We start from the raw sequence: 71,080 nt of genomic DNA, 5'->3' as shown, positions 1-71,080 counted from the left end.
GGGTAGAGAATTCCAAAGATTCATGACACTTTGAGAAGAAATTCCTCCTCATCTTCATTTTAAATAGGCAACCCCTTATCCTGAAACTGTGCCCCCCTAGTTCTAGATTCCCTCATGAGGGGAAACATCCTCCCTGTATCTACACTCGAGCCCCCTCAGAATCTTGTGTATTAATAAGATCACCTCATTCATCTAAATTCCAGTGAGTATAGGGGCAACCCTGCTTCATTGACAACCTCTTCATCTCAGGAATTAATCTAGTGAACCTTCTCTGAACTGCCTCCAATGCAAATATATCCCTACTTTTAAATAAGGAGACCAAAACTGCACGCAGTATTCCAGGTATGGTGTCTCCAGCACCCTATAGAGTTGTAGCAATAAAGGCCAACATTCCATTTGCCTTCCTAATTACTTGCTGTATCTGCATGCTAAATTTGTGTTTCATGTAAAATGACCCCCAGATCTAATCATACAATTAATCAGAGTCAACGTGGTTTTATTATGATTTTCTAAATGTCCTGCTATTAATTAATAATGGATTCCAGCATTTTCCCAATGACCGATGTTAGGCTAACTGGCCTATAGCTTCCTGCTTTTTGCCTCCCTCCTTTCTTGAATAGGGGTGTTACATTTGCGGTTTTCCAATCCGCTGGGACCTTTCCAGAATCCAGGGAATTTTGCTAGATTACAACCAATGCATCCACTATCTCTGCAGCCACTTCTTTTAGACCCTAGGATGCAGGCCATCAGGTCCAGGGGACTTATCAGCCTTTAGTCCCATTAGCTTGCCTACTGCTTAGATTACTTTCTCTCTAGTGATAGTCATTGTTTTAAGTTCCTCCCTCCCTATAGCCCCTTGATTATCAATTATTATTGGGATGCTTTTAGTGTCTTCAACCGTGAAGACTGATATGAAATATTTGTTCAAAGTCTCTGCCATTTTCCTGTTTCCCATTATTAATTCCCCAGCCACAACCTCTAAGGGACCAATGTTCACTTTAGCTACTCTTCCCTTTTATTTACCTGTAGAAGCACTTGCTGTCTTTTAAAATATTTTTTGCTAGTTTACACTCATAATCTATCTTTTCCCTTTTTTTTTAGTCATCCTTTGCTGTCCCAATCCTCTGGCCTACCACTAACCTTCACAACATTGTATGCCTTTTCGTTCAATTAGATACCATCCTTAACTTCCTTAGTTAGCCACGGATGGTTTATCCTTCTCATAGTCTTTCTTTCTAACTGGAATAAACCTTGGAGAGTTACGAAATAGCTCCTTAAATGTCTGCCAGTGCTTATCTACTTTCTTACCCTTTAATCTATTTTCCCAGTCTACTTTAGCCAACTCTATCTTCATACCTTTGTAGTTGCCTTTATTTAAGTTTAGGACACTAGTTTCAGACCCAAGTTTCTCGTCCTGAAACTTCTATCATACTATGATCACTGTTCCCTAGAGGATCCTTTATTATGAGATCATTAATTAATCCTGTCTCATTACACATTACCAGATCTAAAATAGCCACTTCCCTAGTTGGTTCGACAACGTATTGTTCTAAGAAACCATCCCGAATACAATCTATGAACTCTTACTCAATTTGATTTGTCCAATCTATATGAAGATTCAAATCACCTATGATTATCGCAGTAACTTTCTTAAAAGCCTCTATTATTTCTTGATATATACTCTGTCCTACAGTATAGCTACTGTTGTGTGTGTGTGTGTGTGGGGGGGGATGTAGACTACTCCCACCAGTGACTTCTTTCCTGTACTATATCTTATCTCCACCCAATCTGATTCTCCATCCTGCTCCTCTGAGCCAATATCATTTCTCACCACTGCACTGATCTCATCCTTTAACAGAGCTACCCCACCTCCTTTTACTTTCTGCCTATCCTTCCGAAATGTCAAATACCCCTGAATATTCAGTTCCCAGCCTTGGTCACCTTGCAGCCACGTCTCTGTAATGGCTATCAGATCATGCCCATTTATTTCTATTTTTGCTGTCAACTCATCTATCTTGTTGCGAATGCTGCATGCATTCAGGTAAAGAGCTTTTAATATTTTCTTTTACCCATTCTGAAACTATTTGCTGGTGCATGCTTATGTTTGTATGCTCTCTCCTTTCAGACTCTGGTTATCATTTCCCCTATCGCTACCCTGCACTATTGCCTTCTTCTTTCTCTGGCTTTCTAAATTCCTCTTCAACTGAACTCCCCTTCCCCCCCCACCAGTAGTTTCAGTCTATGTGGTGTCTAGCTTTTTGCCCATCATTGCAAACATTGAACTGGAATTGCAGATGGTGTAACGTGGGTTGGTCTCTGGCTATATAGCAGGTAATGTGTGATCTCCAGTGTCTAGTCAGGATTTTTCTTTCTCCTTGGAGATGATACATGGGTGACCATGTTGGAAAGTGGATCAGGACAAAACTGTCTGCTAACAATGTCTCATTTCCCAATAGAGAGACGCAGGAATACAGATGACCATGAGGGAACATTGGTGAGTGCTCCTGGTCCCATTATTTTCCTGGAAGTTGAGAGTCGTCTGTCTAAGAAGCTGCTTGAAGAGAATGGTAAGTGGAGGTTCTTCAATAGGCCACTGTGAACCCTTCCGAATATAACACCTTGTGTCTCCCAATAGATGCTGCTGGGTCTCCTTCTCGGTTTCTGCGTGGAGCAGCCATTGGCTTCATGGTGGTGGCTCTGTCCCTGTTGGTGGTGATGGCTGCAGTGTACAGGATGAAGAAACCAAGAGCTCTCTCTTCCCAATGTAGTGAGATTGAACTGTAGACCTGAACAAATAAACCAGCTGGACAGATGTGTGCCTTTTGGGTGTTGATGTGAATCATGAAATGGCTATTAGGAAGTCCTAGGTACACTAGTAGTAAACATTAAATCCCACTGACTGGAGGGACAAGGTGTAAACTGAGCAAAGCTTTACCGTCAGACATGGTAACTATCTAATCCAGCACTCCTTGTGTCTAGTTGAGGTTGGGGGGGGCCCCCCTGCCCCCACAAGAAAAAGCAAAGCCCTGGCTTTTGTCAGCTGACAAGGTGGGGGGGTCATTGGGAAATCCTTTTGCTCTAAAGAATGACCTGATTACAATGTGCATTAGTACTTACAGTAATATTGTCTTAGGCTGCCCTGCATTCAACTTCTAACCAGTTTTTTCTTTATTGAGGATTAGACCTTGGGTTGACTTAGATCCTGGGAAAGAATGTGTGGGTAACTTGGTTTGTTCTATGCAAAAGCAGGAGTGTGGCACATGATCAAGATGTCTTAAATTAAGAAACCACCAAGGCTGCTGCAGTGGTGCCTGAGAACCTTCACCTATCTCGTCTACAAGGGTCATACTTTTTATTTCTCTCCTGCTCCCTCCTTCCCTGCAGCTGCCTGTTTGCCATATGCCTATGATGGACTGCAGGCTGAGTGCTTTTGTGTAGTGTGCTATTGTTTGGCATGGCACCTCAAGTGAACAGTTGAGGACCTTTTCCTACAGATGCTCAGGCTCCTGCCTGTAGGCCTAGCAGACCTTTAGTGGAACAGTATTTCTCTTTGGACTGGGTTGGGGATTCATGGCAAGAACTGAGCCAGAGCGTCACTGATCTCATTAGACCCAACACCAATGTCGGGCTGGTCAGTGAAGCAGTGCCCTGCAGTGGGGACATGGCTGGCATGGACATAGATGATGGTGGCCATGTCTCCTCCACTGCCTACATGGCAGAACTGTCTAGGGCTTCAGCTGCTATGATTATGCATCAATCCCAACCACATTACAGCCAGCCACCTTACCAGTTGTGTATGAAGGATAGATGTCTCCCTTTGCCTTGAGGGCAAGTGTGATAGTAGAAAATAACAGGCATGTGGAGCTCACTGATGCCCATTTTTTGGTCTGCCCTCTGGCTCCTGCTCTACATGGGGAGGAGGGTGAGAACCATAGCCTGGCAGCTGAATCTAGAAGTTGTGAATATGAAGAATGTATTTTAGCAGCTCAATGTTGTGCAAAGGACTCCCCGGGGGTGAGGGGGAACTTCAGTTGCGCTTATGGGGTACAAAGCAACTATTGCCTGGGCACGGCGATTTTTGCACCATTCGTGAAATTGACCAGATTTTGCGGCAGTGCTCAGCACTACACCACAATCTCCTGCGCCCACAGATCATGACGTCAGTCGAGCGTATAGCACCCTGGACCGGATATTGAGTGGCTGCACCTGCTGCTAGCAACGACAGGTTGAGGGGAATGTTTTGCAGTCGGGAAGGGACTGGGGAAGTGCTATTTAAAGGTGACCGCTTCATGCCTCTTTGTCTGACATTTTTGCACTACTCAGTGAGACACACTATTGGAGAGATTCAATGCTGTGAAGGAGTTTTGGGTCCTGAGTAGCATTTTGCAGTATCATTTTGATTTAACCTTCCTTGCATGCATCGATTTTTAGAAGAGACTATGGGGGCTTCACTCTAAGCTCCTCTCCAAGGCGCCTCCATTGTTCTTTCCAGCAGATTTGATGTACAGGCCTTTGAAGGCTGGAATGAGCAGGGTGTGCAGGATGGAGAGCAAGATCGACAGACCCCTTAAGAACTAGCCAGCGCCGGTCTGTTCCATTGCTGACTGACATCACATGAGCTTCGCCAGCCCTCTGAGGTAGCTCCTTGCTGTTGGCGCCTTAACACAGGTGTGTAGCACCGGATTTAGTGCTCCAATCACCTCCAGGGACGATAGAAGCCACGTTTGGAGACGGAGGCAATAATTTGCACTTTGTTAAACTTTGCACCCGGCTGATAATTGCACCCCAAACAAGGTGATCCCAAAATCCTTACCCCCTGCCCTGCCAACCACCCCAGGAGTTTAGATTACAATGGCCCAGATTTTGTGGACAAAAGGCTGTGTGAACTGCTTTTGCTGTTAATATACAGATTAGCCAGCAAAGATACTCCCTGAATTTCAAATCCCACCAGTTGCTGATTGATTTATGCCTCTCCACCATTAGTTTTGCATAAATGACATTTTCCCTTAACCTGCCTGTGCTTTTAATGAAGTTGTTGCAGTTGTATATTTGCCAGAGTTCAGTTTCTTGTGTAAGTACCCTTTCACTGACTGATCCCCTCTCTGGCCCGGATAGTGAACAAAATGTAGGGTCTCTTTTGTTCGTCTTGTGAATTGTTCCACATTTTACAAATTCTTGCTTTGCCTCTTGATCCTTGATCGGAGCTGACATTAAATTTACCCACTCTAATTCACCCTCCTTCTCAGTTAATTCTTCAATCAAGGAGATACACCTCTTGTTCAGCCAGGGTACTGTTATCCTCACCATGCTGATTATCACCTCACACTTCCACCAACTTGGTTGGCAAAATTATTAAAAACCTAATGTCTATCCATGATCCTGACCATATCGGCAGGAGTGACCACAGCACAATCCTTGTGGCGACCAAGTTCTGTCTTCCCTATAGACATCCTCCATTGTGTTGTGTGCCACTACCACCATGTTAAATGTGATAGATTCAGACCAGATCTAGCAGCACGAAACTGGGCAGATATGAGGCGCAGTGGGCCATTAGTAGTAGCAGAATTTTATTCCACCACAATCTGTAATATCATGGCCTGGCATATCCCTCACTCTACCATTAACATCAAGCCAGGTGACCAAACATGGTTCAATAAGGAGGAGCAGCACCAGGTGAACCATAAAAATGAGGTGACAAACTGGGGAAAGTGCAACCCAGGACGATATGGATACTGAAGCAGCATGCTACAGACAAAGCTAAGCGATCCCACAAACAACGTATCAGATCATTTGTCAATGGTGGGGGGGCAATTAAACAACTAATGGGGGGGAGGAAGAGGAGACTCCAAGAACAACCCCATCCACCATGATGGCAGAGCCCAGCATCTGACTGCAAAAACGAGGCTAAAGCGTTTGAAACCATTTTCAGCCAGAAATGCCAAGTGGATGCGCCATCTCGGCTTCCTCCTGAAGTCCCCACCATTACAGAAGCCAGTCTTCAGCCAATTCAATTAAGCTCCATGTGCTATCAAGAAATGGCTGAACACACTGGATACAGTAAAGGCTCCAGCTGTCGTGGTGAGGACTTGTGCTCCAGAACGAGCCGCGTCTCTAGCCAAGCTCTTCCAATATATAATTACAACACCGCCATCCACCCGACAATGTGGAAAATTGCCCAGGTAGGTCCTGTCCCCAAAAAGCAGAACAAATCCAATCTGGCCAATTTCCGGCCCATCGGTCTACTCTCAATCATTAGCAAAGTGACATCAACAGTGCTATCAAGCGGCACTTACCAAATATATGCTCACCGATGCTTAGGTTGGGTTCTGCCAGGACCACTCGGCTCTAGACAGTAAAACTGAAGTCCGTTGGAATCATGGGGGAAATTCTCAACTGGCTGGAGTCATACCTAGTAAATAGGAAGGTGGTTGTTGGCCAATCATCTCAGCCCCAAGACATGGCTGCAGGAGCTCTTCAGGGCAGTGTCCTAGGCCCAACCAGCTTCAGCTGCTTCATCAATGACCTTCCCTCCATCATAAGCTCAAAAGTGGGGAAGTTCGTTGATGACTGCCCAGTGTTCAGCGCTATTCAGAACTCCTCAGATAATGATGCTGTTCATGCGCTCATGCTTCAAGACCTGGACGATATTCAGGCTTGGACTGATAAGTGGCAGGTAACATTCGCACCACACAAGTGCCAGGCACTGACCATCGCCAACAAGGGAGAGTCTAAACACTGCCCCTTGACATTCAACGGCATTACCATCACCGAATCCCTCACCATCAGCATCCTGGGGATCACCATTGACCAGAAATTTAGCTGGACCAGCCATATAAATACTGTGGCTACAAGAGCAGATCAGAGGCTGGGTATTCTGTGGCAAGTGTCTCACCTCCTGACTCCCGAAAGCCTTTCCACCATCTACAAGGCACAAGTCAGGCGTGTGATGGAATACTCTCCACTTGCCTGGATGAGTGTAATTCCAACAACACGCAAGAAGCTCAACACCATCAAGGAAAAAGCAGCTCGCTTGACTGGCACCCCTTCCATCACCTTAACCGTTCACTGACTCCGCCACCGGCGCACTGTGTCTGCCGTCTGTGCCATCTACAAGATGCAATGCAGCAACTCGCCAAGGCTTCTTCGACAGCACCTCCCAAACCCACGACCTCTACCAGCTCGAAGGACAAGAGCAGCAGGCAAATGGGAACACCACCACCTCCAAGTTCCCCTTCAAGTCACACACCATCCTGACTTGGAAATATATTGCATTTCCTTCATCATCGCTGGGTCAAAATCCTGGAACTCCCTCCCTAACAGCACTGTGGGAGTACCATCACCACATGGACTGCAGCGGTTCAATAAGGCAGCTCATCATCATCACCACCTTCTCGAGGCCAGTTAGAGATGGGCAATAAATTCTGGCCTTGCCAGCAATGCCCACACACCAGGAATGAAAAAAAAAACCTTGTATAGTCTATAATGTTTACATTCTGCATTTAATTGTTCATTTATTGTTTTTGATCTGAGCTAGATTAACCAATTTGTATATAGAAAACCCAATTATAAATCAGAAGGATCCAAGGGGATGGATGGGAGGAATCATTGGAAGAACAAAGGTCCTACTAGGATGATTTCTTAATGGACTGATCTGTTGTCCACCTATTTGGTGTGCAGTCCCTGTTCAGGTGAACACACCCTCCGACATTAGTTACACCATGGGGGGGATATAGGGGCAAAGGGAGTTGGGGGCCTTATTTCACAAATCATAGTAGCAACACAGGTCATAAAACATGCAACGCTCTGGGGTTAATTTCTAGAATAGAATTGAAAAGCAGAAATGTTATATCAAACGTATAGTACCACTGTCGGAGGTGGCACCTTTCGGATGAGACGTTAAACAGAGGCCCCGTCTGCTCTCTCAGGTGGATGTAAAAGATCCTATGGCGCTATTTCAAAGAAGAGCAGTGGAGTTATCTCTGGTGTCCTGGCCAACATTTAACACTCAATCAACATCACTAAAATAAAGATTATCTGCTCATTATCTAGACAGAGTAGACAGAGAGAAACTGTTCCTATTGGCAGAAGGGTCCCAGAACCAGAGGGAACAGATTTACGGTAACTGGCAGAAGATCCAAAGGCGACGTGAGGAAAAACTTTTTTACGCAGCGAGTGGTTATGATCTGGAATGCACTGCCTGAGAGTGTGATGGCGGCAGATTAAATCATGGCTTTCAAAAGGGAACTGGTTATATACCTGAAGGAAAAAAAATGCAGGGCTATGGGTCGTGTCTGACTAACTTGATTGAATTTTTTGAGGAGGTAACAAGGAGGGTCGATGAGGGTAGTGCGTTTGATGTAGTCTTTCTGGATTTTAGCAAGGCTTTTGATAATGTCCCGCATGGCAGACTTGTCATGAAAGTATAAGCCCATGGGATCCAAGGCAAAGTGGCTAGTTGGACCCAAAATTGGCTCAGAGCTGGAAACAAAGGGTAATGGTCGAAGGGTGTTTCCAGTGGGGTTCCGCAGGGCTCAGTACTGGGTCCTTTGCTTTTTGTGGTATGTATCAATGATTTGGACTTGAATGTAGGAAGTATGATTAAGAAGTTTGCAGATGATACCAAAATTGGCCATGAGGTTGATAATGAAGAAGCTAGCTGTAGACTGCAGGAAGATATCAATGGACTGGTCAGGTGGGCAGAACAGTGGCAAATGGAATTCAGTCCGGAGAAGTGTGAGGTAATGCATTTGGGGAGGACTACCAAGGCAAGGGGATACACATTGGGCCAGTAATTCCGGTCCCAACGCGTGAGTACCGATGGGGTACTCAGGCGTGGGCCCGTTGGAAGTGCCGGATTTCAGCATGCACAGCGCATGTGCGGGAAACCGGCATTTCCTCCAAGGGGTTCCTCCTTTTTGACTGGTTTGCCCGTGTGTAAGGGCCCCAACGTTTTAGAAATGTAAAAAGGAGACGTAAGGATTTGATTCTTTAAGGTAAGTGGTCTATTATTTAAAATTATAACATTTTTTCCACAGCGTTATTGTTTTTAAGGACTTTACAGTAAGGTCAGTGTATTTTTAGACCCGATTTCTTAAAAAATTCTTTTTTCAAAAATTTGATTAATTGCTCAAAATAGTTTTTTTTAAGTAATTTCTAGTTCATTTAATTGGTGTGATGTTTTTTAAAATGTTATTTAAAGTTTAAGTGTTGTTTTGGGTGCCCGTACTTTTCATGAGTTTGACAGTTCTTACTATCAAACTCATGAATTAAGTTTTCCCTCCCCTGATTGGCTGCCCAGTGCTCACCTGATCCCAGCCGGCACATCGCACTAACTACGCCGCTGGATCAGGCAAGCACAGCGCGCCGACAGCTGAACCGGGCCAGTGACAGGAATTCCAAGCAGACCCAGGCTTCAGCTGTCGGCATGCCGGGTAAGTGCACATCGGGGGCTTGCACGCGCGGCAAGCTCCCGAACCTAATTTCTGGGCCACTAAATGGTAGCACACTGAAAAGTGCAGAAGATAAGAGGAACCTTGGAGTGCATGTCCACAGATCCCTGAAGGTAGCAGGACAGGTAGATAAGATAAGGTGGTTAAGATGGCATACGGGATACTTCCCTTTGCTGCCGAGGCATCTATCTATCTATCTATCTATACATATAAAAGGATCGTGGTGTCTGTCTGTCTGTGTGTCTGTCTGTCTGTGTGTATGTTATGTCCGGGCATCACTCAAAAGTTATAGAGCGTACCGACACATATGTTAAAACAAAAGAAAGCTTATGACTAGGGGAGTGTCATAGGCCTATCTACTTTTTGGTCAGACAAAAATTGTTCGGACAGTATTCAAAAAACTTTCAAAAAATGGACAAAATCCGCTCATTAGCAGTTGAACAATCCTACCGCTCGTTAGCGTTGAGTGACGTGATGGATGACCAATCCTACGGGGACACGGGGGACGTTTCATGGTGTTTGTGGGCGGGGCCTCATCCATCAAACTGCCGAGCGGGAGCTGAGCTGAGGTGAGTGGCGGCCATTAAAGACCGACCGGGCATAAAGCTAAAAAAATGGTAATGGAGGTGAGGAAATTGTTGATTCATTAGTATTGATTCAGGAATTTCCCTCTCTTTCTCTATCCTTCCCCCCCTCTCTCTCTCTCTCTCTCTCTCTCTCTCTCCCGAAGCGGGAGCTCAGCTGAGGTGAGTCACGGCCCGAGAGCCAGGCCGGGCCTGAAGCGCTAGGCCACGTACGGTCACCGCGGCCTGCCTCTAAGTTCTTCCCTCCCTCTCTCTCTCTCTCCTTCCCCCCTCTCTCTCTCTCTCTCTCTCTCTCCTTCCCCCCTCTCTCTCTCTCCTTCCCCCCCTCTCTCTCTCTCCTTCCCCCCCTCTCTCTCTCTCCTTCCACCCCTCTCTCTCTCTCTCTCTCTCTCTCTCCTTCCCCCTCTCTCTCCTTCCCCCTCTCTCTCTCCTTCCCCCTCTCTCTTTCCCCCTCTCTCTCTCTCCTTTCCCCCTCTCTCTCCTTCCCCCCCCTCTCTCTCTCTCTCTCTCTCTCCTTCCCACCTCTCTCTCTCTCTCCTTCCCCCCTCTCTCTCCTTCCCCCCTCTCTCTCTCCTTCCCCCTCTCTCTCCTTGCCCCCTCTCTCTCTCTCTCCTTCTCTCTCTCTCTGTCTCTCTCTCTCTCTCTCTCTCCTTCCCCCTCTCTCTCCCTCTCTCTCTCTCCTTCCCTCTCTCTCTCCTCTCTCTCCTTCCCCCTCTCTCCCTCCCCTTCCCTCTCTCCTCTCTCCTCTCTCTCCTTCCCCCTCTCTCCCTCCCCTTCCCTCTCTCCTCTCTCTCTCTCCTTCCCGCCCCCCCTCTCTCTCTCCTTCCCCCTCTCTCCTTTCCCCCTCTCTCTCTCCTTTCCCCCTCTCTCTCTCTCATTCCCCCCTCTCTCTCTCCTTCCCTCTCTCTCTCTCCTTCCCTCTCTCTCTCTCTCTCTCCTTCCCTCTCTCTCTCTCTCTCTCTCACTCCTTCCCTCTCTCTCTCTTCTCTCTGCATCCCTCTCTCTTCTCTCTCCCCTCTCTCCTTCTCTCTCTCTCCTTCTCTCTCTCTCTCTCTCTCCTTCCCTCTCTCCTCTCTCCTTCCCTCCCTCTCTCTCTCTCCTTCCCTCTCTCTCTCTCTGTCCTTCCCCCTCTCTCTCTCCCTCCCCTCTCTCCTCTTTCTCTCTCTCCTTCCCTCCCTCTCTCTCTCTCTCCCTCCCCTTCCCTCTCCTTTCCCCCTCTCTCTCTCTTTCCCCCCTCTCTCTCTCTCTCCTCCCCACCTCTCTCTTGCTCTCTCCTTCCCCCCGCTCTCTCTCTCTCTCCTTCCCCCTCACTCTCTCTCTCTCCTTCCCCGTCTCTCTCTCTCTCCTTCCCTCTCTCTCTCTCTCCTTCCCCCCTCTCTCTCTCTCTCTCTCTCCTTCCCTCTCTCTCTCTCTTCTCTCTCTCCTTCCCTCTCTTCTCTCTCCTTCCCTCTCTCTCTCTCCTTCCCTCTCTCTCTCTCCTTCCCTCTCTCTCTCTCTCCTTCCCTCTCTCTCTTTCCCTTTCTCTCTCTCTTTCCTTCTCTCTCTCTCTCTCTCCTGCCCCCCTCTCTCTCTCTCTCTCTCCTTCCCCCTCTCTCTCTCATTCCCACTCTCTCTCTCTCTCTCTCTATCCTTCCCCCCCTCTCTCTCTCTCTCTCTCTCTCTCTCTCCCTCTCTCCCGAAGCGGGAGCTCAGCTGAGGTGAGTCACGGCCCGAGAGCCAGGCCGGGCCTGAAGCGCTAGGCCACGCACGGTCACCGCGGCCTGCCTCTAAGTCCTTCCCTCCCTCTCTCTCTCTCTCCTTCACCCCTCTCTCTCTCTCTCTCTCTCTCCTCCCCCCTCTCTCTCTCTCTCTCCTCCCCCCCTCCCTCTCTCTCCTTCCCCCCTCTTTCTCTCTCTCTCCTTCCCCCTATCTCTCTCTCTCCTTCCCTCTCTCTCTCTCTCCTTCCCCCATCTCTCTCTCTCTCGTTCCCTCTCTATCTCTCTCCTTCCCCCCTCTCTCTCCTTCCCCCCCTCTCTCTCTCTCTCTCTCTCTCTCCTTCCCCCCTCTGTCTCTCCTTCCCCCTCTCTCTCCTACCCCCCTCTCTCTCTCTCTCTCTCTCTCCTTCCCCCTCTCTCTCCTTTCCCCCTCTCTCTCTCTCTCTCTTCTCTATCTCCTTCCCCCCTCTCTCTCCCTCCCCTTCCCTCTCTCCTCTCTCTCTCCCCTTCCCTCTCTCCTCTCTCTCTCTCCTTCCCTCCCTCTCTCTCTCTCTCCTTCCCCCTCTCTCTCTCCTTCCCCCTTCCCTCTCTCTCTTTCCCTCTCTCTCTCTCTTTCCCTCTCTCTCTCTCCTGCCTCTCTCTCTCTCTCTCTCTCTCTCTCTCCTTCCCCCTCTCTCTCTCATTCCCACTCTCTCTCTCTCTCTCTCTCTCTCTCCTTTCCCCTCTCTCACTCTCCTTCCCACTCTTTCTCTCCTTCCCCCTCTTTCTCTCCTTCCCCCACACAGACAGACAGATGGAAAGACAGACAGGCTCATTGATATATATAGATAAAAACTATTTCTACTTTTTTCATAAAAACATGCCCTCAAAAAACCCTCGGCACCGCCGGGCACTCCAGCTAGTAGAACATAAGAGCAGGCAGGTTATGCTTGAACTGTATAAAACACTGGTTAGGCTGCAGGTAGAATACTGTGTGCAGTTCTGGCCAGCACATTACAGGAAGGATGTGATAGAGAGGGTGCAGAGGAGATTTACGAGTATGTTGCCTGGCTGGGGAACTTTAGCTATGAGGAAAGATTGGATAGGCTGGGGTTGTTTTCTTTGGAACAGAGGAGGCTGAGGGGAGACAAAATTGAGGTGTACAACATTATGAGGGGCCAAGATAGTGTGGACAGGAAGTTCCTATTTCCATTAGCAGAAGGGTCAATAACCATGGGACATAGATTTAAAGTAATTGGTCTGAGGTTTAGAGGGGATTTGAGGCAAAAAAATTTCACCCAGAGAGTGCTGGGTGTTTGGAACTCACTGCCTGAAAGGATGTTAGAGGCAAAGAGCCTCATCACATTGAAAAAGTACATGGATCTGCACTTGAAGTGCCATAACCTACAGGGCTACGGACCAAGTGCTGGAAAGTGGGATTAGGCTGGATAGCGCTTTGTCGGCCGGCATGGACAAGAGGGACAAATGGCCTCCTTATATTCTATAAATTTCTATAATTCTATGAAAGGGCGGGGGAGTGGGACTGCTCTTGGAGAAAGCCCTCATGGGCTTGACGAGCTGAATGTGCTGTGCTGCAACCATTCTATGTTTCTATGATCACATTGCTGTTTGTGGGAGCGTGCTGTGCGCAAATTGGCTGCCGCGTTTCCTACATTACAATAGTGACTACACTTCAGAAAGTAGATCATTGGCTGTAAATTGCTTTGGGATGTCCGGTGGTCATGAAAGGCGCAATATAAATGCATGTCTTTCTTTTAATTTTCTTGGTTAGACCACAGTAGGTGTATGGTGCGCAGTTCTGTTCTCGATTACGAAAAGGATATAGAGGCACTGGAGAAGGTGCAAAAGATTTACAAGAATACCAGAATGGAACAGCTTTTACTATCGAGGAAATAGGCTGGGGCTCTTTTCTCTGGAGGGTAACTTCCTAGAGGCTTTATGAAGAGTTTCAATGGGGTAGACAGATGTTTCCACTTGTGGGGAAAGAAGTGGGAGTTTGTGTAGTTTAGCTGTGACGTCTGCAAATAATTGCTGTTTATAAAAGGCAATTTTGACGTCAAGAATGGTTCAAGTTTAGTTATGGGAATTTTTTTGCGGGGGGGCAGGTTTAAGGAAGAAGTAGAAATATGATTAATTCCTATATATTACATGTGTTTCATTCCGTTTTAATCAACCAATAACATCTGGTGTATCCCAAATGTCTATCAATCCAAGTCATAGAGCAAAGTTAAAGGACACATTGCTTACCGTCAATAACTTGCATTTATATAGAAGCTATAACATAGGAAAACGGCCCAAGGTGCTTCACAGGAGCATTTACAGAATTTGACACTGAACCCCAAAAGTAGATATTAGGACAAGTGAACAAATTCTTCAGAGGTAGGTTTTAAGGAGTAGAGAGGGATCGAGATCGAGCACGAGAGAAATGGAGAGAGAGAGAGAGAGAGAGAGAGAGATCCAGAGCGAGAGAGAGTGTGTGAGATCGAGAGTGAGAGAGAGAGTGAGTGAGAATCAGAGAGAGAGTGAGAGAGTGAGAATGATAGAGAGAGAGAGTGAGAGAGAGACTGAGATCACATGGACTGAAATGAAATGGTTGGACACTGATATCTACGATGATGGTGACCTCGAGAGGAGTCCAGGTGCGATCATCCACTTGGCACATTTGACTGAAGACATTTGCCAACATCTCAACTTGTCTCCAGCATTCACTGCTGGGCTCCACCATGGCTGAGGATGGTGATGTTTGAGAGGTTCTCCTCCTGTTAGCTGCTTGGTTGTCCACATAGCTGTGTCCACACCTTGCTGCTTTAGGTGTTCAGCAGGCAGGTATTTATATATACATGTAATATATGCATAGATTTTACATATCTGGATGAGTTAGGACATTCAACATTCCTACATTACAGCAGTGACTACACTCCAAAACTACTTCATTGGCTGTAAAGTGCTTTGGGATATCCTGAGGTCATGAAAGGCACCGTAGAATGATAGCTACACTAGGCTGGTACCTCATTCTCTGCTACTCCTGGCTCACTCTTCTACACTTGCACTGAAGCAGGTATAGTCTCCTGGCTTGTTGGTGATCAAGCAGTGAGAGCCATCAGGTTACATATTGTGGTGGGATACAATTCTGCTGCTGCTGATGCTCCGCAGCATCTCATGATGTCATGACCTTCGTCTGTCTCCCTTAGCCTGGTTGTAGTGCCACACTACACGATGGAGAGTGATGCAGCCATTATATATCAGCCTACATTAGATGGTCAAATGCTGCAGGGAGACTCCAGGCCACAACTACTGATTATGGAGCAGAGAAAGTGAGTGCAATGGGCCCGAGGGTCAGTTGCTGAGATGTTACTTGGAGCAGGAATGGAAGACTAACCCTTGAGAACCAGCGGAGGCAGGCTGACAGATAGAGCTTATCAAAAATGCAAACTACTGTTAGATCCGTGTATCTTGATGTTGTGTCCTTCAATAATTAGACAAGAGACTGTAGGGAACGATCAACAGGTGTTTACTAGATGAGGGTTACTCTAAAACTAACAATACAGATCCCTACTCAGGGTTTATATACAGGTGTGGTCACTGCTGGTACTACAGTATACAGGAGCTGTAAAAAGTAGCTCTCCCCCTTAAAGGTACATGCATTACAATTCCTCCCCTTTTAGATTAACAGTACAATAACACTCATTTAACAATTAAATATCAAACTAATTACAATTAACACTTTTAACATGCAACATTAACTGAAAATAGTCTATTTATAAATTCAGTCTTTGGGGAGGCTTCCTGATCCTTTCTGGATAGTGCCTTTCCTGAGTGTCTTGCTCTTGGTGCGGAGGCGATTCTGGCCCCCTGTCGTCGGTTGGTTCATCCGTTTCCGATGCTACTGTTTCTGGGGTAGATGCTACCTGTATGTCGGGTTCATCACCAGGTACGTATAGGCGAGACATGGGGTTGACTCATTCCTGTGACTCTAGGATCTGGTCAACATGGCATCTCACAATGTTCTCCCCAACATCCACTGTGTACATTAGTTGCCCCTGCCGTGTGCATATCGTTCCTGGTCGCCATTTCTCTGTTCGGTAGTCGCGGGCCAAGACTGGTTGCCCTACATTGAAGCTCCTTGTCGGCTTCTCATTGATGTGCTGGAATTGCTTATTTTCAACATCTCTTCGTACATTTGGTCTGAGCAAATCCAGATGAGATCTCAACCTTCGGTTAAAGAACATAATGGCCGGGGCCTGTTTGGTGACTGCATGTATCGCATTTCTGTAGGCTAACAGGAAATTGTCCACCTTATGCTGCAGTGGAATGTCATCATCGCACATGGTCTATACTGCTTTTTTAAAGGTTTGTACGAACCTCTCAGCCAATCCATTTGTGGCTTGGTGATACAGGGTGGATGTGTAATGCCTTACCCCATTCCTTTTCATAAATCTTCGAAACTCTTCGGACACAAACTGTGGTCCGTTATCAGAGCAAATCTGCTCTGGCAAGCCTTTCCTGGCAAAAATGGTCCGTAGGACTGCAATAGTTTTCTCCGTGGTGGTGGAGGACATTTTGATCACCTCAGGCCATTTCGAGTGCGCATCCATGGCTATTAAAAACATTGAGTCCATGAATAGACCAGCAAAATCAATATGCACCCGTTGCCATGGAGATGAGGGCCACTCCCATGGGTGAAGAGGGGCATGTGGTGGTGCATTTTGGGCCTTCTGGCATCCTGAGCAGCTCTTTGTCAGGCCCTCGATTTGCTGATCGATCCCTGGCCACCACACATAAGCCCTAGGAAGGCTTTTCATTTTCACCCCTCCCAGATGACCTTCATGAAGCTCATTGAGCACTCTCTCCCTTAACTTGGGTGGAATTACCACTCGGGATCCACACATCAAGGTCCCCTGGCATACCGACAGCTGTTCTCTTCTGGATGAGAATGCTGGCAACAGTGAGTCGCCATGTGCTGGCCATCCCTTCACCGTCAAATCATATACCCGAGACAGTGTCGGGTCATTTCGGGTCTCCTTCTCTATACCAGCATTAGTTACTGGCAAGCATTCAATTATAGTCGAATGAAATATTTCGACAGGAATCCACTGCTGGTGCTTCCTCCGCAGTAGGCACTGGCAGGTGTGATAGCCCATCAGCGTTTCCATGCTGTTTCAAGCCCTTATACTCGATTTCATATTGGTGAGCCCCTAGAAAAAGGGACCATCTTTGTAGCCGTTGCGCAGTCATCACTGGAACGCCCTTCTTTGGATTAAAGATGGAGACAAGTGGTTGGTGGTCAGTCAGCAAGGTAAATCTCTGCCCGTGCAGATAGTGTTTGAACTTTTTCACACCCCACACTAGGCTGAGGGCCTCCCTGTCAATCTGGGCGTAGTTACGCTCGGCTGAGGTTAGTGACCGAGACGCAAAGGCTACTGGTCTCTCTGAGCCGTCTGGGAATTTGTGCGACAGCACCGCTCCAATGCCATAGGGTGATGCATCACACACCAACCGAATTGGTAGTGCTGGGTTGAAATGAGCAAACAGCTCTTTTGATGTGATCAATGCTTTGCTCTTCTGGAAAGCTCATTTACATTCGTCACTCCACTTCCTATAGTACCCCCGTTTTCAGTAGGCTGTTCAGTGGGTGTAGTACGTGGGTGTAGTACGGTAGACAAATTCGACAAGAACTTATGGTAGTAGTTCACCAGCCCGAGGAACGACCTCAGTTGTGACACATTTTCCGGTGTTGGAGCCTTGACTACTGCCTCAATCTTTTCAGCGGACTTATGTAACCCCTCTTTATCAATAATGTGGCCACAATACGAGATCTGCTTCTGGAAAAACTCGCATTTGTGGCGATTAGCTCAGAGCCCATATTCCTTCAATCTAGTGAGCACATGCTCCAGGTTGGCGAGGTGATCATTGTCATTTTCGCCCGTGACCAGGATGTCGTCCAAATAACACTGGGTCCCTGGAATACCTTGCAGGACTTGATCCATTGCCCTTTGCCAAATAGCCGGAGCTGATGCTACCCCGAACACCAGCCCGTTGTATTGGTAGAGACCTTTATGAGTGTTGATCATGACGTACTCTTTCGAGGCTTCTTCTACCTCCATTTGCAGGTACGCCTGGGCCAAATCAATCTTAGTGAAGCGTTTCCCTCCAGATTGCGAGGCGAAAATATCTTCAATCCGCGGAAGCGGATTTTGTACAGTGTTAAGGACTGGGTTCACTGTCACCTTAAAGTCCCCACAGATGCGAACCTTCTTTGGTTCCCCTGGCGTATTACTCAACGACCTCTTCATTACAGGAACGATGGGTGTAGCCCACTCGCTCCAGTCCACTTTGGACAGTACTCCTGAACGTTCCAAACCTTCCAGCTCTGCTTTGATGGCTGGGCAGATCGCATAAGGTACCGGTCTGGCCTTAAAAACTTTGGGCTTGCATTTTCCTCTATTTTGATCGTCGCTGTTATGCCTTTTAGTGTTCTGAGTCCCTGCTGGAACACTTCTTGTGCGTCAGTTAGCATTATGACAGTCATCCAGGTGTGACGTTGTCATCCTTTTTGGCATCTACTGTCAGTGCTTGTATGGAATGCCAATCTAGCTGTATATTCCGGATCCATTCACGTCCTAGTAGGGGTGGTCCTCCATCTGGCAATACATATAGGTCCATTTTTGGTGTTTCCTTGCCGTTATATATAACGTTCACTGTTATTTTTCCTTTGGGGTAGACTTTTTGCCCCGTGTACGTCTTCAAGACAATCTTTGTATCTCTCAAAGGTATATGTGAGAATAGCCGCTTGTAGTCCCTTCGGTTTATGACTGTTAGGGCTGATCCTGTGTCCAATTCCATTTTCACTTGGACTCCTGCTATCTTGAGCATGACCCAGATAGTTTGGTGATCCTCCGTTTTGATCACATTATGTAGTTTCAGACAACCCAGCTCCTTGCTTCCGGAGTGTGTATCACTTTTCTGTTCGTCTGAACTACTCTCCGTCACCTTATGTACCTTCTTGTACTTCTCCTGTGGAGATTTCTTGCTGCTGGTTTTCTTTCCCGACCTGCAGACTCTTGCTATGTGTCCTACTTTTCCACACTGTCTGCACACTTTGTCCTTGAACCAGCAATCCTTATGTTCGTGTGTTGGTCTGCCGCAGCGATAGCACTTCACTGTTCCGTATGACATTTCATTTGTGCCATATTCTTGCGGTCTCCGTTGTATCTCTGCCGCGCCCCGTGCTGCTGCTTCATGTGATACTGCAATGCTGAAAGCCTTGTCCAGCATAAGATCCTTTTCTGATAGAAGCCGTTTCTGGGTTCCTTCACTTTGAAGCCCACACACAAACTTGTCCCTTAAAGTATCTGCTAGTCCCGTTCCAAACTGGCAGTGTTTCGATAGCATGGGCATTTCCGTTAAATACTCAGCATTACTTTCATCTTTATGCTGGTTCCTTTTGTGAAACTTAAATCTTTCTGCTATCAGCAGCGTTGTGGGGTTTAAGTGGTCCTGTAGGATTAACACTATGCTTTCAAAATCCTTTTCTACTGGCTTCTCTGGGGTTACTAGGTTTCGTAGTAAGCCATACGTTTGTGCACCCATTGAGTTCAGCAATACCAGTGCTTTCTTGTCATCTGGCACTTCATTCGCCTTGCAGTATACTTCTATGCGTTCGACATATGTCATCCAATCTTCGACTTCATTGTCGAACGCTGTGATACTGCCACTCTTTGGCATTTTTGGGTGTGGTTAGACTGGCTTAAAATGGCGTCTCCCGCGCTTCTGCCAACGCTGCTCTCGGCGGTCCTCGTGGCAAATAATGATGCCCTGTGGGTTTCGTGCGCTGCTCCTGCGCTGCTGCCAATGCCGCTCTCTGCGGTCCTCGTGGCAATGGCAGCGCCTCGCATTTTCCTGCGTGCCTCTCTCCCCCATTGACGCTGCTCGTCCCTTGAACACCGGCTGCACTCTGCTCGCTCTCGTCTCTCTCCCCGTTGACGCCGCTCAGTCCTGAACACCGGCTGCGCCCTGTGCGCTCTGCCCTCTCTCTCTCCCCCGTCGACGCTGCTCAGCCTTTTTCTGTGCCGCTCGGTCGGCTCTAGCCGCCGCTGTCCGGGAAGTGTCTGCGCAGAACCTGTTGCCAGCCCGTTTCGCTGGACCACCGTGACTGGAAAGCCAAGCCTGGCTCTCGACAGCCTCCCCTGCGATGCTCAAATCTCCGCTGGTTGACTGGGCGGTTGCCCGTGGTCGATGCCCGTGCTTCTGGACTCGACCTCCTTCCACTGTTCTCCAGGAGCGAATCCCTGGGAGGTGATGCAGAGTTACAGGTGGGTTCGAATCTGCATCATCGCCAATGTTATACCCGTGTATCTTAATGTTGTGTCCTTCAATAATCAGACAACAGACTGCAGGGAACGATCAACAGGTGTTTACTGAATGAGGGTTCAAACTGCAACTGACTGTACAGATCACTACTCAGGGTTTATATACAGGTGTGGTCACTGCTGGTTCTACAGGATACAGGAGCTGTAAAAAGTAGTTCTCCCCCTTAAAGGTACATACATTACACCATCCAGGACAAAGCAGCTCACTTAATTGGCGCTCCATCCACCATCTTAACTGTTTACTGCCTTCACCATTGGTGCACCGTGGCTGCAGTGTGTACCATCTACAAGATGCACTGCAGCATCACGCCAAGGCTTCTTTGACAGCACCTCCCAAACCCACGACCTCTACCACCTCGAAGGACAAGAGCAGCAGGCACATGGGAACACCACCACTTCCAAGTTCCCCTTCAAGTCAAACACCATCCTGACTTGGAAATACATTGCATTTCCTTCATCATCGCTGGGTCAAAATCCTGGTACTCCCTCCCTAACAGCACTGTAGGAGTACCTTCACCACACGAACTGCAGCGGTTCAAGAAGGTGGCTGATCATCATCACCACCTTCTCAAGGGCAGTTAGGGATGGGCAATAAATTCTGGCCTTGCCAGCAATGCCCACACCCCAGGAATGAAAAAAAACCTTGTGCATTCTATAATGTTTACATTCTGCATTTAATTGTTGATTTATTGTTTTTGATCTGAGCTATATTAACCAATTTGTATATACAAAGACCAGGCATACATCAGAAGGATCCAAGGGATGGATGGAAGGAATCATTGGAAGAACAAAGGTCCTACTGAGGTGATTTCTCATTGGACTGATCTTTTGTCCACCTATTTGGTGTCTAGTCCCTGTTCAGGTGAACACCCCCTCCCACATTAGTTACACCATGGGGGATATAGGGGCAAAGTGTGTTGGGGGCCTTATTTCACAAATCATACCAGCAACACAGGTTAATAAAGTCATAAAACATGCAACGCTCTGGGGTAAATTCATAGAATAGAATTGAAAAGCAGAAATGTTACGTCAATCGTATAGTACCACTGTCGGAGGTGGCAAGTTTCGGAAGAGACGTTAAACCGAGGCCCCGTCTGCTCTCTCAGGTGGACGTAAAAGATCCCATGGGCACTATTTCAAAGAAGATTATCTGCTCATTATCTAGACAGAGTAGATAGAGAGAAACTGTTCCCATTGGCGGAAGGGTCGAGAACAAGTGGACACAGATTTAAGGTAATGTAGGGAGGCATCTTTTACAAGGTTTACGGTAATTTACCTTCCTTCACCTGGTTTACGGTAATTTACCTGGTCAAGCAGCTTTTTGCTGCTGCACTCTGACCAATCCCAAACAGCGGTTACAAATCGCTAAACCCACCCTTCCAGTTCTGACTGGAGGAACTTATAATTAATGATATATTAAAAATGGACAAATGATCTGGATGTAAGAAAGTCAAACTTTATTAACTAAAGAAAACAACACCACACGATCAAAGCAATAAAGAAACTACACCACACGATCAATGTAAAATTGCTTAACAGGGGAAGGCAGACGGCAAAAACGAGGGATAAATGGCTACAATGTAAGTCTTACAATCTTAGCAATTTCCCTTAAATTACCAGCCCTCCAACTCCTTACTAGATTGCCTTGCTGAGGAGTCAGAAACCTGCTGACCTGTGGTCCAAAGAGAGAGAAGAGCTCACCTGCAGGTCCAAGGAAAATAAGAGAGAGATATGCTTCTGAGAAGCTATCTTTATATCCTGGGAGCTCCTGCTGTCTTGGCGCTGAAAAGGTCTGTGTGCAAATTCGCGCCGAAAAGTTCAAATACACAAGAGAAAGGCCATGAACTTCCTCCATTCATACATGAGACATCATGTAGTAGAGTCAATTTCAGTGAATGGATGTGTGTAATCAACCCAATTGTGCATGCTGTCCGATGATTGGCTGATTGAAACGAGCTATTTCCCAGTGGCCAAACTGCTCCCATTGTCTGGAATGGGTGATTCAAACCCATTCAGTTTAAACTGTTCCCTTCCTCAGTTTGAGTGTCCTTTTCAAAAGTCTGGGCTGAGCCTTCGAACCATCTCCATTCACCCTGATGGGGTTTGAATGGGGCTATTTTACTATGTAAACAGAAACCCATTCATTGTGGTCACTCGAAACCGCAGCCTCAAGTGGTTTAATCCCTTATGTCAACAAGGTAGCAGTTTCCTGTAAACAAACATCGATTGTCTCTGAAGGGAAGGGAAACTCCCTTTTTTTGATTGACAGAATTTGACTGCCATTGCCTCCCCTTGTCTGTGAATGGCTTTGAATGGAGTTGATTTACTGTGTAAACAGCTTGGGAGGCTATAGTAAACAAAGCCATTTCCTGTGGACAGCTTTAAGTGGTTTGATCAGTTTCTGTAAACACATCGATTGTATTGGCAGGGTGGGGGAACTCCCCCCTATGCCCACCCCCTGACCGGACCCGCCCATGCTACAGGGTGACTGACAGCCCGGCTCCATTCAAATGCTAACAGAAACCCCCCTTTGATTGGCAGGTCTTTCTCACAGACACACTTACAAGCTGCTATTGTCTCCTGCCATGTGGTCCGACAGCCATTTTAAGCCCTGGAATATTAAAACAGTCCAAAACTCCATCTTTTAATAAAATGATTTTCCTCTCAAAGTGTGCGATTTTCACAGTTCTTTGATTCCAGTGACCAAGTGCCGCTCTGCCTACGAGCTTTTCAATGCAGCCTTTTTGCAGTTCTGGGTATGTTTTAAAGCATTGTCCAACCCAGAGACAATTTAAATCATACAATTCCTCGTATTAATGTTTCCCGATCTTCGGGGCTGAGGGGATTTTTGCGAACCCCTACAGTAATTGGCAGAAGATCCAAAGGCGACATGAGGAAAAAAGTTTTTAGGCAGCGTGTGGTTATGATCTGGAATGCACTGCCTGAGAGTGTGGTGGAGGCAGATTCAATCGTGGCTTTCAAAAGGGAACTGGATAAGTAGCTGTAGGAAAATAAATTTGCAGGGCTTGGGTCATGTCTCTCTAAGCTGAGTGAATTTTTTGAGGAGGTAACAAGGTGGTTCGATGAGGGTAGTGCGTTTGATGTAGTCTTTCTGGATGTTAGCAAGGGTTTTGATAACGTCCCACATGGCAGACTGGTCATGAAAGTAAAAGCCCATGGGATCCGAGGCAAAGTGACAAGTTAGACCTAAAATTGGCTCAGAGGCAGGAAACAAAGGGTAATGGTCGAAGGGTGTTTTTATGACTGGAAGGCTGTGTCCAGTGGGGATCCGCAGGGCTCAGCACTGGGTCCTTTGCTTTTTGTGGTATATATCAATGATTTGGGCTTGAATGTAGGAAGTATGATTAATAAGTTTGCGGATGATACCAAAACTGGCCGTGAGGTTGAAAATGAAGAAGAAAGCTGTAGACTGCAGGAAGATATCAATGGACTGGTCGGTGGGCAGAACAGTGGCAAATGGAATTCAATCCAGAGAAGTGTGAGGTAATGCATTTGGGAGGGCTAACACGGCAAGGGAATACACACTAAATGGTAGGACACTGAGAAGTGCAGGGGATCAGAGGGACCTTGGAGTGCATGTCCACAGATCCCTGAAGGTAGCACGACAGGTAGATAAGATAAGGTGGTTAAGAAGGTATACAGGATACTTGCCATTATGAGCTGAGGAATAGAATATAAGAGCAGGGAGGTTATGCTTGAACTGTATAAAACATTAGTTCGGCCACAGCTAGAGTACTGCGTGCAGTTCTATTCACCACATTATAGGAAGGATGTGATTGCACTAGAGGAGGTGCAGAGGAGATTTACAAGGATGTTGCCTGGGCTGGGGAATTTTAGCTATGAGGAAAGATTGGATAGGCTGGTTTTGTTTTCTTTGGAACAGAGGAGGCTGAGGGGAGACATAATTGAGGTGTATAAAATTATGAGGGGCCTAGATAGAGTGGATAGGAAGGCCCTATTTCCCTTAGCAGAGGGGTCAATAACCAGGGGGCACAGATTTAAAGTAATTGATCGGAGGTTTGAGGGGATTTGAGGAGACATTTTTTCATGGGGGTCTGCAATTCACTGCCTGAAAGGGTGGTAGAGGCAGAGACCCTCATCACATTTAAAAAGTACTTGGATAGACACTTGAAATGCCGTAACCGACAAGGCTACGGACTAAGTTCTGGAAAATGGGATTAGCGTGGATTGCTTTTTTCCGGCCGGCACTGACAAGATGGGCCAAATGGCCTCCTTCTGTGCTGTAACCATTCTATGATTGTATGATTAGATTGCTGTTTGTGGGAGCTTGCTGTGCACAAATTGGCTGCCGCCTTTCCTACATTACAACAGTGACTACACTTCAAAAATAATTCATTGGCTGTAAAGTGCGTTGGCACATCCAGTGGCCATGAAAGGCGCTACAGAAATGCAAGCCTTTCTTTTTCTTTGCTTGGTTAGACCACAGTAGGAGTATGGTGCAGAGTTCTGTTCTCGATTACAAAAAGGATATAGAGGCACTGGAGAAAGTGCAAAAGATTTACAAGGATAACAGATCTCAGGAGAAAAGGCCCCAGAGGCTCAGGTAGGCGTACCAATCCCCAATCTCAGGGAAGGAGAGAGGTAAAAAGTATTCGAGGTGTGACGTCACCACAAAACAGGTAGGTGATTGGTTGGAGTATTTCTCTCTCTTTTAAAACTTTAAGTCTGTGGTTTATAGTTTTTAAGGTCTCTGTGGTGTAGCGGGGACAGTTTGTAAACCAGGGCCCTTAAATATATCATTTAACTGTAGTGAAATTGGTTGGATTCATTTAATTTTAATTAATTAGTTAAAGGATAAGTCATGGCAGGACAGCCCAGCCCCGTAGTGTGCTCCTCCTGCTCTATGTGGGAAATCAGGGACGCTTCCTGCGTCCCTGACGACCATGTGTGCGGGAAGTGTGTCCAGCTGCAGCTACTGACAGACCGCATTGCGGCACTGGAGCTGCGGATGGATTCATTTTGGAGCATTCGCGATGCTGAGGACGTCGTGAATATCACATATAGCGAGTTGGTCACACCGCAGGTAAAGGGTGTACAGGCAGGAAGGGAATGGGTGACCAGCAGGCAGAGTAAGAGGCGCAGGCAGGTAGTGCAGGAATCCCCTGCGGCCATCCCCCTCTCCAACAAATATACCACTTTAAATACTGTTGGGGGGGATGACTCATCAGGGGAAGGCAGCAGCAGCCAACTTCCTGGCACCATGGGTGGCTCTGCTGCACAGGCTGGGAGGAAAAAGAGTGGAAGAGCTATAGTGATAGGGGACTCAATTGTAAGGGGAATAGATAGGCGTTTTTGCGTCCGCAATCGAGACTCCAGGATGGTGTGTTGCCTCCCTGGTGCAAGGGTCAAGGATGTCTCGGAGCGGCTGCAGAACATTTTGGAGGGGGAGGACGAACAGCCAGTTGTCGTGGTGCACATAGGCACCAACGATAGAGGTAAAAAACGGGATGAGGTCCTAAAAGCAGAATATAGGGAGTTAGGAGGTAAATTAAAAAATAGGACCTCAAAGGTAGTAATCTCAGGATTGCTACCAGTGCCACATGCTAGTCAGAGTAGAAATAGGAGGATATTTCAAATGAATACATGGCTAGAGGAATGGTGCAAGGGGGAGGGATTCAAATTCCTTGGACATTGGAATCGGTTCTGGGAGAGGTGGGACCAGTACAAACGGGACGGTTTGCACCTGGGCAGGGCCGGGACCGATGTCCTAGGGGCAGTGTTTGCTAGTGCTGTTGGGGAGGGTTTAAACTAAAGTGGCAGAGGGTTGGGAACCTGAGCAGGGAGACAGAGGAAAGGGAATACAAGGAAAAAAGCAAAAGACAGGAAGGAGAAAAACAAAATTAGAAGGCAAAGAACTCAACGGTTTAAATCAAACATGGTCACAGTAAATAATAATTCATGTAGGTCTGAGAGCGTTAAAAAAACAAGCCTGAAGGCTTTGTGTCTTAATGCAAGGAGCTTTCGGAACAAGGTGGATGAATTAGCTGCGCAAATAGAGGTAAACGAATATGATTTGATTGGGATTACAGAAACATGGCTCCAGGATGGCCAAGGCTGGGAACTCAACATCCAGGGGTATTCAATATTTAGGAAGGATAGGCAAAAAAGAAAGGGAGGTGGGGTAGCATTGCTGGTTAAAGAGGGGATTAACACAATTGAAAGGAAGGATATTAACTCTGATGATGCGGAATCTGTATGGGTAGAACTGAGAAATATCAAGGGGCAGAAAACGTTAGTGGGAGTGGTATATAGACCTCCAAACAGTAATACGAAGGTTGGGGATTGCATTAAACGGGAAGTTAGAGACGCGTGCAATAAGGGCACAGCAGTCATCATGGGTGACTTTAATTTACATATAGATTGGGCTAACCAAATTAGTAAAAATACTGTGGAGGAGGAATTCCTAGAATGTTTACGGGATGGTTTTCTGGAACAATATGTCGAGCAACCAACCAGAGATCAGGCCATCTTAGACTGGGTATCATGTAATGAGAGAGGATTAATTAGCAATCTTGTTGTACGAGGCCCCTTGAGTCAGAGCGATCATAATATGATAGAATTCTTCATTAGGATGGAGAATGAAATAGTTGACTCGGCGACTAGGGTCCTGAATTTAAATAAAGGAAACTACGATGGTATAAGCTGCGAATTGGGTAGGATTGATTGGGGAATGTCACTCAAAGTGTTGACGGTGGATAGGCAATGGCAAACATTCAAAGACCGCATGGATGAACTACAGAAGTTGTTCATCCCAGTTTGTGATAAGAATAAAACTAAAAGGGTGACTCAACCGTGGCTAACAAGGGAAATTAGGGATAGCATAAGATCCAAGGAGAGGGCATATAAATTGGCCAGAAAAAGCAGTAAGCCTGAGGATTGGGAGCAGTTTAGGATTCAACAAAGGAGGACAAAGGGATTAATTAAGAAGGGGAAAATAGAATATGAAAGTAAGCTCGCAGGGAACATAAAAACTGACTGTAAGAGCTTTTATAGATATGTGAAGAGAAAAGGATTAGTGAAATCAAGTGTAGGTCCCTTGCAGTCAGAAGCAGGGGAAGTTATAATGGGGAACAAAGAAATGGCAGACCAATTAAATGCATATTTTGGTTCTGTCTTCACATAGGAGGACACAAATAACCTCCCAGAGATGTTGGAGAGCATAGGGTCTGATGAGAGGGAGGAACTGAAAGAAATCAGTATTTGTAGGGAAATGGTGTTGGGGAAATTGATGGGATTGAAGGCCGATAAATCCCCAGAGCCTGATAATCTGCATCCTAGGGTACTTAAGGAAGTGGCCCTAGAAATAGTAGATACATTGCTGATCATCTTCCAAAATTCGCTGGAATCTGGAACTGTACCCATGGATTGGAGGGTAGCTAATGTTACCCCACTATTCAAAAAGGGTGGTAGAGAGAAAGCGGGGAATTACAGACCGGTAAGCCTGACATCGGTAGTGGGGAAAATGCAGGAGTCCATTATAAAGGATGTAATTACTGAGCACTTGGAAAACAGTGACAGGATCGGACAAAGTCAACATGGATTTACAAAAGGTAAATCGTGCTTGACTAATCTACTGGAATTTTTTGAGGATGTAACTGGGAAAATAGATAAGGGAGAACCAGTAGATGTGGTGTATTTGGACTTTCAAAAGGCTTTCGATAAGGTCCCACATAAGAGATTAACGTGTAAAGTTAAGGCACATGGGATTGCGGGCAAGCTATTGACTTGGATAGAGAACTGGTTGGCGGACAGAAAGCAGAGAGTAGGAATTAACGGGTCTTTTTCCGAGTGGCAGGCAGTGACTAGTGGGGTACCGCAGGGATCGGTCCTTGGACCCCAGCTATTCACAATATACATTAATGATCTAGATAAGGGAACTAGATGTAATATCTCCAAGTTTGCAGACGACACAAAGCTGGGTGGGTGTGTGTGCTGCGAGGAGGATACCGAGAAACTCCAGGATGATTTGGACAGGTTGGGTGATTGGGCAGAAGCGTGGCAGATGCAATATAGCGTGGATAAATGTGAGGTTATCCACTTTGGTGTCAAAAACAGAAAGGCAGACTATTATCTGAATGGCAATAGATTGGGAGAAGGGGAAGTGCAACGAGACCTGGGTGTCCTTGTGCACCAGTCGCTGAAGGTAAGCATACAGGTGCAGCAGGCGGTGAAGAATGCAAATGGTATGTTGGCCTTCATAGCAAAAGGGTTTGAGTACAGGAGCAAGGATGTCCTGCTGCAGTTGTACAGGGCCTTGGTGAGACCACACCTTGAGTACTGTGTGCAGTTTTGGTCACCTTATCTGAGGAAGGATGTTCTTGCCATGGAAGGAGTTCAGTGAAGATTCACAAGGCTGATCCCTGGGATGGCAGGAATGACGTATGAGGAGAGATTGGGTCGATTGGGCTTATACTCGCTGGAGTTTAGAAGAATGAGAGGGGATCTCATCGAAACTTATAAAATTCTGACAGGTCTGGACAAACTAGATGCAGGTAGAATGTTCCCGATGGTCGGAGAGTCCAGAACCAGGGGTCATAATCTAAGGATAAGGGGTAAGCCATTTAGGACAGAGATGAGGAAGAATTTCTTCACCCAGAGAGTGGTGAACCTGTGGAATTCTCTACCACAGAAGGCGGTTGAGGCCAAGTCTTTAAATATATTCAAGAAGGAGTTAGATATATTTCTTAGAGCTAAAGGTATCAAGGGATATGGGGAGAAGGCAGGTACGGGGTACTGAGTTTGGATGATCAGCCATGATCTCATCGAATGGTGGAGCAGGCTCGAGGGGCCGAATGGCCTACTCCTGCTCCTATCTTCTATGTTTCTATGTTTCTATGACCAGTTACAACTATCGAGGAATTTTGCTGGAGCTCTTTCCTAGAGGTTTTATGAAGAGTTTCAATGGGGTCGACAGATGTTTCCACTTGTGGGGAAAGAACTAGGAGTTTGTGTAGTTTAGCTGTGACCTCTGCAAATAATTGCTGTTTATAAAATGCAATTTTGTTTTCAAGAATCGTTCAATGATTTTTTTTTGAAGGGGCACGGTTAAAGAAGAGTTCAAGAAGTAGAAATATGATTAATTCCTGAGTTAGGACATTCAACATTCCTACATTACAACAGCGACTACACTTCAAAACTACTTCATTGGCTGTAAGGTGCTTTGGGACATCCTGAGATCGTGAAAGGCGCTGTAGAATGATAGCTTCACTAGGCTGGTACCTCATTCTCCGGTATTCCTGGTGCTGCTCCTGGCTCACTCTTCTACACTTGCATTGAAGCAGGGTTATTTTCCTGGCTTGTTGGTGATCAAGCAGTGAGGGCCACCAGGTTACATATTGTGGTGGGATACAATTCTGCTGCTGCTGATGGTCCGCAGCACCTCATGATGTTTGGACTACTAGACCTGTCCTTAGTCTGTCTCCCTTAGCCTGGTGGTAGTGCCACACTACACGATGGAGAGTGGTGCAGCCATTATATATCAGCCTACATTAGACGGTCAAATCCTGCAGGGAGGCTCCAGGCCACAACTTCTGACACTAGAGCAGAGAAAGTGAGTGCAATGGGCCCGAGGGTCAGTTGCTAAGATGTTATTTGGAGCAGGAATGGAAGACTGACCCTTGGGAACCAGCGGAGACAGGCTGACAGACGGACCGTTTGCCTGCCTGCCTCTCTTCCGCGGCTATGTTCGCGCCCGGGTGGCGCTGCAGATGGGGCACGCGGTGTCCGCCGGCACGCTTGAGGCCTTCCGCGACCGGTGGGCGCCGCGGGGACTGGAGTGCATCATCACCCCGGCCAACGCAATTTTAACTTAATTTGTTCAGTTTTATTTTAAATGTTATTAATTTACAATCAATTTGTTTAATGAAAAAGAGTGACAGGCTGACAGATACAGCGTATCAAGAATGCAAACTACCTCCCCGAGTAACCCGTGGGAACAGGAACCCGCCACACTGGGATTGGCTCCAATTCCTGCCGCACTCGGAGCCCGGCCATAAAGCGGCTTGGTGTGGGAGGAGATTATTATTCTACTTGCAGCAACCAAGATGGGGCATTGGACGGTTGGCTGCTCTCTCTGCCTCTTCGCTGGGCTCTCCTTACTCCGAGCCCAGCCACTGCTTCTCGGCGATGATGTTTGTCCGACAGACCCAGGCTGGAGATTTGAGTGCGGCCACCCAGACATTAGCAGCACCGACTGCATCAGCCAGGGTTCCTCTTTTGGTAAAACCATAAATTTAGACAGATAAAAACTGTAAATAAACCATTAAAACTGTAAATAAACCAATAAAACTGTAATAAACCAATAAAACTTCAAATAAACCTTAATAATCAAATTAAAATTTGGTTCTCCAGCCCAATCATGCACTCCAGTCCCCGCGGCGCCCACCGGTCACGAAAGTGATCTAGCGCGCCGGCGGACACCGCGTGCTCCAGCTCTAGGGCCACCCGGGCGCGAACATGGCCACGGAAGAGAGGGAGGCAATCCAGCCGGACGACCCCCTCGACCGCCCGCTGCCTAGACCAATTAATGGCCTTCTTCACCAGGCCCAGGAGCAGACCCACGAGGAGGTCCTCCGACCTGCCCGCTCCCCTCCGCACCGGGTGGCCGTAGATCAAGAGCGTGGGACTGAAGTGCAACCAAAACTTGAGGAGCAGCCCCTTCAAATAATGAAAGAGGGGCTGCAACCTCTCACACTCGATATAAATATGAAACACGGACTCCTCCAGACCGCAGAACAAACATGCGGTCTGGGAGTCCGTGAACCTACTTAAATACCTATTGCACGGGACTGCCCTGTGCAACACCCTCCAGGCCAAGTCCCCAATAGAACAAGGGAGGACTCCCGCATAGAGAGCCCCCCATTGGGGACCCCCAGGCTGAAGATTTGAGTGCGGCCACCCAGACATTAGCAGCACCGACTGCATCAGCCAGGGTTGCTGCTTTGACCCGCGGGGCTCGAATGTCCATCCCTGCTTCTACAGTCTGAGGAACAGCCCAGGTAACAAAGCGCTCCTCGACCCGATTCTAGAGGGAATACTTGTGGGGATGGGGGAGGAATCCAACTTGTAGACCAGGACATGATCCACGGACTTGTTGCTGTCTCATTCTGTGTAATGGGGCAGGGTGGACATGTCTGTTGACCGAACTCCTCCCGTGGAGTCCTGAGTGTAGCTGCTTCCCCTTGGTGTATGGTATTGTAATTAACTAAATAGAACATCAAGGTGTATGGCTGTTCCTCCCGCCATCATATTGAAGGCAGGTGTCAATAGTTGAGGTTCGGGGTATTGGAAGGAATTAGCTCGGTTTGTGAATACTTGCTGGAATGAGGAAATGGTGTCCAGTTTGATTCAGTTGAAGTCAAGTAACCTGCTGCTGAAATTGTATAATGAGTGACCCTATTGCTCTGCGAAGGTGTTGATTCTGTCGATCAGGTGGTTATTGGGCATTATTAATGGTACATGTCTGGTCTACAATGGCAGTAAATCTCAAACCTGTGCTTCATCTAATGGTGGTAGGGTGGAGCAAGTTTGGCCTTGACGGTTGATCCACCTGGTGAAGGAACATTGGTGGTAAAATTGGCCTTTCAGTAGAATTGGTAATGTGTTGAGTCTGCAGGATCTCTTCTACAGGTTGGTTGGTCAAGCTGTTACTGGATTAGTAGTTGTTGAGAACATGGAATCTTCTGTAGGCTACAATTTATATTTATGAATTCTCTCATTGAATAGCCAGTCACACCCACAGTAGTGGAAAGGTAACTGCTGTTGCAAGGAAGGTTTTTTGATGGTAAATATCTGCCACACCTGATGCATGTGTTTGGGTTGTTGCTTATAAATATTGGTGGCCTGCAGTAGACCTTTGGACTCCAATGTTTTGATTTCCATGTGGTTTGGAGTTTGCTGCTGATTGGTACAAAGTAGCTCCCACCTTATGATGTTCTCTTGAATGGTGGTAGCAAAAAAAAATCACTATCCAGTCCAGAGCTTCCAATGCAATAGCATGGATATCTTGTAGGCTGCCTGAGAATTTCATCTGAGGGCAATGCTCAATGTTGTGATCCAGGGTCTAATTAGGAGCTCCACAGTCGCATGATGGGCATGCTTTAATCTTCCACCTATGCAGATGGTGGCAGCATCTACCATGACTGGTTCTGAGGCAGTTGATTGTCCTAGTTTGATCCTTCAGGCTGTACTATGAAGTCCTCTATGGAATCCATTTGGAATGTTGCATTTCACCATCTGTCAAGACTGAAGGGTTTTGGCAAGTGTCCAAAATTGCTTTCTAGATTTGAGATGGGTTGGCCTAGATCGGCATGTCTCTTCTGGTGTAGCGGTAGTTGCATCTGAGACTGCATATTCACAGCGTAAGTGTGGTGACCAATTACCTGATTGTCATTTTAAAAAAACATCTGGTTCACTAATTTCCTTTTTTGGGGAAGGAAATCTGCTGTCTTTGCCTGGACTGGCCTATGAGTCCAGACCCACAGCAATGTGGTTGACTCTTAGCAGCTCTCTGAAATGGCCCAGCAAGCCACTGAGTTGTACCAAACCACTGACTGTCACTGGGAACCTTCCCCCACATGGAAGGCAGCTCACCACCACCTTTATGGGGCAATAAATCCCAGCCTTGCCAGTGACCCCCACATCCTGTGAATTAATAATAAAACAATAACTCAATCTGAAATCACTGCTAGCCATGGGTCAAGTGATATGCAGTTGGGATATAGATCAGTCATGATCTCATTGAATGGTGGCACCGGCCTGAGGGGCAGACTGGCCGAGACCTGTTCCCAGCTAATATAAATGCATCCTTGCTCACTCCACTGTCAAACTAAATGGTTGTGCTTCTACTTGGATTCTAGTCCTGTTCCTGCTGTGAGCTGGTCTGTGGCTTTTGAGACTCTGTCCCTCAAGTCTCTGGTCTGAGACCTCTGATTTCTCCACGAATGAGAAGCCCCTGACCATCAATGGGAGCAGTGGAATTGAATTGTAATTCTCTTGCAGTGTGCACAGCGGATGGTCAGTTCATCATAGTGATCTCCAAGACCCTGACCCTTCCTGCCCTCAACCTGTCATCTCTGTATGTGAAAGATGGACAAGAAGCAGAGTGCAGGCCTAAACTAACCACTGCCCAGCTTGCGACCTTCCGCTTCCCGATTACCTCTTGTGGCTCGACCAAGCGGGTGAGTATTAATGGGCCGAGCATTCTCCACCTGAATGAACCAGCTCCCTATTAACCAGTGTCCTCATTGCAGGAGGAGAATGGAACCTTGGTGTATGAAACGGATGTGTTGGGTAAGAGGATGATTCTGACTGGGAAACTGGGCTCAATAACCCGAGACAGCACCTTCAGGTAGGAGGATGGTGGGGAGATGTTGGGGTTGGAGGGATGTGTTGCTGGATGAAGCTCCACCTGCTATTGTCTCTCTGCAGCCTGCATGTCCAGTGCAAGTACAAGGGGAGGAAAGAGACTGGCTTACAAATCAATGCCACGGTTTACACGGCTCCTCCACCACCTCCAGCTTCTGATGATGGGATTCTGAAACTGGAACTGAGAATTGCAAAAGGTACAACGGCCCTGGGTAATGGTGACAGAAGCACTGGGAATGTGTCGATGCAGGGAGTTACTGATTCTTCTGTCTGCCTTTCAGGTGGTAACTACAGATCCTGGTATGTGGATAGTGACTACCCCATTCAGAGTATCCTTCAGGACCCGGTGTTTGTGGAGGTTCGTGTCCAGGACCGCACGGACCCAATGATTGTCCTGAGGTTGCATGACTGCTGGGCGACTCCTGTCCCAGCCCCAAACTTCGAGGTGCAATGGAGTTTACTGGTGGATGGGTAAGGAAAAGTTGAATGGAAGGGCTAATGGTTATAGAAAATGATGATGGGCAGGGAAAGATCAACTGTTCAATCAAGCCTGCCCCACACTGACACTAGCATTGTGACTAGACCGTTCCTACTCATCTGAATAACCACGCAATCTCCTGGGAGAGACAGAAAACCCAGGACCAGGACAAAGACCAATGAGGAGAGGGAGGTGGGTGGGGGGAATACTGATTCCTCTGATTGCATCAGGTGATTGCATCCAGTCCTGGAGATCACATGGGCCACACTCTGCCAAATGTTAATTGTGAAGACACTTGCCTTCTATGTGATCGGAGCTCTGCTTCTGGCCAAGGACCAGTCCAGCTCTCCCCTGGTAGGTAGGCAGCAAATTGGAACCAACCCTTTGTCTGTGTTCTAGTCACTCGCTACTGTCTAGCCGGGGGGGGGGGTAGGAAGTAGAACCACCCAACATTAGTCTATTCCTACTCTTGCCCAAACACCTCCCCATGTCCTCGTATGTCAAACTAATAATCTCAGCAAGGATGCTATACAGCCCTTTATAGATCTCCATCAGGCCACCTCTAATTCTATGCTGGTCAAGGATAAATAGACACCGCTCAATGTGTCTGAGTAGCTAAGGTGCTTGTAGCTAGGATTCATTCTTGTAGTTCCTCAGTACCTTCTCCCATGGAAGCAGAGGGTAGTGGTTGATGTGTTTTTTTGTGACTGGAAGGCTGGTTCCAGTGGAGTTCTGCAGGGCTCAATACTAGGTCCCTTGCTTTGTGTGGTGTATATATCAACAATCTTGACTTGAATATAGGGGGGTATGATTAACAAGTTTACAGATGGTACTAAAATCTGCTGTGTGGTTGATACTGAAGGAAGCTGTAAACTGCAGGAAGATATCAATAAATTGGTCAAGTGGGCAGAATAGTGGCAAATGGAATACAACCTGGAGATGTGAGGTAATGCATTTGGGGAGGGCAACAAGGAAAGGGAATACACATTAAATGGTAGGACACGAGTAGTGTAGAGGAACAAAGGAACCTTGGCGTGCATGTCCACAGATCCCTGAAGGTAGCAGGCCAAGTAGATAAGGTGATTAAGAAAGCATATGTAATGCTTGCCTTTATTAGCTGTGGGATAGAAAACAAGAGCAGGGGGGTTATGCTTCAACTGCATGAAACACTAGTTAGGCCTCAGCTGGAGTACTGTGTGCAGTTCTGGTCACCACATTACAGGAAAGATGTGATTGCACTAGAGGGTACAGAAGAGATTTACAAGGATGTTGCTGGGAGTAGAGAATCTTAGCTATGAGGAAAGACTGGATAGGCTGGGTTTGTTTTCCTTGGAACATAGGAGGCTGAGGAGACCTTATTGAGGTGGGTAAAATTGGGGGGCCTAGATCAAGTGGATAGAAAGGTCCTATTTCCCTTGGCAGAGGGCTCAAGAACCAGGGGGCACAGATTTAAAGTAATTGGTGGAAGGTTTAGAAGTGGGTCATGTGATTAGGCTGGATAGCTTTGTTGGCCGGTGTGGACGCTGTAGTGTATGTACTTTGCAGAAGGACCTATATTCTGCAGCCCCTGTATACTGCAGTACCAGTAGTGACCACCCCTGTATATAAGCCTGTGTAGTAACATTTGCATAGTAGTTCCAGGTTGCCTCCATTCAGTAAAGACCTGTTATAACCAACTCCTGCAGTCCGTGTCTCAATTATACACGGACATAATAGATGCGATGGGCCAAAATGGCCTCCTTCCGTGCTGTAACTTTCTATGATTCTATGTGAGGGGACCAAAACTAGGTGTAGTACAATTGATGCAGTCTATCCAATGACATGCATAGTGACTGAATGTTGTCCTTTGATTTGTATTGAATAGTTCTATGAATACAATCCAATACCCTGTTGGCTTTAGCTAAGTTTCTCTACATGGGTCAAGAGAAAATGTTCAGGATCATTCAGTATTGTTCCACTAATGCAGCAGTTACTATTGCACTAACAAAGCTGAACGTGACCCTAGCTTTAGGAGTAATGGGGTGAACTAATTGGTACATTGTAGATGGCTACTTTCTCATCGAAGGAATGGCTTGCACTCTAACCCTTGCAACCAATGAATGAAAATCCCTTTTTTTTATTGGATCAATTTATTTTCCTGCTCCCACTGACTGACCCTCCTGTTGCAGGTGCCCCTATGAGGGTGATGACTACCAGACCCTCCTACACCCAGTGGATGTGTTTTCTGGCCTGCAGTTCCCAACCCATCACAAGCGGTTTGAAGTGAAGACTTTTGTTTTCCTGGATGGAGATTCTGCCCAGCCCCTCACTGGACAGGTAACCAAACAGGAGTCTGAGCCAATGAAATCCTTTACTGGCTCCTTGTATAATAGCCTGGTTCATCTGTCTGCATGAAGCTCGCTGTAAACTCCTTTCCGTTCTAGGTTTACTTGCACTGCAGTGCTGAGGTGTGCTCCCCCTCTGCTCAGGATGACTGTACATCCAAATGTGGCCGAAGTGAGTCTTTGATTTAATCTCTTGCTGATTTTGTTCTGATGCAGAATTAGTTTCTAGTCAAAGCAAAAATAATTTGCTGGTGTTACAGTAATATCTGGCCAGTTCCCTACAACGAGAGGTTTATCACTCTCTCCCTTCCAATATGAACAAACCTGCTCTCAATGGGAAGGACCCTTATCTATAAATGGGAGCCGGAACTCTTAACCAGAATCTCCAGGGCCTGACTGCAATCGTCAGAACATAAGAAATAGGAGCAGGAGTTGGCCGTTTGGCCCCTCGAGCCTGCTCCGCCATTCAATAAGATCATATCTGATGACCTCAACGCCCCTTTCCTGCCTGCTCCCCATAACCTTTGACTTCTCTGCAGCTCAAATATGTATATCTCTGCCTTGGATATCTTCAATGACTCTGCCTCCACAGCTCTGGGGTAGAGAATTCCAAAGTTTCACGACCCCCTGAGAAGAACTTCCTCCTCATCTTTTCAAATAGGCGACCCCTTATCCTGAAACTGTGCCTCCCCCCAGTTCTAGATTCCACCCTGAAGGAAACATCCTCCCTGCATCCACACTTGAGCCTCCTCAGAATCTTATGTTTCATCTAAATTCCAATGAGTATAGGCTCAACCCTGCTTCATAAGACAACCCCTTCATCTCAGGAATTAATCTAGTGAACGTTCTCTGGACTGCCTCCAATGCAAATATATCCCCCCTTTTTTAAATAAGGAAACCAAAACTACGCAGTACTCCAGGTGTGGTGTCACCAGTGCCCTGTACAGTTGTAGCAAGCCCTCCCCACTTTTATACTCCCATCACCCCTTGCAATAAAGGCCAACATTCATTTGCCTTTCTAATTACTTGCTGTACCTGCATGCTAACTTTTTGTGTTTGATGTACAAGGACTCCCAGATCCATCTGTACTGCAGCATTAGACAGTCTCTATATTTATATATATTTTTTTAAATTTGCTTTAAAATTTCCAACCAGTGGATAACCTCAGTTTCCCACATTATACTCCAGCTGCCAAATTTTTGCCCACTCTCCCTATCCATATCCCTCTGCAGACATTTTATGTCCTCACAATTTGCTTTCCCACTTATCTTTATCATTAGCAAATTTGGCTACATTACACTCCCTTCATCCAAGTCATTAAAATAGATTGTAAATAGTTAAGGCCCCAGCACTGATCTCTGGCACCCCACTAGTTAGTTTGCCAACTGGAAAATGACCCATTTATCCTGACTTTGTTTTCTGTTAGTTAGCCAATCTTCTATCCATGCTAATATATTACCCCCAACCCATTGAGCTCTTATCTTGTGCAGTAATCTTTTATGTGACACCTTATCAAAGACCTTTTTTGGAAATCCAAATACACTACATCTACTGGTTCCCCTTTATCCACCCAGCTTGTTACATCCTCCAAGAACTGTAGTAAATTTGTCAAACATGATTTCCCTTTCATACAATTAAGCAGAGTCAACATGGCTTTATGATCTAAATGTCCTGCTATTACTTCCTTAATAATGGATTCCAGCATTTACCCAATGACCGGCTAACTGGCCTATAGTTTCCTGCTTTTTGCCTCCCTCCTTTCTTCATTTGTTACATTTGCAGTTCTCCGACTGCTCCAGAATCCAGGGAATTTTGGTAGAATACAGCCAACACATCTGCTATCTCTGCAGCCACTTCTTTTAGACCCTAGGATGCAGGCCATCAGGTCCAGGGGACTTGTCAGCCTTTAGTCCCATTAGTTTGCCTAGTACTTTATATCTCTAGTGATAGTCATTGTTAAGTTCTTCCCTCACAAAAGCCCCTTGATTGATTATCAATTATTATTGGGATGCTTTTGTTGTCTTCTACTGTGGAAACTGATATGAAATATTTGCTCAAAGTCTCTGCCATTTCCCTGTTTTCCATTATTAATTCCCCAGCTCCAACATTTACTTAGCTACTCTCTTCCCTTTATGTATCTGTAGAAGCTCTTGCTGTCTCTTTATATTTTTTGCTAGTTTACACATCATCTATTTAGTCATCCTTTGCTGGTTTCTAAGGCCTACCACTAATCTTCACAACATTGTATGCCTTTTCAATCAATTAGATGCCTTCCTTAGTTAGCCACAGATGGTTCATCCTTCTGTCTTTCTTTCTCACTGGAATAAACGGAGCGTTATGAAATGGCTGCCACTGCTTATCTACTGTCTTACCCTTTAATCTATTTTCCCAGTCTACTTTAGCCAACTCTATCTTCATACCTTTGTAATTGCCTTTATTTAAGTTTAGGACACTAGTTTCAGACCCAAATGTCTTGCCCTAAAACTTCTCATACTATGATCACTGTTCCCTAGGGGATCATTAATCCTGTCTCATACACATTACCAGATCTAAAATAGCCGCCTCCCTAGTTGGTTCCACAACGTTTTGTTCTAAGAAACCATCCTGAATACAATCTATGAACTCTTCCTCAAGGATACCCTTGCCAATTTGATTTGTCCAATCTACATGAAGATTAAAATCACCTATGATTATCACAGTACCTTTCTTACAAGCCCCTATTATTTCTTGATTTATACTCTCTCTGTCGCTCCTACAGTGTAGCTACTGCGGGGGGACCTATAGACTACTCCCACCGGTGACTTCTTTCCTGTACTATTTCTTATCTCCACCCAAACTGATTCTACATCCTGCTCTTCTGAGCCATATCATTTCTCACCACTGCACTGATCTCATCCTTTATTAACAGAGCTACCCCACCTCTTCTTCCTTTCTGCCTATCTTCTGAAATGTCAAATACCCCATAATATTCAGTTCCCAGCTTTGGTCACCTTGCAACCATGTCTCTAATGACTATCAGATCATGGCCATTTATTTCTCTTTTTGCCATCAACTCCTCTATCTTGTTACGAATGCTGCATGCGTTCAGATAGAGCTTTTAATTTTCCCTTTACCATTTTTACCCACTCTGAAACTCTTTGCCGGTGCATGCTTATGTTTGTACGCTCTGTCTCCTGTCACACTCTGGTTATCGGTTCTCCTATTGCTACCCTGCACTATTGCCTTCTCCTCCTTTCTGTCTTTCTAAATTCCCCTTCGCCTCAATCCCCCTTCCCACTAATAGTCTCAGTCTAGGTAGTGTCTAGCTGTTTGCCCATCATTGCAAACATTGAACTGGAAGTGCAGATGGTGTAACGTGGGTTGGTCTCTGGCTATATAGCAGGTAAAGTGTGATCTCCAGTGTCTAGTCAGGAGTTTTCTTCTTGGAGATGATACATGGGTGGGTCAGGACAAAACTGTCTGCTAACAATGTCTCATTTCCCAATAGAGAGACGCAGGAGTACAGGTGACCATGAGGGAACATTGGTGAGTGCTCCTGGTCCCATCATATTCCTGGAAGGTGAGAGTCATCTGTCTAAGAAGCTGCTTGAAGAGAATGGTAAGTGGAGGTTCTTCAATAGGCCACTGTGAACCCTTCCAAATATAACGTCTTGTGTCCCAATAGATGCTGCTGGGTCTCCTTCTCGGTTTCTGCGTGGAGCAGCCATTGGCTTCATGGTGGTGGCTCTGTCCCTGTTGGTGGTGATGGCTGCAGTGTACAGGATGAAGAAACCAAGAGCTCTCTCTTCCCAATGTAGTGAGATTGAACTGTAGACCTGAACAAATAAACCAGCTGGACAGATGTGTGCCTTTTGGGTGTTGATGTGAATCATGAAATGGCTATTAGGAAGTCCTAGGTACACTAGTAGTAAACATTAAATCCCACTGACTGGAGGGACAAGGTGTAAACTGAGCAAAGCTTTACCGTCAGACATGGTAACTATCTAATCCAGCACTCCTTGTGTCTAGTTGAGGTTGGGGGGGGCCCCCCTGCCCCCACAAGAAAAAGCAAAGCCCTGGCTTTTGTCAGCTGACAAGGTGGGGGGGTCATTGGGAAATCCTTTTGCTCTAAAGAATGACCTGATTACAATGTGCATTAGTACTTACAGTAATATTGTCTTAGGCTGCCCTGCATTCAACTTCTAACCAGTTTTTTCTTTATTGAGGATTAGACCTTGGGTTGACTTAGATCCTGGGAAAGAATGTGTGGGTAACTTGGTTTGTTCTATGCAAAAGCAGGAGTGTGGCACATGATCAAGATGTCTTAAATTAAGAAACCACCAAGGCTGCTGCAGTGGTGCCTGAGAACCTTCACCTATCTCGTCTACAAGGGTCATACTTTTTATTTCTCTCCTGCTCCCTCCTTCCCTGCAGCTGCCTGTTTGCCATGTGCCTATGATGGACTGCAGGCTGAGTGCTTTTGTGTAGTGTGCTATTGTTTGGCATGGCACCTCAAGTGAACAGTTGAGGACCTTTTCCTACAGATGCTCAGGCTCCTGCCTGTAGGCCTAGCAGACCTTTAGTGGAACAGTATTTCTCTTTGGACTGGGTTGGGGATTCATGGCAAGAACTGAGCCAGAGCGTCACTGATCTCATTAGACCCAACACCAATGTCGGGCTGGTCAGTGAAGCAGTGCCCTGCAGTGGGGACATGGCTGGCATGGACATAGATGATGGTGGCCATGTCTCCTCCACTGCCTACATGGCAGAACTGTCTAGGGCTTCAGCTGCTATGATTATGCATCAATCCCAACCACATTACAGCCAGCCACCTTACCAGTTGTGTATGAAGGATAGATGTCTCCCTTTGCCTTGAGGGCAAGTGTGATAGTAGAAAATAACAGGCATGTGGAGCTCACTGATGCCCATTTTTTGGTCTGCCCTCTGGCTCCTGCTCTACATGGGGAGGAGGGTGAGAACCATAGCCTGGCAGCTGAATCTAGAAGTTGTGAATATGAAGAATGTATTTTAGCAGCTCAATGTTGTGCAAAGGACTCCCCGGGGGTGAGGGGGAACTTCAGTTGCGCTTATGGGGTACAAAGCAACTATTGCCTGGGCACGGTGATTTTTGCACCATTCGTGAAATTGACCAGATTTTGCGGCAGTGCTCAGCACTACGCCACAATCTCCTGCGCCCACAGATCATGACGTCAGTCGAGCGTATAGCACCCTGGACCGGATATTGAGTGGCTGCACCTGCTGCTAGCAACGACAGGTTGAGGGGAATGTTTTGCAGTCGGGAAGGGACTGGGGAAGTGCTATTTAAAGGTGACCGCTTCATGCCTCTTTGTCTGACATTTTTGCACTACTCAGTGAGACACACTATTGGAGAGATTCAATGCTGTGAAGGAGTTTTGGGTCCTGAGTAGCATTTTGCAGTATCATTTTGATTTAACCTTCCTTGCATGCATCGATTTTTAGAAGAGACTATGGGGGCTTCACTCTAAGCTCCTTTCCAAGGCGCCTCCATTGTTCTTTCCAGCAGATTTGATGTACAGGCCTTTGAAGGCTGGAATGAGCAGGGTGTGCAGGCTGGAGAGCAAGATCGACAGACCCCTTAAGAACTAGCCAGCGCCGGTCTGTTCCATTGCTGACTGACATCACATGAGCTTCGCCAGCCCTCTGAGGTAGCTCCTTGCTGTTGGCGCCTTAACACAGGTGTATAGCACCGGATTTAGTGCTCCAATCACCTCCAGGGACGATAGAAGCCACGTTTGGAGACGGAGGCAATAATTTGCACTTTGTTAAACTTTGCACCCGGCTGATAATTGCACCCCAAACAAGGTGATCCCAAAATCCTTACCCCCTGCCCTGCCAACCACCCCAGGAGTTTAGATTACAATGGCCCAGATTTTGTGGACAAAAGGCTGTGTGAACTGCTTTTGCTGTTAATATACAGATTGGCCAGCAAAGATACTCCCTGAATTTCAAATCCCACCAGTTGCTGATTGATTTATGCCTCTCCACCATTAGTTTTGCATAAATGACATTTTCCCTTAACCTGCCTGTGCTTTTAATGAAGTTGTTGCAGTTGTATATTTGCCAGAGTTCAGTTTCTTGTGTAAGTACCCTTTCACTGACTGATCCCCTCTCTGGCCCGGATAGTGAACAAAATGTAGGGTCTCTTTTGTTCGCCTTGTGAATTGTTCCACATTTTACAAATTCTTGCTTTGCCTCTTGATCCTTGATCGGAGCTGACATTAAATTTACCCACTCTAATTCACCCTCCTTCTCAGTTAATTCTTCAATCAAGGAGATACACCTCTTGTTCAGCCAGGGTACTGTTATCCTCACCATGCTGATTATCACCTCACACTTCCACCAACTTGGTTGGCAAAATTATTAAAAACCTAATGTCTATCCATGATCCTGACCATATCGGCAGGAGTGACCACAGCACAATCCTTGTGGCGACCAAGTTCTGTCTTCCCTATAGACATCCTCCATTGTGTTGTGTGGCACTACCACCATGTTAAATGTGATAGATTCAGACCAGATCTAGCAGCACGAAACTGGGCAGATATGAGGCGCAGTGGGCCAGCGGTAGTAGCAGAATTTTATTCCACCAGAATCTGTAATATCATGGCCTGGCATATCCCTCACTCTACCATTAACATCAAGCCAGGTGACCAAACATGGTTCAATAAGGAGGAGCAGCACCAGGTGAACCATAAAAATGAGGTGACAAACTGGGGAAAGTGCAACCCAGGACGATATGGATACTGAAGCAGCATGCTACAGACAAAGCTAAGCGATCCCACAAACAACGTATCAGATCATTTGTGAATGGTGGGGGGGCAATTAAACAACTAATGGGGGGGAGGAAGAGGAGACTCCAAGAACAACCCCATCCACCATGATGGCAGAGCCCAGCATCTGACTGCAAAAACAAGGCTAAAGCGTTTGAAACCATTTTCAGCCAGAAATGCCAAGTGGATGCGCCATCTCGGCTTCCTCCTGAAGTCCCCACCATTACAGAAGCCAGTCTTCAGCCAATTCAATTAAGCTCCATGTGCTATCAAGAAATGGCTGAACACACTGGATACAGTAAAGGCTCCAGCTGTCGTGGTGAGGACTTGTGCTCCAGAACGAGCCGCGTCTCTAGCCAAGCTCTTCCAATATATAATTACAACACCGCCATCCACCCGACAATGTGGAAAATTGCCCAGGTAGGTCCTGTCCCCAAAAAGCAGAACAAATCCAATCTGGCCAATTTCCGGCCCATCGGTCTACTCTCAATCATTAGCAAAGTGACATCAACAGTGCTATCAAGCGGCACTTACCAAATATATGCTCACCGATGCTTAGGTTGGGTTCTGCCAGGACCACTCGGCTCTAGACAGTAAAACTGAAGTCCGTTGGAATCATGGGGGAAATTCTCAACTGGCTGGAGTCATACCTAGGAAATAGGAAGGTGGTTGTTGGCCAATCATCTCAGCCCCAAGATATGGCTGCAGGAGCTCTTCAGGGCAGTGTCCTAGGCCCAACCAGCTTCAGCTGCTTCATCAATGACCTTCCCTCCATCATAAGCTCAAAAGTGGGGAAGTTCGTTGATGACTGCACAGTGTTCAGCGCTATTCAGAACTCCACAGATAATGATGCTGTTCATGCGCTCATGCTTCAAGACCTGGACGATATTCAGGCTTGGACTGATAAGTGGCAGGTAACATTCGCACCACACAAGTGCCAGGCACTGACCATCGCCAACAAGGGAGAGTCTAACCACTGCCCCTTGACATTCAACGGCATTACCATCACCGAATCCCTCACCATCAGCATCCTGGGGATCACCATTGACCAGAAATTTAGCTGGACCAGCCATATAAATACTGTGGCTACAAGAGCAGATCAGAGGCTGGGTATTCTGTGGCAAGTGTCTCACCTCCTGACTCCCGAAAGCCTTTCCACCATCTACAAGGCACAAGTCAGGCGTGTGATGGAATACTCTCCACTTGCCTGGATGAGTGTAGTTCCAACAACACGCAAGAAGCTTAACACCATCAAGGAAAAAGCAGCTCGCTTGACTGGCACCCCTTCCATCACCTTAACCGTTCACTGACTCCGCCACCGGCGCACTGTGTCTGCCGTCTGTGCCATCTACAAGATGCAATGCAGCAACTCGCCAAGGCTTCTTCGACAGCACCTCCCAAACCCACGACCTCTACCAGCTCGAAGGACAAGAGCAGCAGGCAAATGGGAACACCACCACCTCCAAGTTCCCCTTCAAGTCACACACCATCCTGACTTGGAAATATATTGCATTTCCTTCATCATCGCTGGGTCAAAATCCTGGAACTCCCTCCCTAACAGCACTGTGGGAGTACCTTCACCACATGGACTGCAGCGGTTCAATAAGGCAGCTCATCATCATCACCACCTTCTCGAGGCCAGTTAGAGATGGGCAATAAATTCTGGCCTTGCCAGCAATGCCCACACACCAGGAATGAAAAAAAAACCTTATATAGTCTATAATGTTTACATTCTGCATTTAATTGTTCATTTATTGTTTTTGATCTGAGCTAGATTAACCAATTTGTATATAGAAAACCCAATTATAAATCAGAAGGATCCAAGGGGATGGATGGGAGGAATCATTGGAAGAACAAGGGTCCTACTAGGGTGATTTCTTAATGGACTGATCTGTTGTCCACCTATTTGGTGTGCAGTCCCTGTTCAGGTGAACACCCCCTCCGACATTAGTTACACCATGGGGGGATATAGGGGCAAAGGGAGTTGGGGGCCTTATTTCACAAATCATAGTAGCAACACAGGTCATAAAACATGCAACGCTCTGGGGTTAATTTCTAGAATAGTATTGAAAAGCAGAAATGTTATATCAAACGTATAGTACCACTGTCGGAGGTGGCACCTTTCGGATGAGACGTTAAACAGAGGCCCCGTCTGCTCTCTCAGGTGGATGTAAAAGATCCTATGGCGCTATTTCAAAGAAGAGCAGGGGAGTTATCTCTGGTGTCCTGGCCAACATTTAACACTCAATCAACATCACTAAAATAAAGATTATCTGCTCATTATCTAGACAGAGTAGACAGAGAGAAACTGTTCCTATTGGCAGAAGGGTCCCAGAACCAGAGGGCACAGATTTACGGTAACTGGCAGAAGATCCAAAGGCGACGTGAGGAAAAACTTTTTTACGTAGCGAGTGGTTATGATCTGGAATGCACTGCCTGAGAGTGTGATGGCAGCAGATTAAATCATGGCTTTCAAAAGGGAACTGGTTATATACCTGAAGGAAAAAAAATGCAGGGCTATGGGTCGTGTCTGACTAACTTGATTGAATTTTTTGAGGAGGTAACAAAGAGTGTCGATGAGGGTAGTGCGTTTGATGTAGTCTTTCTGGATTTTAGCAAGGCTTTTGATAATGTCCCGCATGGCAGACTTGTCATGAAAGTATAAGCCCATGGGATCCAAGGCAAAGTGGCTAGTTGGACCCAAAATTGGCTCAGAGCTGGAAACAAAGGGTAATGGTCGAAGGGTGTTTCCAGTGGGGTTCCGCAGGGCTCAGTACTGGGTCCTTTGCTTTTTGTGGTATGTATCAATGATTTGGACTTGAATGTAGGAAGTATGATTAAGAAGTTTGCAGATGATACCAAAATTGGCCATGAGGTTGATAATGAAGAAGCTAGCTGTAGACTGCAGGAAGATATCAATGGACTGGTCAGGTGGGCAGAACAGTGGCAAATGGAATTCAGTCCGGAGAAGTGTGAGGTAATGCATTTGGGGAGGACTACCAAGGCAAGGGGATACACATTGGGCCAGTAATTCCGGTCCCAACGCGTGAGTACCGATGGGGTACTCAGGCGTGGGCCCGTTGGAAGTGCCGGATTTCAGCATGCACAGCGCATGCGCGGGAAACCGGCATTTCCTCCAAGGGGTTCCTCCTTTTTGACTGGTTTGCCCGTGTGTAAGGGCCCCAACTTTTTAGAAATGTAAAAAGGAGACGTAAGGATTTGATTCTTTAAGGTAAGTGGTCTATTATTTAAAATTATAACATTTTTTCCACAGCGTTATTGTTTTTAAGGACTTTACAGTAAGGTCAGTGTATTTTTAGACCCGATTTCTTAAAAAATTATTTTTTTCAAAAATTTGATTAATTGCTCAAAATAGTTTTTTTTAAGTAATTTATAGTTCATTTAATTGGTGTGATGTTTTTTAAAATGTTATTTAAAGTTTAAGTGGTGTTTTGGGTGCCCGTACTTTTCATGAGTTTGACAGTTCTTACTATCAAACTCATGAATGAAGTTTTCCCTCCCCTGATTGGCTGCCCAGTGCTCACCTGATCCCAGCCGGCACATCGCACTAACTACGCCGCTGGATCAGGCAAGCACAGCGCGCCGACAGCTGAACCGGGCCAGTGACAGGAATTCCAAGCAGACCCAGGCTTCAGCTGTCGGCATGCCGGGTAAGTGCACATCGGGGGCTTGCACGCGCGGCAAGCTCCCGAACCTAATTTCTGGGCCACTAAATGGTAGCACACTGAAAAGTGCAGAAGATAAGAGGAACCTTGGAGTGCATGTCCACAGATCCCTGAAGGTAGCAGGACAGGTAGATAAGATAAGGTGGTTAAGAAGGCATACGGGATACTTCCCTTTATTATCGAGGCATAGAATATAAAAGCAGGTGTTGAGATACCGCGGCAAACGTGGGAGTCGAGACAGAGCTATTGAAAACACAACTGCTTTATTCTGACCACATGGCAAACAGGAACTAGAAAAGCCCGCACATCCACTTAAATACTTCCCAGACAGGAAGTGCTCCCGGCAGCCTGTCCCTGCGGGAAACAAGTTGCTGGAGGAAAGGGCCCCCGGCTGGGGGCTTCTGCTTAGACTGTCTGTGCTGCCGTGAGTGGATTATGTCCAGTGGTGGCGTGTCGCCACAGAGCTCTCCCCAGAATCCGCTTAGGAGGAGTGGACGAGTCGTGACGGTGGTCTAATGGTTCTGCCGCAGCGGCTCTGAGTTGTCGCCGGTCTGGTTGGTTGGGTCGGGCGGTTCGCCGCCGGCTGTGCTGGCTTGCCGGGGGGACGGCCTCTGGCTGGAGGCTGGGCCACGGGGACCTGTTCCCCTGGTTCTGTGTATGCTGGTTTGAGCCGGTCGATGGAGACTGTCTCAACCCTGTCGCCGAGTCGCAGCTTGAATACCTTGTCCCCGGTTTGTAGTACCTCGTACGGACCGTCGTATGGGGGTCGCAGGGGGCCGCGGTGCGCGTCGTGTCGCACGAAGACGAAGCGCGCCTGCTGTAAATTTGGCGGGACGTGAGGTGCGAGTTCGCCGTGTCGGTTGACCGGAAGTGGGGCGAACTGCTGAGCGGAACAGAAAGAGTCGAGCCGCTGCTGTTCGGCCGACCAAGACTTGGTAGGCTCCGGAAGGAATTCGCCTGGGATGCGCAGCGGTTGTCCGTAGACTAACTCCGCTGCCGAGGACTGGAGGTCTTCCTTGACCACGGTGCGTAGGCCGAGTAGCATCCACGGTAGGCGGTCAGTCCAGGTACTGTCCTGCAGGCCGGCGCGGAGTGAGGCCTTGAGTGACCTGTGGAAGCGTTCACAAAGTCCGTTGGCCTGCGGGTGGTACGCCGTGGTGCGGTGGAGCGTCACCCCGAGGTTGCGTGCTGTGGCCGTCCAGAGTTCGGAGGTGAACTGGGCGCCTCTGTCGGAGGTTATGTCAGCCGGTACGCCGAACCTCGCAACCCAGGTGTTAACGAACGCCCTGGCGATGTCGGCTGTGGTGGTGGAGGTCAGCGGCACTGCCTCAGGCCAGCGTGTGTAGCGGTCGACCATCGTGAGGAGATAAGTTTGGCCTTGCGATGGCGGCAGGGGACCGACGATGTCGACGTGTACGTGGTCGAAGCAGCGGCTGGGTACCTCGAAGTCTCCCAGGGGTGCTTTGGTGTGCAGCTGTACCTTAGCCCGTTGGCAGGTGAGGCAGGAGGTGGCCCAAGTCCGAACATCTCTGCTAAGGCCGCGCCAGACGAAGCGCTTGGAGAGGAGTTTGACGGATGCGCGGGAACCCGGGTGAGAGAGCCCGTGGAGCGTGTCGAAGACGCGGCGGCGCCAGGTCTCAGGGACGACCGGCCTGGGTTGGCCGAGTGAGATGTTGCACGTGACTGCCGTGGCTTTGGGCCTGTGCGCGACCTTAGCTAGGCGTAGCCCTGGCAGGCTGGTAGCCGCCGAGAGGAGGTCTGGGTCCGTGAGCTGGGCCGCTGCTAGTTGTGCGTAGTCGACCGCGAGGTGATTCGCACGGACGGCGGGACGGGAAAGGCAGTCGGCGACCACGTTGTCTCTACCGGAGACGTGCTGGATGTCCGTAGTAAACTCGGAGACGGCCGCGAGCTGGCGTTGCTGCCTAGCGGACCAGGGTTCGGTGTGCTTGGCCATCGCGTATGTGAGTGGCTTGTCATCCACATACGCGGTGAAGGGGCGGCCTTCCAGGAGGAACCTGAAATGGCGGACCGACAGGTGGAGTGCGAGAAGCTCGCGGTCGAAAGTGGAGTATTTGACTTCCGGGGGGCGCAGTTGGCGGCTGTAGAAGGCAAGTGGCTGCCACGCGCCATTGACCCACTGCTCGAACACGGCCCCGACCGTGTGGTCGGAGGCGTCGGTGGTGAGCGCGACCCGGGCATCGGCCCTCGGGTGCGCGAGCGGAGTGGCGTCGGCGAGCGCGTTTTTGGTGGCGTCGAAGGCGACTGCCGTGTCAGTGGTCCAGGCTACGTCCATCTTGCCGGATTTTCCTCGGAGGGAGTCGTATAGGGGCTTCATAGGGGCTGTGGCTCTGGGGATGAACCTGTTGTAGAAGTTCACCATCCCGAGGAACTCCTGGAGGCCCTTGATGGTTGTGGGGCGGGGGAATTGCTGGACGGCCTGCACCTTGTTGGGCAGGGGGATGGCCCCAGCAGGGGTGATGTGGTGACCGAGAAAATCGATCTCGGTTAGGCCGAATTGGCACTTCGCCGGGCTGAGGATGAGCCCGTGTTGGGCTAGGCGCCCGAACAGGATGCAAAGGTGTTCGAGGTGTTCCTGTTTGGAGGAGCTGGCCACGAGAATGTCGTCTAGATAGACGAATAGGAAGTTCAGGTCCCGGAGGACTGAGTCCATAAGGCGCTGGAAAGCCTGTGCTGCATTCTTGAGGCCGAAGGGCATCCTCAGGAACTCGAACAGGCCGAATGGGGTGATGACGGCCGTTTTGGGGATGTCCGCGGGGTGTACGGGGACTTGGTGGTAACCGCGCACCAGGTCGACTTTGGAAAAGACGGTTCGTCCGGCCAGTCGGGCCGAGAAGTCCTGGATGTGTGGCACCGGGTACCGATCGGGGGTGGTGGCGTCGTTGAGGCGGCGGTAGTCCCCGCAAGGGCGCCAGCCTCCGCCGGGCTTGGGGGCGATGTGGAGGGGCGAGGCCCAAGGGCTGCTGGAGCGGCGGATGATGCCGAGTTGTTCCATGTTGGTAAACTCGGCCCGCGCGATTTCCAGCTTGGCTGGGTTGAGTCTGCGGGCGTGGGCAGAAACTGGGGGGCCGGTGGTGGGGATATAGTGTTCCACACCGTGCTTGGTGGCTTTGGCCGAAAAGGTCGGGTTAGTGAGGGCGGGAAACTCAGCTAGGAGTGCCGAGTAGTCGTCCGTGGCTCTGGCGAGGCAGTAGGTCGTCGGGCCGGCCGAACGGGCCGGGGTAAAGGCGCCGGGGATGGGGGCCATAGTGTTGATGTCGACGAGGCGGTGCCTCGGAATGTCGACAAGGAGGCCGTGGGCACGTAGGAAGTCGGCGCCAATGAGTGGGCAGAGGACCTTGGCTGTCAGGAACTCCCAGCGGTAGCGGCGGCCCGCGAGGTCGAGCGTGACCATGCGGGTGCCATGTGTGCGGATTTCAGAGCCGTTGGCTGCAGCCAGTGTGATACCCCGTGTGCCGCGTTGGATCTCGAGGGCGGAGGCGGGGGTGATGCTGTGCTGGGCCCCTGTGTCGCACAGAAATCGGCGGTTGGTTCTGTCGTCAGTGACGTACAGTAGGGGCTCCTTCTGCCCCGCGGCCATCGCGGGGGCCGGTGCGGGGGGGGGTTTGAAGGAACACGGTGGTGTGCAGCGTTGAGCCCTAGCGCCAAAACGGGTGTGGTAGTAGCAGTGACCCGGAGTGGTAGGGCGGTCGGGCCTAGCGGCCCGGGAAGACCGCGTGGTCGTTGCCGTGAGGTCGGGCGCGACGTCGCGAGCGGCCTGTGCAGAGAGCAGCCGGTCGGCCTTTTCGGCTATCTCATTCAGGTCCGTGGAGTCAGACTCCACAAGGAGCGGGCGGATGCTGGCGGGGAGCTGCCGAATGAAAAGCATGCGAAAAAGGGTGCCGGGATTTTTGTCGTCGGATAGGGACAGCATGTGGGAAAGCAGGTCTGATGGTGAAGCGTCACCAAGGCCGGGGAGGTCCAGGAGTTGGCAGTGGCGCTGGTAAGAGGACGTTTGAAATTTTTTAAGTAGCGCAGCCTTCAGATGCTCGTACTTGCCCTCCGTTGGTGGATTCTGCAGCGCTGCCCAAACCTTGGGGACTGTAGCGTAGGTGAGCGAGGCGACGAGGTAGTCGTACTTCGTGGCGTCGACTGTAATGCCTTTCAGCCGGAATCTGGACTCAGCTTGAACGAACCAGGCTTCGGCGAGGTTCCCCCAAAAGTCAGGTAATTTAACCGTGACTACGTTTGTATCCGCCATGCTAGCTTAGGATTCGTCCTGAGCGTCGGGGTCACCAGTGTTGAGATACCGCGGCAAACGTGGGAGTCGAGACAGAGCTATTGAAAACACAACTGCTTTATTCTGACCACATGGCAAACAGGAACTAGAAAAGCCCGCACATCCACTTAAATACTTCCCAGACAGGAAGTGCTCCCGGCAGCCTGTCCCTGCGGGAAACAAGTTGCTGGAGGAAAGGGCCCCCGGCTGGGGGCTTCTGCTTAGACTGTCTGTGCCGCCGTGAGCGGATTATGTCCAGTGGTGGCATGTCGCCACACAGGCAGGTTATGCTTGAACTGTATAAAACACTGGTTAGGCTGCAGGTAGAATACTGTGTGCAGTTCTGGCCAGCACATTACAGGAAGGATGTGATAGAGAGGGTGTAGAGGAGATTTACGAGTATGTTAGAACATAAGAACATAAGAAATAGGTGCAGGAGTGGGCCAGTCGGCCCCTCGAGCCTGCTCTGCCATTCAATAAGATCATGTTGCCTGGGCTGGGGAATTTTAGCTATGAGGAAAGATTGGATAGGCTGGGGTTGTTTTCCTTGGAACAGAGGAGACTGAGGGGAGACAAAATTGAGGTGTACAACATTATGAGGGGCCAAGATAGTGTGGACAGGAAGTACCTATTTCCATTAGCAGAAGGGTCAATAACCATGGGACATAGATTTAAAGTAATTGGTCGGAGGTTTATAGGGGATTTGAGGCAAAAAAGTTTCACCCAGAGGGTGGTGGGGGTGTGGAACTCACTGCCTGAAAGGATGTTAGAGGCAAAGAGCCTCATCACATTGAAAATGTACATGGATCTGCACTTGAAGTGCCATAACCTACAGGGCTACGGACCAAGTGCTGGAAAGTGAGATTTGGCTGGATAGCGCTTTGTCGGCCGGCATGGACAAGAGGGACAAATGGCCTCCTTATATTCTATAAATTTCTATGATTCTATGAAAGGGCGGGGGAGTGGGACTGCTCTTGAAGAAAGCCCTCATGGGCTTGACGAGCTGAATGTGCTGTGCTGCAACCATTCTATGTTTCTATGATCACATTGCTGTTTGTGGGAGCTTGATGTGCTCAAATTGGCTGCCGCGTTTCCTACATTACAATAGTGACTACACTTCAGAAAGTAGTTCATTGGCTGTAAAGTGCTTTGGGACGTCCGGTGGTCATGAAAGGCGCTATATAAATGCATATCTTTCTTTTACTTTTCTTGGTTATGATGTGATCCAGGGTCTGTTTAGAAGCTCCACAATCACATGATGGGGCTGATTTAACCTTCCACCTATGGAGAAGGTGGCAGCATCTACCATGACCGGTTCTGAATCAGTTGATTGTCCTAGTTTGATCCTTCAGGTTGTACTATGAAGTCCTCTATGGAATCAATTCGGAATGTTGCATTTCACCATCTGTCAAGACTGAAGGGTTTTGGCAACGGTCCAAAATTGCTTTCTAAATTTGAGATGGGTTGGTCAAGTTGGCCTTGATTGGCATGTCTTTGCTGTTGTAGCGGTAGTTATCTCTGAGACTGTGTATATTCGCAGCATAAGTGTGGTGCCAAATTACTGGATTGTCATAAAAAATTCATCAGTTTCACTAATTTCCTTTTAGGGAAAGAAATCTGCTGTCTTTGCCTCGTCTGGCCTATGGGACTCCAGACCCACAGCAATGTGGTTGACACTTAACTGCAATCTGAAATGGCCCAGCAAGGCAATGAGCTGTATCAAACCACTATGACAGTCAGTGTGGGAACCTTCACCACATCAAAGGCAGCTCACCACCACCTTAAAGGGCAATTGGGGATAGGGCAATAAATGTCAACCTTGCCAGTGATACCCACGTGCTGTGAATGAATTAAAAAAAAACTAACTTTATATCTGAGATCGATGCTCACCATGGTTCGAGGGATATGGAGTTGGGGTATAGATCAGCCATGATCTCATTGAATGGTGGAACTGGCCTGAGGGGCTGAATGGCCTGCACCTGTTCCCAGCTAGTATAAGTGCATCCTTGCTCACTCCACTATCCAACTAAATGGTTGTGCTTCCACTTGGATTCTAGTCCTGTTACTGCTGTGAGCTGGTCTGTGGCTTTTGAGACTCAGTCCCTCAAGTCTCTGGTCTGAGACCTCTGATTTCTCCTCTAATGAGAAGCCCCTGACCATCAATGGGTGCAGTGGAATTGAATTGTAATTCTCTTGCAGTGTGCACAGTGGATGGTCAGTTCATCATAGTGATCTCCAAGACCCTGACCCTTCCTGCCCTCAACCTGTCATCTCTGTATGTGAAAGATGGACAAGAAGCAAAGTGCAGGCCTAAACTAACCACTGCAAAGCTTGTGACCTTCTGCTTCCCGATTACCTCTTGTGGCTCGACCAAGCGGGTGAGTATTGATGGGCCGAGCATTCTCCACGTGAATGAACCAGCTCCCTATTAACCAGTGTTCTCTCTGCAGGAGGAGAATAGAACCTTGGTGTATGAAACGGATGTGTTGGGTAAGAGGATGATTCTGACTGGGAAACTGGGCTCAATAACCCGAGACAGCACCTTCAGGTAGGAGGATGGTGGGGAGATGTTGGGGTTGGAGGGATGTGTTGCTGGATGAAGCTCCACCTGCTATTGTCTCTCTGCAGCCTGCATGTCCAGTGCAAGTACAAGGGGAGGAAAGAGACTGGCTTACAAATCATTGTCACGGTTTACACGGCTCCTCCACCACCTCCTGCTTCTGATGATGGGATTCTGAAACTGGAACTGAGAATTGCAAAATGTTTAATGGCCCTGGGTAATGGTGACAGAAACACTGGGAATGTATCAATGCAGGGAGTGACTGGTGCTTGTGTGTCTGCCTTTCAGGTGGTAACTTCAGATCCTGGTATGTGGATAGTGACTACCCCATTCAGAGTATCCTTCAGGACCCAGTGCTTGTGGAGGTTCGTGTCCAGGACCGCACAGACCCAATGATTGTCCTGAGGTTGCATGACTGCTGGGCGACTCCTGTCCCAGCCCCAAACCACGAGGTGCAATGGAGTCTACTGGTGGACGGGTAAGGAAAGGCTGAATGGAAGGGCTAATGGTTTTGCGAATTCATAGAAAATGATAAGCTGATGGGCAGTGAAAGACCAACTGTTCCATCAAGCCTGCCCCACACTCTTGACTGTAGCATTGTGACTAGACAGTTCCTACTCCCCTCATCCCAATAACCATGTAATCTCCTGGGAGAGACAGAAAACCCAGGGCCAATAAGGTGGGAAATACTCTGTGTGATGCCTCAGGTGATCAAATCCAGTCCAGGAGATCCCATGGGCCACACTCTGCCAAATGTTAATTGCAAAGACATTTGCCTTCTATATGATGCCATGTGATCTCTGGTTTTGGCCAGGGACCAGCCCAGCTCCCCCCTGGAAGGTGTGCAGAAAATCAGCACCCACCACATCTTGTCAATGTATTCTCATCACTCACTACTCTCTAGCTGGGCTGGGGGGCGGGGAATCGGTGTGTGCTGCGAGTGGGAAGGAGAGCCACCGAACATCAGTCTATTCTGACTCTTGCCTAGTTTAAACTTCTCCCCATGTCCTCGTGTCAAACTGTAATAATCTCAACAGGGATGCTATACAGCCCTTTATAGATCTCTATCAGGCCACCTCTAATTCCATGCTGGTCAAGGATAAGTAGACACAGCTCATTGTGTCTGAGTAGGTAAGGTTCTTGTAGCTAGGAATCATTCTTGTAGTTGGCGTCTTTTCCAAGACTGCCATCACCATCATGATGGGACCAAAACTGGGTGTAGTACTCTAGATGCAGTCTAACCAATGACGTGCAAAGTGACAGAGCGGTGTCCTTTGATTTGTACTGAATAGTTCTATGAATACAATCCAATACAGTGTTGGCTTTAGCTAAGTTTGTCTACATTGGTCCTGAAGCTTTCAGTATTGTTCCATGCAACAGTTACTATTGCACTAAGAAAGCTGAATGTGACCCCAGCTTTAGAGTAATGGGGTGAACTAAATAGTACATTGTAGCCCAGGTCTGGGTGTAGATGGCTACTTTCTCATTGATGGAATGGATTGAACTCTAACCCTTGCCACCAATGCCAAACTAAAATCCCTTTTCTTTATTGGATCAATAATTTATTTTTCTGCTCCCACTGACTGAGCCTCCTGTTGCAGGTGCTCCCACTGACGGACCCTCCTGTTGCAGGTGCTCCCACTTATTCAAGAAGGGTAGTAGGGAAAAACCGGGGAACTACAGGCCAGTGAGCCTAACATCAGTGGTAGGAAAATTATTGGAAAAAATCCTGAGGGACAAAATTTGTCTCCACTTGGAGAGGCAAGGATTAATCAGGGATAGTCAACATGGCTTTGTCAAGGGAAGATCATGTCTGACTAATTTGATTGAATTTTTTGAGGGGGTGACTAGGTGTGTGGATGAGGGTAACGCAGTGGATGTGGTATACATGGATTTCAGTAAGGCCTTCGATAAAGTCCCGCACAGGAGACTGGTCAAGAAGGTAAGAGCCCATGGAATCCAGGGTGCCTTGGCACATTGGATACAAAACTGGCTTAGTGGCAGAAGGCAGAGGGTGATGGTCGAAGGTTGTTTTTGTGACTGGAAGCCTGTGGCCAGTGGGGTACCACAGGGATCGGTGCTGGGTCCCTTGCTGTTTGTGGTCTACATTAATGACTTGGATATGAATGTAAAGGGTATGATCAGTAAGTTCGCGGATGATACAAAAATTGGTAGGGTGGTAAATAGCGAGGAGGGTAGCCTCAGCCTGCAGGACGATATAGATGGGTTGGTCAGATGGGCGGAACAGTGGCAAATGGAATTTAACCCGGAAAAGTGCGAGGTGATGCACTTTGGGGGGACTAACAAGGCAAAGGAATACACAATGAATGGAAAGACCCTAGGCAAGACGGAGGGTCAGAGGGATCTGGGTGTGCAAGTACACAGATCCCTGAAGGCGGCGGAACAGGTGGATAAGGTGGTAAAAAAGGCATATGGGATACTTGCCTTCATTAGCCGAGGCATTGAATATAAGAGCAAGGAGGTTATGATGGAGCTGTATAAAACACTGGTTAGGCCACAGCTGGAATACTGTGTGCAGTTCTGGTCGCCACACTACAGGAAGGATGTAATCGCGTTAGAGAGGGTGCAGAGGAGGTTCACCAGGATGTTACCAGGGCTGGAGCGCTTCAGCTATGAAGAGAGACTGGGCAGATTGGGTTTGTTTTCCTTGGAGCAGAGGAGGCTGAGGGGGGACATGATTGAGGTGTACAAAATTATGAGGGGCATAGATAGGATGGATGCTGAGGAGCTTTTTCCCTTAGTAGAGGGGTCAATAACTAGGGGGCATAGATTCAAGGTAAAGGGCGGGAGGTTTAGAGGGGATTTGAGAAAGAACTTTTTCACCCAGAGGGTGGTTGGAGTCTGGAACTCACTGCCTGAAAGGGTTGTGGAGGCAGAAACCCTCACAACATTTAAGAAGCATTTGGATGTGCACTTGAAATGCCATAGCATACAAGGCTACGGGCCAAATGCTGGAATATGGGATTAGATTAGACAGGGCTTGATGGCCGGCGCGGACACGATGGGCCGAAGGGCCTCTATCCGTGCTGTATTACTCTACTCTCTATTACTGACCCTTCTGTTGCAGGTGCCCCTATGATGGTGATGACTACCAGACCCTCCTACACCCGGTGGTTGTGTTTTCCAGCCTGCAGTTCCCAACCCATCACAAACAGTTTGAAGTGAAGACTTTTGTTTTCCTGGATGGAGATTCTGCCCAGCCTCTCACTGGACAGATAACCAAACAGGAGTCTGAGCCAATGAAACATAGAAACATAGAAGATCGGAGCAGGAGTAGGCCATTCGGCCCCTCGAGCTTGCTCCGCCATTCAATGAGATCATGGCTGATCATCCAAACTCAGTACCCTGTCCCTGCCTTTTCCCCATATTCCTTGACCCCTTTAGCCTTAAGAAATATATCTAACTCCTTCTTGAATATATTTAATGAATTGGCCTCAACTGCCTTCTGTGGTAGAGAATTCCACAGGCTCACCACTCTCTGGGTGAAGAAATTCCTCCTCATCTCTGTCCTAAATGGCTTACCCCTTATCTTTAGACTGTGACCCCTGGTTCTGGACTCCCCCGCCATCGGGAACATCCTTCCTGCATCTAGTCTGTCTAGTCCTGTTAGAATTTTCTAAGTTTAAATGAGATCCCCGCTCATTCTTCTAAACTCCAGCGAGTATAAGCCCAATCGACCCAATCTCTCCTCATACATCATTCCTGCCATCCCAGGCATCAGTCTGGTGAATCTTCGCTTCATTCCCTCCATGGCAAGAATATCCTTCCTCAGATAATGTAACCAAAACTGCACACAATACTCAAGGTGTGGTCTCTTTCCTGGCTCCTTGTATAACAGCCTGGTTTATCTGTCTACATGAAGCTCACTCTAAACTCCTTTCCCTTCTAGGTTTCCTTGCACTGCAGTGCTGAGGTTCAGGATGACTGTACATCCAAATGTGGCCTAAGTGAGTTCTTGATTTAATCTCTTGCTGAACCAGGGATTTCCTTCTGCTCCAGAGTTTGTTTCTAGTCAAAGCAAACTAATTTACTTTTGTAGTAATATCTAGTTGGTTCCCTGCAACTGGGGGTTTATCACTCTCCCTTCCAATATGAAGAAACCTGCTCTCAATGGGAAGGACCCTTGTCTATAAATGGGAGCCACAACTCATGACGAGTATCTCCAGGGCCTAACTAAAATCCTGTCAGAACATAAGAAATAGGAGCAGGAGTAGGCCTTTCGGCCCCTCAAGCCAGCTCCGCCATTCAATAAGATCATGGCTGATCTGATCTTGGCCTCAACTCCACTTCCCCATAACCCTTGACTCCCCTGTAGCTCAAACGTATATTTCCACCTTGCATATATTCAATTACTCCGCCTCCACAGCTCTCTGGGGTAGAGAATTCCAAAGATTCATGACACTTTGAGAAGAAATTCCTCCTCATCTTCATTTTAAATAGGCAACCCCTTATCCTGAAACTGTGCCCCCCTAGTTCTAGATTCCCTCATGAGGGGAAACATCCTCCCTGTATCTACACTCGAGCCCCCTCAGAATCTTGTGTATTAATAAGATCACCTCATTCATCTAAATTCCAGTGAGTATAGGGGCAACCCTGCTTCATTGACAACCTCTTCATCTCAGGAATTAATCTAGTGAACCTTCTCTGAACTGCCTCCAATGCAAATATATCCCTACTTTTAAATAAGGAGACCAAAACTGCACGCAGTATTCCAGGTATGGTGTCTCCAGCACCCTATAGAGTTGTAGCAATAAAGGCCAACATTCCATTTGCCTTCCTAATTACTTGCTGTATCTGCATGCTAAATTTGTGTTTCATGTAAAATGACCCCCAGATCTAATCATACAATTAATCAGAGTCAACGTGGTTTTATTATGATTTTCTAAATGTCCTGCTATTAATTAATAATGGATTCCAGCATTTTCCCAATGACCGATGTTAGGCTAACTGGCCTATAGCTTCCTGCTTTTTGCCTCCCTCCTTTCTTGAATAGGGGTGTTACATTTGCGGTTTTCCAATCCGCTGGGACCTTTCCAGAATCCAGGGAATTTTGCTAGATTACAACCAATGCATCCACTATCTCTGCAGCCACTTCTTTTAGACCCTAGGATGCAGGCCATCAGGTCCAGGGGACTTATCAGCCTTTAGTCCCATTAGCTTGCCTACTGCTTAGATTACTTTCTCTCTAGTGATAGTCATTGTTTTAAGTTCCTCCCTCCCTATAGCCCCTTGATTATCAATTATTATTGGGATGCTTTTAGTGTCTTCAACCGTGAAGACTGATATGAAATATTTGTTCAAAGTCTCTGCCATTTTCCTGTTTCCCATTATTAATTCCCCAGCCACAACCTCTAAGGGACCAATGTTCACTTTAGCTACTCTTCCCTTTTATTTACCTGTAGAAGCACTTGCTGTCTTTTAAAATATTTTTTGCTAGTTTACACTCATAATCTATCTTTTCCCTTTTTTTTTAGTCATCCTTTGCTGTCCCAATCCTCTGGCCTACCACTAACCTTCACAACATTGTATGCCTTTTCGTTCAATTAGATACCATCCTTAACTTCCTTAGTTAGCCACGGATGGTTTATCCTTCTCATAGTCTTTCTTTCTAACTGGAATAAACCTTGGAGAGTTACGAAATAGCTCCTTAAATGTCTGCCAGTGCTTATCTACTTTCTTACCCTTTAATCTATTTTCCCAGTCTACTTTAGCCAACTCTATCTTCATACCTTTGTAGTTGCCTTTATTTAAGTTTAGGACACTAGTTTCAGACCCAAGTTTCTCGTCCTGAAACTTCTATCATACTATGATCACTGTTCCCTAGAGGATCCTTTATTATGAGATCATTAATTAATCCTGTCTCATTACACATTACCAGATCTAAAATAGCCACTTCCCTAGTTGGTTCGACAACGTATTGTTCTAAGAAACCATCCCGAATACAATCTATGAACTCTTACTCAATTTGATTTGTCCAATCTATATGAAGATTCAAATCACCTATGATTATCGCAGTAACTTTCTTAAAAGCCTCTATTATTTCTTGATATATACTCTGTCCTACAGTATAGCTACTGTTGTGTGTGTGTGTGTGTGGGGGGGGGGATGTAGACTACTCCCACCAGTGACTTCTTTCCTGTACTATATCTTATCTCCACCCAATCTGATTCTCCATCCTGCTCCTCTGAGCCAATATCATTTCTCACCACTGCACTGATCTCATCCTTTAACAGAGCTACCCCACCTCCTTTTACTTTCTGCCTATCCTTCCGAAATGTCAAATACCCCTGAATATTCAGTTCCCAGCCTTGGTCACCTTGCAGCCACGTCTCTGTAATGGCTATCAGATCATGCCCATTTATTTCTATTTTTGCTGTCAACTCATCTATCTTGTTGCGAATGCTGCATGCATTCAGGTAAAGAGCTTTTAATATTTTCTTTTACCCATTCTGAAACTATTTGCTGGTGCATGCTTATGTTTGTATGCTCTCTCCTTTCAGACTCTGGTTATCATTTCCCCTATCGCTACCCTGCACTATTGCCTTCTTCTTTCTCTGGCTTTCTAAATTCCTCTTCAACTGAACTCCCCTTCCCCCCCCACCAGTAGTTTCAGTCTATGTGGTGTCTAGCTTTTTGCCCATCATTGCAAACATTGAACTGGAATTGCAGATGGTGTAACGTGGGTTGGTCTCTGGCTATATAGCAGGTAATGTGTGATCTCCAGTGTCTAGTCAGGATTTTTCTTTCTCCTTGGAGATGATACATGGGTGACCATGTTGGAAAGTGGATCAGGACAAAACTGTCTGCTAACAATGTCTCATTTCCCAATAGAGAGACGCAGGAATACAGATGACCATGAGGGAACATTGGTGAGTGCTCCTGGTCCCATTATTTTCCTAGAAGTTGAGAGTCGTCTGTCTAAGAAGCTGCTTGAAGAGAATGGTAAGTGGAGGTTCTTCAATAGGCCACTGTGAACCCTTCCAAATATAACACCTTGTGTCTCCCAATAGATGCTGCTGGGTCTCCTTCTCGGTTTCTGCATGGAGCAGCCATTGGCTTCATGGTGGTGGCTCTGTCCCTGTTGGTGGTGATGGCTGCAGTGTACAGGATGAAGAAACCAAGAGCTGTCTCTTCCCAATGTAGTGAGATTGAACTGTAGACCTGAACAAATAAACCAGCTGGACAGATGTGTGCCTTTTGGGTGTTGATGTGAAATATGAAATGGCTAGTAGTAAGTCCTAGTTACACTGGTAGAGTTAAAATTAAATTCCACTGCTGATGGGAGGGACAAGGTAGAAACTGAGCAAAGCTTTACTGTCAGACATGGTAACTATCTAATCCAGCACTCCTTGTGTCTAGTTAAAGTTGATTGAGATTATGCCACCCACCCCCAAAAAAAACCCTGGCTTTAGTCAGCTGACAAGGTGGGGTTTTTTTGGAAATCCTTTTGCTCTAAAGAATTTCCTGATTACAATGTGCATTAGTACCCCACACTGTTATGGGCTGCCCTGCACTCTGAACTTCTAACCAATTTTTCTTTGTCCTTTTGAGGATTAGACGTTAGATTGACTTGGATCCTGGGAAAAAATGTGTGGGTAACTTGGTTTGTTCTATGCAAAAGCAGGAGTGTGGCACAGGATCAAGATGTCTTAAATTAAGATACCACCAAGGCTGCTGCAGTGGTGCCTCTGAGAAACTTCACCTATCTTGCCTGCAAGAGTGGTACTTACTTTCTCCTTTCTCATTTCTCCCCTTCTCCCTCCTTCCCTGTAGCTGCCTGTTTGCCATGTGCCTATGATGGGCTGCAGGCTGAGTGCTTTTATGTGTAGTGTGCTAATTCTTTGGCATGGCACCTCAAGCAAACAGTTGAGGACCTTTTTCTACAAATGCTCAGGCTCCTGCCTGTAGGTCTAGCAGACCTTTAGTGGAACAGTATTTCTCTTTGGACTGGGTTGGGGGTTGATGGCAAGAACTGAGCCACAACTTTACTGATCTCATTAGACCCAACACCAATGACTGGCTGGTCACAGTGAAGCAGTGCCCTGCAGTGGGGATATGGCTGGCATGGACATAGATGATGGTGGCAATGTCTTTCCCACTGCCTACATGGCAGAACTGTCTAGGACTTCAGCTGTTATGATTATTCACCTCAATCCCAACCACATTACAGCCAGCCACCTTACCAGTTGAGTGTATGAAGGATATATGTCTCCCTTTGCCTTAAGGGCAAGTGTGATAGTAGAAAATAACAGGCATGTGGAGCTCACTGATGCCCATTTTTTATTCTGCCCTCTGGCTCCTGTTCTACATGGGGAGGAGGGTGAGAACCATAGCCTGGAAGCTGAATCTAGAAGTTGTGAATATGAAGAATATATTTTAGCAGCTCAATGTTGTATGAAGGACTCCAGGGGGGAAAATTTGGTTGCCTTGCACCTCCCATTAGCACCCCAAGAGGGCGGTAATGGGGTGCAAAGCAACTAGTGCCCACCCATGGTGACTTTTGTGCCGCTTGTGAAATTGACCAGATGTTGCAGCTGCGCTCAACACTACCACCACGATCTCCTGTGCCCACAGATCGTGACATCAGTCGAGCATGCAACGCCCCGGTAGCGCTCTGGACTGGATATTAAGTGGCGCCCCCTGCCTTACTGCCTGCCACTAGCAACGACAGGTTGAGGGGAGCGTTTTGCAGTCGGGAAGGAACTGGGGAGGCTATTTAAAGGCGGCGGCTTCTTCCTGCCTTTTTTGGTCAGTGACATTTTTGCACCACGCATTCAGAGAGACACTTCTGGAGAGATTTAATGCTGTGAAGGAGTTTTGGGAACTGAGCAGCACTTTCCAGAATCATTTTGATTTGACCTTCTGTGGTAAACCACTGTTATTGTTGTTCACCGTTGTTGTTGTTATTGCACACTGTCGTATCTATGCATGCCTCAGCTGGCTCCGCCCCGGCTTACACCCACATGCCCAGGTATAAAGGTGACTGCTCTGCAGCCCCCCCTGCCTTCTTGGAAACCAGTCAACCACGAGAGGCATGCTCTGTTCTTTGTTAATAAAAGCCTTTTAGTTACTCTCCTAACTCTCCGTCTTTTATGAGTAATTGATAGCGCATCACCTTCCTTACATCGATATAGAAGTGACTTCAGGGGCTACATTCTGAGCTCAATCCCTGGGCCTCTCCATTGTTCTTTCCAGCAGATTTGATGTACAGGTCTCTCCAGGCCGAGATTCAAGCCTGGAATGAGCAGGGTGTGAATGGAGAGCAAGATTGTCCATCATCTTTAAGAACTGGCCAGCGCCCGTGTGTCTGTTCCATTGCTGGCTGACATCACATGAGCTACGCCAGCACCCTGAGGTAGCACCTTGCTCCTTGGTGTTAGCACCTTAAGACAGGTGTGTAGCACCTGATTTAGCACTCCAATCACCTCCAGGGGCGCTAGAAGCCAAGTTTGCAGTCAGAGGTGATAATTTGTGCCAAGTACTAAACTTTGCGCCTGGCCGATAATTGTGCCCCAAACGGGGCGATCCCAAATTCTGCCCCCCCAGGATTTTAGGTTGCAATGTCCCAGATTCTGTGGACAACAGGCTGTGTGAACCACTCCTGCTGTTAATGTACAAATTGGCCAGCAAAGATACTCCATGAATTTAAAATCCCCACCAGTTGCTAATAGATTTGTGGCTCTCCACCATTCGTTTTGCATAAACTACATCTTTCCCTTAACCTGCCTGTGATTTTAATAAAGTTGCTGCATTTGTAGATTTGCCAAAATTCAGTCTCTTGTGTAAGTACCCTTTTAATGACTGATCCCCTCTCTGGCCCCGACAGTGAACAAGATGTAGTCTCATTCCTTCACATTGTGAATTGTTGAACATTTTACAAATTCTTGCTTTGCCTCTTGGTCCTTGTTCTGATCTGACATTAAATTTACCCACTCTAATTCACCCTCCTTCTCAGTTAATTCTTTAATGAAGGAGATACACCTCTTGTTCACCCAGGGTCTTGTAGCCCTCACCACGCTGGTTATCTCCTCACACTTCCACCAACTTGGTTGGCAACATTTTTAAAAACCTAACAAATCTATCCATGACTGTATTGGCAGGAGTGACCATGGCCCAGTCCTTCTGTAGACGAAGTCCCGTCTTCACTATAGACACCCTCCATCATGTTGTGTGGTACTCTCACCCTGCTAATTGTGATAGATTCAGAACAGATCTAGCAGCTCAAAACTGGGCCATTAGCAGAATTTTATTCCACCACAATCTGTAACCTCATGGCCTGGCATATCCTTCACTCTAACATCAAGCCAGGCGACCAACCATGCTTCAATGAGGAGTGTAGAAGAGCATACCTGGAGCAGTACCAGGTGTACCTAAAAATGAGATGCCAACCTGGGGAAACTGCAACACAGGACTATACGCATACTGAAGCAGCATGCTATAGACAGAGCTAAGCGATCCCACAACCAATGGATCAGATCAAAGCTCTGCAGTCCTGCCACATCCATTTGTGAATGGTGGTGGACAATTAAACAACTAAAGGGGGGAGGAAGAGGAGGCTCCATGAACAACCCAATCCTCAATGATGGAAGAGCCCTGCATCCGACTGCAAAAGAGAAGGCTGAAGCATTTGCAATAATCTTCAGCCAGAAGTATCGAGTGGATGATCAATCTCGGCATCCTCCTGAGGTCCCCACCATCACAGAATCCAGTCTTCAGCCAATTCGATTCACACCACGTGATATCAAGAAATGGCTGAATGCACTGGATACGGCAAAGGCTATGGGCCCCGACAACATCCCGGCTATCGTGCTGAAGATTTGTGCTCCAGAACTAGCCGCATTACTAGCCAAGCTCTTCCAATACAACTACAACACCGGCATCTACCCGACAATGTGGAAAATTGCCCAGGTTGGACCTGTCCATAAAAACAAGACAAATCCAATCTGGCCAATTACCGCCCCATTAGTCTACTCTCAATCAGTAGCAAAGTGTCGTCAACAATGCTATCAAGCGGCACTTACCTAAAATATGCTCAGCGATGCCCAGATGGGTTCCACCAGGACCACTCGGCTCCTGATCTCATTACAGCATTGGTCCAAACATGGACAAAAGAGCTAAATTCCAGAGGTGATATGAGAGTAACTGCTGTTGACATCTAGGCAACATTTGACCGAGTGTGGCATTAAGGAGCCTTAGTAAAATTCAAAACAATTGGAATCAGGGGGAAAACTCTCCACTGGCTGGAGTCATACCTAGTTCAACGCCATGCGCAACTCCTCAGATCATGAAGCAGTCCATGCCCGCATGCAACAAGACCTGGCCGATGCTCAGGCTTAGGCTGATAAGTGGAAGGTAACATTTGTGCCACAGAAGTGCCAGGCAATGACTATCTCCAACAAGTGAGAGTCTAACCACCTCCCCATGACATTCAACGGTATTACCATCGCCGAATCCCTCACCATCAACATCCTAGGGATCCCCATTGACCAGAAACTTAACTGGACAAGCCACAAAAATAATGTGGCAACAAGAGCAGGTCAGAGGCTTGGTATTCTGCGGCGAGTGTCTCACCTCCTGACTCCCCAAAGTCTTTCCACCATCTACAAGGTGTAGTGTATGTACCTTTAAGGGGAGAACTACTTTTTACAGCTCCTGTATACTGTAGTACCGGCAGTGACCACACCTGTATATAAACCCTGAGTAGGGATCTGTACTGTTAGTTTTAGAGTAACCCTTATCCAGTAAACACCTGTTGATTGTTCCTCTGCAGTCTCTGTCTATTTATTGAAGGACACCATACATCAAGATTCATGGATTTAACATTGGCGACGAGTCGATTCGAACCTACCTGCAACTCTGCTGAAGAAGGCCGATTCCAGGGGCACGGGCGTCGACCATCCGGCGGAGACTCCAGCGAGATTGGCTGGCAGCAGGTACGGCGCAGACCCTTCCCGGACGGCGGCGGCTGGAGCCGACCGAAGGCACAGGGGAAGGCCGAGCAGCGTTGACGGGGTAAGAGAGAGGGTAAAGCGCACAGGGCGCAGCCGGGGTTGAAGACCGAGTGGCATCGACGGAAAAAAAAAGAGAGAGAGAGAGGGTAGAGCGCACGGGGCGCAGCCGGGGTTCAGGACCGAGCGGCGTCAACGAGAGAGGCACGCAGGAAAACACGCAGAGCGTGGCCGGTGTTCAAGGGCTGAGCAGCGTCCGCGGGAGAAGAAAGGAAAGCGCGGGAGATGCCATTTGAGCCACAGCGGAGAAGAAGGGAGAGCGCGGGAGATGCCATTTTTGAGCCACAGCGGAGAAGAAGGGAGAGCGCGGGAGACGCCATTTTTGAGCCGCAGCGGAGAAAAAGGGAGAGCGCGGGAGACGCCATTTTGAGCCAGCGGAGAGGAAGGGAGAGCGCGGGAGATGCCATTTTTAGCCAGTCTAACCACACCCAGGGATGCCGAAGAGTGGCAGTGTCACAGCGTTCGACAATGAAGTCGAAGATTGGGCGACATATGTAGAATGCACAGAAGTGTACTGCAAGGCGAATGAAGTGCCAGATGCCAGGAAAGCACTGGTATTGTTGAATTCCATGGGTGCAAAAACATATGGTTTACTGCGAAACCTAGTAACCCCAGAGAAGCCAGTGGAAAAGGATTTTGAAAGCATAGTGGCAATCCTACAGGACCACTTAAACCCCACACCGCTGCTGATAGCAGAAAGATTTAAGTTTCACAAAAGGAACCAGCATAAAGACGAAAGTAATGCTGAGTATTTAACGGAACTGCACAAGCTATCGAAACACTGCCAGTTTGGAACGGGACTAGCAGATACTTTAAGGGACAAGTTTGTGTGTGGGCTTCAAAGTGAAGGAACCCAGAAATGGCTTCTATCAGAAAAGGATCTTACGCTGGACAAGGCTTTCAGCATGGCAGTATCACACGAAGCAGCCGCACGGGGCTCTGCAGAGATACAACGGACACCGCAAGAATATGGCATAAATGAAATGTCATATGGAGCAGTGAAGTGTTATCGCTGTGGCAGAACAACACACAACTATAAGGATTGTTGGTTCAAGGACCAAGTGTGCAGACAGTGTGGAAAAGTAGGACACATATCAAGGGTCTGCAGGTTGGGAAAGAAAACCAGCAGCAAGAAATCTCCACAGGAGAAGTACAAAAAGGTACATAAGGTGACGGAGAGTAGTTCAGATGAACAGAAAAGTGATACAGACTCCGGAAGCAAGGAGCTGGGTTGTCTGAAACGACATAATGTAATCAAAATGGATGATCACCAAACTATCTGGGTCACGCTCAAGATAGACGGAGTCCAAGTGAAAATGGAATTGGACACAGGATCAGCCATAACAGTCATAAACCGAAGGGACTACAAGCGGCTATTCTCACATATACCCTTGAGAGATACAGAGATTGTCTTGAAGACGTACACGGGGCAAAAAGTCTATCCCAAAGGAAAAATAAGGGTGAACGTTATATATAATGGCAAGGAAACACCAAAAATGGACCAATATGTATTGCCAGATGGAGGACCACCACTACTAGGACGTGAATGGATCTGGAAGATACAGCTAGATTGGCATTCCATACAAGCACTGACTGTAGATGCCAAAAAGGATGATGACGTTACACCTGGACGATTGTCAAAAATGCTAACAGACGCACAAGAAGTGTTCCAGGAGGGACTCGGAACACTAAAAGGCATAACAGCGACGATCAAAATAGAGGAAAATGCAAGCCCAAAGTTTTTAAAGGCCAGACAGGTGCCTTATGCAATCCGCCCAGCCGTCGAAGCAGAGCTGGAACATTTGGAACGTGCTGGAGTACTGTCCAAAGTGGACTGGAGCGAGTCGGCTACACCCATCAGTCCTGTAATAAAGAGGTCATTGAGTAATACGCCTGGGGAACCAAAGAAGGTTCGCATCTGTGGGGACTTTAAGGTGACAGTGAACCCAGTCCTTCACACGGTACAATATCTGTTTCCGCGGATTGAAGATATTTTCGCCTCGCTATCTGGAGGAAAACGCTTCACTAAGATTGATCTGGCCCAGGCGTACCTGCAAATGGAGGTAGAAGAAGGCTCGAAACAGTACCTCACGATCAACACTCATAAAGGTCTCTACCAATACAATCGGCTGGTGTTCGGGGTAGCATCAGCTCCGGCTATTTGGCAAAGGGCAATGGATCAAGTCCTGCAAGGGATTCCAGGGACCCAGTGTTATTTGGACGACATCCTGGTCACGGGCGAAAATGACAGCGATCATCTCGCCAACCTGGAGCAGGTGCTCACTAGATTGAAGGAATATGGGCTCCGAGCTAATCGCCACAAATGCGAGTTTTTCCAGAAGCAGAACTCGTATTGTGGTCATGTTATTGATGAAGAGGGGTTACATAAGTCCCCTGAAAATATTGAGGCAGTAGTCAAGGCTCCAGCACCGGAAAATGTGTCACAACTGAGGTCGTTCCTCGGGCTGGTGAACTACTACCATAAGTTCTTGCTGAATTTGTCTACCATACTACACCCACTGAACACCCTACTGCAAACGGGGGTACCATGGAAGTGGAATGACGAATGTAAACGAACTTTCCAGAAGTGCAAAGAATTGATCACATCAAAAGAGGTGTTGGCTCATTTCAACCCAGCACTACCAATTCAGTTGGCGTGTGATGCTTCACCCTATGGTATTGGAGCGGTGCTGTCTCTCAAATTCCTGGACGGCTCGGAGAGGCCAGTAGCCTTTGCGTCTCAGACACTAACCTCAGCCGAGCGTAACTACACCCAGATTGACAGGGAGGCCCTCAGCCTAGTGTGGGGAGTGAAAAAGTTCAACCACTATCTGCACGGGCAGAAGTTCACCTTGCTGACTGACCACCAACCACTTGTCTCCATCTTTAATCCGAAGAAGGGCGTTCTGGTGTTGACTGTGCAACGGCTACAAAGATGGTCCCTTTTTCTAGGGGTGAACCAATATGAAATAGAGTATAAGGGCACGAAACAGCATAGAAACGCTGATGGGCTATCACGCCTACCACTGCCTACTGCGGAGGAAGCACCAGCAGTGGACCCTGTCGAAATATTTTATTCGACTGTAATTGAACGCTTGCCAGTAACTAATGCAGATATAGAGAAGGAGACCCGAAATGACCCAACACTGTCTCGGGTATATGACTTGAAGGTGAAGGGATGGCCAACACATGGCGACTCACTGTTGCCAGCATTCTCATCCAGAAGAGAACAGCTGTCAGTATGCCAGGGGACCTTGATGTGTGGATCCCGAGTGGTAATTCCACCCAAGTTAAGGGAGAGAGTGCTCAATGAGCTTCACGAAGGCCACCTGGGAGGGGTGAAAATGAAAAGCCTTGCTAGGGCTTATGTGTGGTGGCCGGGGATCGATCAGCAAATCGAGGACCTGACAAAGAGCTGCTCAGGATGCCAGAAGGTCCAAAATGCACCACCACATGCCCCTCTACACCCATGGGAGTGGCCCTCCTCTCCATGGCAACGGGTGCATATTGATTTTGCTGGCCCATTCATGGACTCAATGTTTTTAATAGCCGTGGATGCGCACTCGAAATGGCCTGAGGTGATCAAAATGTCCTCCACCATCATGGAGAAAACGATTGCAGTCCTACAGACCATATTTGCCAGGAACGGCTTGCCAGAGCAGATTTGCTCTGATACCGTCCACAGTTTGTGTCCGAAGAATTTCAGAAATTTATGAAAAGGAATGTGGTAAGGCATTATACATCCGCCCCGTATCATCCAGCCACAAATGGATTGGCTGAGAGGTTCGTACAAACCTTTAAAAAGGCAGTAAGGGCCATGTGCGATGACGACATTCCACTGCAGCATAAGCTGGACAATTTACTGTTAGCCTCCAGAAATGCGACACATGCAGTCTCCAACCAGACCCCGGCCATGATGGTCTTTAACCGAAGGTTGAGATCTCGTCTGGAGTTGCTCAGACCAAATGTACGAAGAGATGTTGAGAATAAGCAATTCCAGCACATCAATGAGAAGCCGACAAGGAGCTTCAATGTAGGGCAACCAGTCTTGGCCCGCGACTACCGAACAGAGAAATGGCAACCAGGAACGATATGCACACGGCAGGGGCCACTAATGTACACAGTGGATGTTGGGGAGAACATTGTGAGACGCCATGTTGACCAGATCCTAGAGTCACAGGAACGAGTCAACCCCATGTCTCACGTACCTGGTGATGAATCCGACATACAGGTAGCATCTACCCCAGAAACAGTGGCATCGGAAGCTGATGAACCAACCGACGACAGGGGGCCAGAATCGCCTCCGCACCAAGAGCAAGACACTCAGGAAAGGCACTATCCAAAAAGGATCAGGAAGCCGCCCCAAAGACTGAATTTATAAATGGACTATTTTCAGTTAATGTTGTATTTTAAAAGTGTTAATTGTTAAATGAATGTTATGGTACTGTTAATCTAAAAGGGGAGGAATTGTTGTGTATGTACCTTTAAGGGGAGAACTACTTTTTACAGCTCCTGTATACTGTAGTACTGGCAGTGACCACACCTGTATATAAACCCTGAGTAGGGATCTGTACTGTTAGTTTTAGAGTAACCCTCATCCAGTAAACACCTGTTGATTGTTCCTCTGCAGTCTCTGTCTATTTTTTGAAGGACACCATACATCAAGATTCACGGATTTAACACAAGGCACAAGTAAGGAGTGTGATGGAATACTCTCCACTTCCCTGGATGAGTGCAGCTCCAACAACACCCAAGAAGCTCGACACCATCCAGGACAAAGCAGCCCACTTGATTGGCACCCCATCCACCACCTTAAACATTCATTCCCTCCACCACCGGCATACAGTGGCTGCAGTGTGTACCATCTACAAGGTGCACTGCAGCAATTTGCCAAGGCTTCTTCTCCCAAACCCACGACCCCTTCAACCTAGAAGGACAAGGGCAGCAGGTGCATGGTAACACCACCACCTCCAAGTTCCCCTTCAAGTCACACACCATCCTGACTTAGAAGTATATCGCTGATCCTTCATCATCGCTGGGTCAAAATCCTGGAACTCACTACCGAACAGCACTGTGCGAGTACCTTCACCACACAGACTGCAGCAGTTCAAGAAGGCAGTTCACCACCACCTTCTTGAGGGCAACTAGGAATGGGCAATAAATGCTGGCCTTGCCAGCGATGCCCAGATCCCATGAACGAAGAAAAAAAAAGGCAGATGATTGTGGTTGTTGGAGGCCAATTATCTCAGCCCCAGGACATCGCAGCAGGAGCTCCTCAGGGCAGAGTCCTAGGCCCAACCATCTTCAGCTGCTTCATCAATGACCTTCCCTCCATCGTAAGGTAAGAAGTAGGGATATTTGCTGATGATTGCACAGTGGACCTGCGAGGGAGCGGGAGCAGAGCCCGGCAGTTTAAAAGAGTGAAGCCCGAGAGGC

At 47.6% G+C, this 71,080-nt stretch overlaps 3 protein-coding genes across 3 annotated transcripts in view; all 3 read left to right on the top strand.

Annotated features, from left to right (window-relative positions):
• The window catches only part of LOC147108386 (zona pellucida sperm-binding protein 4-like), a 5,780-nt gene extending 2,968 nt beyond the window's left edge, over positions 1-2,812 (top strand). The window contains exons 4-5 of the mRNA XM_086004258.1: positions 2,457-2,567; positions 2,636-2,812. Of these exons, the coding sequence (XP_085860384.1) occupies positions 2,457-2,567; positions 2,636-2,784 (260 nt within the window). The 3' untranslated portion in view covers positions 2,785-2,812. The remainder of the gene's footprint in view (positions 1-2,456; positions 2,568-2,635) is intronic.
• Positions 2,813-30,156: 27,344 nt separating this feature from the next.
• On the top strand, positions 30,157-40,146 carry LOC147108385 (zona pellucida sperm-binding protein 4-like). Its single transcript, XM_086004978.1, has 10 exons — positions 30,157-30,316; positions 31,042-31,135; positions 33,138-33,316; positions 33,389-33,486; positions 33,567-33,700; positions 33,785-33,974; positions 36,150-36,297; positions 36,405-36,477; positions 39,793-39,903; positions 39,970-40,146. Exons 1-10 carry the CDS (start codon positions 30,182-30,184, stop codon positions 40,116-40,118), a joined length of 1,311 nt encoding a protein of 436 aa, XP_085861104.1. The 5' UTR covers positions 30,157-30,181; the 3' UTR covers positions 40,119-40,146.
• A 13,041-nt stretch (positions 40,147-53,187) lies between these two features.
• On the top strand, positions 53,188-60,807 carry LOC147108384 (zona pellucida sperm-binding protein 4-like). Its single transcript, XM_086006039.1, has 8 exons — positions 53,188-53,433; positions 53,506-53,603; positions 53,684-53,817; positions 53,904-54,093; positions 56,704-56,849; positions 57,524-57,583; positions 60,468-60,578; positions 60,647-60,807. The coding sequence occupies exons 1-8, from the start codon at positions 53,218-53,220 to the stop codon at positions 60,793-60,795; spliced, it is 1,104 nt and encodes a 367-aa protein (XP_085862165.1). The 5' UTR covers positions 53,188-53,217; the 3' UTR covers positions 60,796-60,807.
• The last annotated feature ends 10,273 nt before the right edge of the window (positions 60,808-71,080 follow it).

Source organism: Somniosus microcephalus, chromosome 13 (genome assembly GCF_052327205.1).
Source record: "Somniosus microcephalus isolate GS21.2 chromosome 13, FLI_Smic_1.0, whole genome shotgun sequence".
Classification (NCBI taxonomy): domain Eukaryota; kingdom Metazoa; phylum Chordata; class Chondrichthyes; order Squaliformes; family Somniosidae; genus Somniosus; species Somniosus microcephalus.
Note: the sequence above shows the minus strand (reverse complement) of the source record. Positions and strands in the feature narration are given on the sequence as shown.

Bases quoted from the DNA above. Each gene is read 5' to 3' on its own strand.
- LOC147108385 (XM_086004978.1), top strand. From the start codon at position 30,182: ATGGGGCATTGGACGGTTGGCTGCTCTCTCTGCCTCTTCGCTGGGCTC. The intron at 31,136-33,137 runs GTAACAAAGCGC...ATTCTCTTGCAG, and splicing joins CAGTCTGAGGAACAGCCCAG to TGTGCACAGCGGATGGTCAG. The intron at 33,975-36,149 runs GTAAGGAAAAGT...CTCCTGTTGCAG, and splicing joins TGGAGTTTACTGGTGGATGG to GTGCCCCTATGAGGGTGATG.
- LOC147108384 (XM_086006039.1), top strand. From the start codon at position 53,218: ATGGGTGCAGTGGAATTGAATTGTAATTCTCTTGCAGTGTGCACAGTG. The intron at 53,434-53,505 runs GTGAGTATTGAT...TTCTCTCTGCAG, and splicing joins CTTGTGGCTCGACCAAGCGG to GAGGAGAATAGAACCTTGGT. The intron at 60,579-60,646 runs GTAAGTGGAGGT...GTCTCCCAATAG, and splicing joins GAAGCTGCTTGAAGAGAATG to ATGCTGCTGGGTCTCCTTCT.